The sequence below is a fragment of the Microtus oregoni genome, unplaced genomic scaffold (assembly GCF_018167655.1).
Source record: "Microtus oregoni isolate MIOR12 unplaced genomic scaffold, Mior012 000023F_ref0000262, whole genome shotgun sequence".
Lineage (NCBI taxonomy): Eukaryota > Metazoa > Chordata > Mammalia > Rodentia > Cricetidae > Microtus > Microtus oregoni.
The window spans coordinates 34,289,066-34,361,154 of record NW_024543082.1 but is presented as its reverse complement, the minus strand read 5'-3'; the positions used below and the strand labels follow the sequence as shown (position 1 = coordinate 34,361,154).

The 72,089-nt window shown below is 45.6% G+C and overlaps 1 pseudogene; it reads left to right on the top strand.

Annotated features, from left to right (window-relative positions):
- The first annotated feature begins 15,670 nt into the window (after positions 1 to 15,670).
- On the top strand, positions 15,671 to 61,269 carry LOC121461726 (annotated as a pseudogene).
- Positions 61,270 to 72,089: the final 10,820 nt, after the last annotated feature.

Below are 72,089 nucleotides of genomic sequence, written 5' to 3'. Positions count from 1 at the left end.
GAGACCCCCACTGGAATCCTAGCTCTCTGGTCCTCACACCTGAGCAGCAGCAGCTCTGCTGCTTACACAGCCTGGGCCAATCCCAGCACACTTAATTCACTCAGAACTCTCGAGTTTGCGGCCACGTGTCTGCTACAGTACCCCAGATGACCTTTGAGCCATCACTCCATCCCGGATTATTTTGTATTAATTCAAAAAGAGGAAAAAATATGTAAAACACTTCTGAAAATGAATGCTAAAACAACTCAACCATGAGGCCATCGTGGAAAGAAGTGACGGTAAGTAAATAACAACTGAATTGTCCTTCCCCTCAGGGGATCATCATGTGAATGCCTTGCACGAGACACAAGGATCTACATTTCGGGAAACAAGCAGAATAAAATACAACCATGTATCAAGGCACTCACCACCCCAGCACTTTCCAGCTCAGGACACAGCGGACACAGCATAGGTGTCCGAGGAAACAGCAATTACAGAAGACCAGAAGACCATGGCACTCTTCCTGGGGCAGTGATGACAATACTCCACAGAGGGGGGAGTATCTTTCAGAAATGTAGATATCGAGTCTAAGGCAGTCGGAGTCCTGGCAGCCCTAGCATGGGACAGTTGTTTGTCTAACGAGGCCCTCTGTGCCTCTGCCCCTTCTCACCGAATACCCTTCTGCTATGAGTCCTTCAGTTCCTGCTTCCCTCATCCCTACATATTTACACAGCTCCAAAGCACATACTGAGCCTAACATCTGCCTGGGTATCAGCATCATGGCCACAATCTCTGAACGAGCACACAGGATGGGCAAACCCTGCACAAACTGGAGCCACTAATAAGTCCCCTCCGCCCTCTGCAACCCACATCATTCTTTCCTATTTAACTTTCCCATCAACCTGCACAGTTGCCCAAAACAGGAATTACACTGGGCTGAAGACTCAGCCCATAAACCCCCGGGCCGAAGAGAAGATACTCATTCTGAAGATGAATGGACACCACCCTGTGTCCCTCCATTCAGACCCCAGGCTGGCTCAGACCATCCTGTCTCCCTCAGCGTGCTGGGTAGCAGGCTGTCTATCCGTCTGCTCTCCATGCAGGGTTGTCCTCTTCTCATTCTCAGTCTCTCCACCCTACAAAAGTTTGTCACATAAGGTACCAACTGGCGTGGGTAGTCTTAATGAACAGACGCCATTCACAGAATTTCACCATAACTCCCATTCAAGAATGGTTTAAAAAGCTGAGGAGGGCTGAGGAGATGCTCAGCGGGGAAGAGCACTGGCTGGACAAACATGAGGACCTGAATTTGCAGACCCTGCGTCTACCCATATATTAGGTGTGGTCATGTATGTGCCAGTAACTCCAGAGCTGTAGAGAGCTGCGGCAGGAACATTCCTGGAGCTTGCTGACCGCCAGCCTAGTTCCAGCTTCAGCGATAGAGCCGGTCACAAGTGACAGAGCAAAATGGGACAGCTGACACCTTCCTCTTACCTTCACAGGCATGCAGAGGGCCACGTGTTACCTCCCCTACTGGCCCACCACTGACACACCCACAAATACATTATACATACACCCCTACCTACAGATAAATAGACAGATAGATAGATGATAGATAGATAGATAGATAGATAGATAGATAGATAGACAGATGATAGATAGATAGATGATAGATAGATAGATAGATAGATGATAGATACATAATAGATAGATTAGATAGATAGATAGATAGATAGATAGATAGATAGATAGACAGACAGATGATAGATGACAGATAGATACATGATAGATAGATGGATAGATAGATAGATAGATAGATAGATAGATAGATAACAGATAAATAGGTAGATACATGATAGATAGATAAATAGATAGATAGATGATTGATAGATAGACAGAGAGATAGTAGATAGATAGATAGATAGATAGATACATGATAGATAGATACATGATAGATAGATAGATAGATAGATAGATAGATAGATAGATAGATAGATAGATAGATGTGAACCATAAACCACAGGTAACCTAGGACTATCCCATAGAGAGTTAGTAACCAAAGCCAAACAACTAACAAAAAAAATCAATCCTCTCATGCTATGTACCTATCAAAAAAGCAACTGGCTCCATTAGGAAAAATGTAGTCAAGCCATCTGTTTTCTCCACTGTATTAAGTGAATGCTTTGGTAGTGTTCTTTTCTCTTGTCATTGCCTGAATTATTGCAAGACCTGGTAGCTGGAGGAAGCAGTCAACAGAGCAGTTATTTAGGTATCACAAAGGTCCAACCTATGCAGCCCTGCAGACCCCACTGAGGTGCAGCAACCAGTGCTCGGTGTGAGTTGGGAAATCTGCATCCTATCCCTGCTTCTCAGCCCAAGTCACCTGAGGCTCTTCCTAAAAATGCAAATCCTTGCACCTTGCCTAAGATGCCCTAAGCCACAACCTTTAGAGGAAAGGCCTGGAACCTGCTTTTTAAGAAGGGCCATCTTAGGGCCTATTATTCAAATCAAAGTTGAAAAGCCACTGGTCTCTATGGTGCAATCTCAGAGCAAAGAAGGAAAAGAATGAGGAGGGAACAGGAGGAGGAGGGGTGAAGGAAGATGGGTGACCAGGAGGAGAGCAGGAGGAGGAGGAGGGGTGAAGAAGGAGGGGTGACCAGGAGGAGAGCAGGAGGAGGAGGAGGAGGGGTGAAGGAGGAGGGGTGACCAGGAGGAGAGCAGGAGGAGGAGGAGGGGTGATCAGGAGGAGAGCAGGAGGAGGAGGAGGGGTGAAGAAGGAGGGGTGACCAGGAGGAGAGCAGGAGGAGGAGGAGGAGGGGTGAAGGAGGAGGGGTGACCAGGAGGAGAGCAGGAGGAGGAGGAGGGGTGAAGGAGGAGGGGTGACCAGGAGGAGAGCAGGAGGAGGAGGAGGAGGGGTGAAGGAAGATGGGTGACCAGGAGGAGAGCAGGAGAAGGAGGAGGGGTGAAGGAGGAGGGGTGACCAGGAGGAGGAGGAGGGGTGAAGGAAGATGGGTGACCAGGAGGAGAGCAGGAGAAGGAGGAGGGGTGAAGGAGGAGGGGTAACCAGGAGGAGGAGGGGTGAAGGAAGATGGGTGACCAGGAGGAGAGCAGGAGGAGGAGGAGGAGGGGTGAAGGAAGATGGGTGACCAGGAGGAGAGCAGGAGAAGGAGGAGGTGTGAAGGAAGAGGGGTGACCAGGAGGGGAACAGGCATAGACCATGAGGACAGTTACAACAAGGAACCCCAATGCAGCGGTGGTAGAAGCTAGAGTTTCTTTCCAATGTGCCCTGAGTGTCTATAGCCCTGGGCTGATGTTGCGGGAGGTCCTCCCACTCCTCCAGCCTATCACCGCTGAGGTACCAGCCCACTGGGGCGTGGTTTCTCTCCCTTTAAAAAAGCGGCCACTTCCCTCTCCTCTCTCTCTTCACTTCCTGCTCCGCCTGCGACTAGACTCCTTTCCTGGTTGCGAAGAGGGCTGTTGCCTGGGACAGTGATCTGTAAGTTTTTTCCCCTTTAAATAAATACCACCCTAATAATCATAACCCCGAATTGGTGTGGCATTGTTTGTGACTTACGCCTTCATTTTGGCGCCCAACGTTTGGTTTTAGAACCTCTCCTTTCCCCACTCGCAGCCGCAAGTTCGGCTTGGCGGCCCCAAGTTCGGCTTGGCGGCTGCGGGCTTGGCGGGCGCAAGTTCAGCTTGGAGGCCTCGGGCTTGGCGGGCTCTAGTTCGGCTTGGCGGGAGCCCTCCCCTTCCTCAGCTGCCAGCGGCCTTGGACTCCCCACGTGGATTTAAACTCCACAGGCCCGCGTAGTCTCTGGCCGCGTGGTTTGCTCTTTTCTGAGTCATTTTTAAATCTCCCTTGCAAGTACAGCTCTTAAGTGGCACGAACCAGAGCACGTGGTTGCTGAAAGCTGCAACCCCTCAGGGTGACTCTGTCACGTGGAGGCATAAGCGGCTTCCAGATTGCTCTTCTCTACCCCTGGATTCTGGGTTTCTGGTTCCGTCTCAGAAATTGATTTAATTACATTTACTTTGTTGAGAAACTTGCATTTTCCAGTTTTTAACATCTACTAAGGCACTGAAACAGGACCATGTTTTCACCGCGACTCTGCAACAGCGCCACCTGCTGGATAATAGGTAATATTACAGTTTTTGTTTCTAACGCAAATTTTACTGCTTTGTTTTCACTAATACAATGGATTAGTAAATTTATATTTACTAATACAATGAATTACATCATACAAGGTTTATATGATTATGGGGATACCTTAATTTGCTTGTTACTAGTCTTCAGTTTTCTTTTCCATATTCTATCATTAAGGAAGAATATGGCACTCCTAAGAACGATTGAATCTTTACGTACTAATAATGAACAGAAGAATATGGCACTCCTAAGAATGATATAATCTTTACGAACTAATAATGAACAACTAATTGACAGGATTAAAATTATTGAAAATCAGAGGTTATCTGAACAAGTGGATACTATGACAGACAAAATTGATTCCATATCCAAGGGTATTAGAAAGTTACCTAAAGGGTTCAGGCTGTTGAATTTGACGTTCAGACTTTATCACAAAGTTTTGATAAGGTAACAGACAGAATGTACCTCCAAGATGGGAATCTACATGATATACAAGAAAAGTTTAAGGAGGACATGTTATCTTTGAAGGAAAAAATTAAAGCTTTGGAATCACAGGTGCAGAATGGGGACCAAAAAATTGATACCTCAGTGAAATCACTGGAAATATATACAGGTCAGGAGATTCAGGATTTAAGAGAGACAATGATAAAAAGATTTAAAAAGATTGGGGAAATTATTACAGCTGGTGAACAGAGTAAGGAGACACAAGGACAGGATATAAGGCCTCCACCAGCTATTAGAACTGGCTTACCCAGGGTTCTAGCGACATACCCTATACTTAATTCTGAAAAAGCATCAACTTCTAAAGGCTCAAAGGGAGTCAGAGAAGCTAGATGGACGTCAATAGCAATGAATGATCTGAAAGAAATTAAGCAAGCTGTTGTTAATTTTGGCTTGCACAATGCATATGTAAAGGAAATGATAAGGACTTGGGCTTCTAATGCTAGAGCTACTCCCCATGATTTCCATCAGTTAGTGTCCGCAGTTTTAGATAATGGACCTTCCTTGATGTTCGGAATTTATTTCAGAGAAGAATCCAAGCATATGGAACAGCAAGGAAGAGCAAAAGGTATTGAGGTTTCCCAAGATCAAATTCTTGGTGCAGGAGAATATGCTGATCCACAGGTCCAAGCTCTTTATGACGATGAAGTACTGTGTCTATGTCACCAAGCAGCTTTAAATGCTTGGAATAGGATACAAGATCCAGCAAAAAGGGTTGAATCATATACCAGAATTAGGCAGGGACAGAGAGAACCCTTTATTGACTTTTTGCAAAGATTAATTAAGGCTCTGGACATAGGGGTAACAGACCCAGAAGCTAGACGAATACTTCTTGAATCTCTAGCTTTTGAGAATGGAAACATAGAATGCAAAAAGATAATTGGGCCTTTAAAGTCTAGATCAGCACCTATGGATGAATGGATTCAGCATACAATGAATGTTGAGACGTTTAGCTATAATGATGAATCTTGGGTAGGAGAAGCGATTTCCAAAGCAATGAGGAGACATCAAACTGCCAGGTGTTTTAATTGTGGTAAATTAGGACATTTGCAAAGGAATTACAGGTAAAGAATTTCTAGGAATATCTCTTCTGGGAATGACAAAAATAGGAGACCTCGGCCTTCAGGTATATGTAGGAAATGCGGTAAAGGCAGGCATTGGTCCAACGAATGTAGGTCAACAACAGACAGACGGGGCAATCCGATATCATCGGGAAACTCCTTGGGGGGCCTCTCGCAGGCCCCCAAGCCAACAGTGGCCCAGTCATTCCCAGTCACAGTGGAGAACGTGCCTCACCAAGAAAATTAAAAGCTCCAATTTCTGCTGTAAAAAGTAATACTGGTCTAAATGAAGAATTACGTGTGGAGGATGAGTCAAAAAACCCAATAGGACAGAGTAAACGTATATTTTGGCAGACTTCTATTAATGATCAAAGACCAAAGCTAAGAGTCTGTATAAATGGCACTTTTATTGAAGGCTTATTAGACACAGGTGCGGATGTAAGTATCATTACCCCAGAATCTTGGCATCCGAATTGGCCTCTTCAAGAGGTAGATGTTCAGTTCCTGGGAATTGGAACCCTATCTCGTGTAAAACAAAGCACAAGATGGGTTGAATGCATAGGGCCCGAAGGGCAAATAGGAAGACTAAGGCCATCCAGTCCCATACAGGTCTGCCTGGTCCTCTAGCCCAAGGCAATGCTGAGATTGATCAATTATTGATTGGAAGTGTGTTGCAGGCCTCAGAATTTCATAGGAAGCATCATGTCAATAGTAAAGGCCTAAAGAAAGAATTTTCCATTACTTGGCAACAAGCTAAGGACATTATAAAGAGATGCCCTACTTGTTCTTTCTATAATCAAACACCATTGCCTGCAGGGAGTAACCCAAAGGGTACTAAGAGAAATGAAATCTGGCAGATGGATGTGTTCCACTTTATGGAATTTGGTAAATTAAAATATGTACACCACACCATAGACACGTATTCAGGTTTTCAATGGGCTACTGCCCTGAGCTCAGAAAAGGCTGATTCAGTAATCACACATTTATTGGAAGTTATGGCCATCATGGGTATACCTGCACAAATAAAGACAGATAATGGTCCAGCATATGTATCTAAGAAAATGAAACGCTTTTTTGATTATTATAATATAAAACACATTACAGGTATACCAAATAATCCTACAGGTCAGGCAGTTATAGAAAGATCAAATCGTACTATAAAGGATATGCTGAACAAACAGAAAGGGACTGAAAATACCCCCAGAAATAGATTACATAATGCTTTATTAACCTTAAATTTTCTTAACGCTAATGAGAAAGGAACGACAGCAGCAGAAAGACATTGAATAATGGAAAAGTCTGCTGAACTAAATCAACCGATTTATTTCAAAGATGTGCTGACCTCTCAATGGAAGCCAGGAGATGTGCTACGTTGGGGAAGGGGTTTTGCTCTTGTTTCCACAGGAGAAGAAAAATTGTGGATACCATCAAAATTAATAAAGTTTCGATTTGAAGAGGAAAAACCTCTTGGAAAGGAAAAATGACAACTCATCCACAACGATGATATTCATACAGGTGGTAAGAAAAACATATAAAATGGGGGCAGGGTTCTGTTCTTATCTCCACAGGAAAACACTCATCTTTGAGAAATTCAAGGGACCCTGGATGTTTGGATACTGACAGATGGAAAAATACCTGCCCAATAGGAAATATCAAGACAACTGAATGGGTTGTGTAAGTAATATTAAACCATATTTCTAAATTTATAAAGCTGGTTTTGAAGTTGGACTCTGGCTCAGTCCCTCTCCAATTCCAAGCCTGTTAGTAAGAGAAAAACCCAGAGTTTCTGGAGTTTCTGTCTCATGTCAAGAGCCATGATATGGGACAGAAAGAAATATGAGTTTAGAAAACATCTTTGCTTTTCTTCATATCTATCATACTTTTCATTGAATATATCTATCATGTCTTTCATTGAATATATATATATATATATATGTCTATATATGTCTATATGATTAATGTTTAAGTTTTTCATAATGAACAATGAGTTTTTCCTGAAGTGACATTTGAAGTTTCCAGGAAGAAGATGGGGCCCCATAACAACAACTCCACCTGGTTGATATGACGTCATGATACTGATAGTGCTACTACAAGACCTGCTTTTGGTACCAGCTGCACAAGACAGTTCCAACTTGGTTAGCTGAAATGGTGCACATCTTATACAACATTTTGGCCAGACCTGCACAAAATACTCAGAGACTATTGGCAATTTTAAAAGACATTGATCTTGAAATTTAACCATCATTTCACTTTCACAGGATCCCCCAAAAAGAATGTCGCCCCCATGACAGCTGGAAGTAATTCTAGAGGACGACGTCCCCTTTCCCAGTAAAACTTGCCCTTGGGTTTAGGGACATCATTTAGGGGTTGATTATAATTAGTATACGATTGAGGGTTGGGGGAGGAATTTTATACGCTCAGGGATCATTTTGAAAAAAAAAAAAAGAGGGATGATGGGATAATAGATTTGTAATTGTGAGTTACTGTTTTTAGACAAATACATTGGTATAGATTCTTGTATATTGATACAAAGTTAAATTATATTGACTATTGTACGCATGCATGTTTCTACCTCTGTTTAGAACATTTTTTTATGTATTGACATATATTGTATTGATATATATATATATTGTATATATTTACCACATTGCAGTGTACATTTCTACCTCTGATTAAGATACTTATATAATGATTGTGTATTGATATATATTTACCTACTGCAATGTATATTTGTACATTGTTTATATATGGAGGTCATTGTCCTCATTTGTTTCACAGTCGTTTATTGTCTTAGTCTTTAAGTTAGATAGATATTGAGAATTATATAGACTAATAGTCATCTAAGTTTGTCATTTATAATAGACTAATCCGGTTCTTTAGATATATAGAGATTATACTCAGTATAGATAGATAATCTTCAACTTCTTCAAAGAGCTGTAGAAAATGGCCTTTAATCTAACTCAGAGTTTTGTGGTAGTGAGACACAATTGCTCCTGGCAACACCACTCTATTCCCGAGAGAATGTTGAGCACCAAAGACACTCCACCTGGAGCCTTTCTTTTTGGCAGAACTGGCGTTTGGGCAAAGAAATGCCCATACCTCAACAACTGACAAAGATACAGAGCATGCATCAATGGATAAAACAGGACTGTCATATCCTGCCAAGACAGGGTAAGATAGTTTTGAAAAGTTGCTTGCCTTAGAAAATGGTATGTCAGTTATGTTAGGCCTTAGCCAAAGTTGGTTGCTTCAACGCTGCTAATGTGACTTTGGGTGATTGCCCAGGTAGCTAGTTGTCTCTGTAATTTGTTACATGTTTTGGAAGTTGTTTGACTGGACTTCCTAATTACCCAGGTAACATTATTTCCCTTCTCAGATCTTCGATGGGGTTGAAGACTATATAAATGTAGTTACTTTCTCTCATGACTTGGCCAAGTTATTTATTATACAAGACCTAAGCTAGTTAGAATAGGATATTTGTACTTATTGTATATAACTTCATAGTAGGTTTAGAACTCTCTTATTTAAACAAAAGGGGGAGGTGTTGCGGGAGGTCCTCCCACTCCTCCAGCCTATCACCGCTGAGGTACCAGCCCACTGGGGCGTGGTTTCTCTCCCTTTAAAAAAGCGGCCACTTCCCTCTCCTCTCTCTCTTCACTTCCTGCTCCGCCTGCGACTAGACTCCTTTCCTGGTTGCGAAGAGGGCTGCTGCCTGGGACAGTGATCTGTAAGTTTTTTCCCCTTTAAATAAATACCACCCTAATAATCATAACCCCGAATTGGTGTGGCATTGTTTGTGACTTACGCCTTCAGGCTGATAGAGAGATGTCACAGCACTGGGGACCCATGATTCTTCCACCCTTGCTCTGACCCCAGTAGGGTGTTTCTCTCATCTCTGTGGCCCAAGACAGCTCATCACATCCTCCCCATTCTAACCAGAAGAGAGGGAAAGAAGGAAGAAAGGCAAGAAGCCCCCCTACCGGACTTGATTGGGGGAGGGGGAGGGAAATGGGAGGCGGTGACGGGGAAGAGACAGAAATCTTTAATAAATAAATAAATTTAAAAAAAAGAAGCCCCCCGTACCCACCCCAACCAAGGGTAGAATACCAGAGGTGCTCTCCCGTTAAGCCTGTTAATGGCCACAACTTATTCATTGAAGGTCAAAACAAAATTTGGCTTAAAGGGTTTGGCTACAGAGGGTTCTGTAGCAATGGAGGAGATGAGGAATGAACATGGAGTCATCCCGTAGTCTGATACCCTGGAGAAGCGAGAAGGGCTAGAAGAGAATGTAGAAGAGGAAGAATAGAAAATCAAAGCAACTCTTGCCGACTTTGCAGAATTTCCACTCCGAATTTATGACCTGGCATGTCCGCTTTTCTAAGTGTCATTAGTCAACAGTGCCCTTGCTGTCTGTCACTCATATCCCTTAGCCTTGGCTGTGGACTTTGATTGGAAAATAATCTGCTGCCATTTTTTTCAAATATTGCCAACATAATGGGCAACAGGCTCGAGCTGATTCTCTGAGCTCTTTGCTTCTCTTTCGAGAAGAAGGCTCGAGGGTGAATGGTCAACAGCAGAGGTCTCTCACATAGAGGATGGGGCCAGCACGGGACAGATGGGACAGTGTGCTGGCTCTGTGCTCTGTGAGCGAATCCACACATGCATGCGGAAACCGTGCCTTGCTGAGAGCCCAGCTGTTGGAGAAAGCCGAAGCCTGAAGGCACAGAGATATGGGGTGATTCCTACACTCCAGCCACCTTCCTGACAGAGTCAGAACTGACGTCCAGTGCAGGGGGAGGGGCTTAGAATAAGCTCCTCCCACTTTCACGAGCCTAGGATGGACCACGTGACATCCACTCCACAGCTGAGGCCCCAGGTCAGACAAGGGGTGTCATGTGATTTACAGAGCAAAGGAGGGGTACGATCCGGTCCTCATAGTGCGCAGCACAGCGAGAGGCTATTTCTAAGCATATAAGTATGCAGTGCTTCAGGGGTGATGTCATAAAAAGAGGCATCAGACCCGGTAGATCACTGTCTCCGGTGAACTGTAATCTCTAAAAATAGCCTCAGCTGCTCTCAGTTTCTCCAAGCCAGAGGGAAACCGGAGAAGGGGCACTCGCGTTCTTGGGAGTCAATATGTAACCTAACTTCTCCAAAACCGAACTTAAATATAATCTGTTCAAGTTACAGCCCCCAAGGGCACGTCAAGGAGGTTCGGACTCTCTCGAGCAGAGTCGAAGCTAAAGTGGGGGTTAGTCCAAGGCTCAGACTTAAACACATGGCAACGTTCGGCACTCTCAATGACCCCGGTAGCCACACTGGCTCCCAAGAGCCTCTCTATGAAAATGACATGCGGTCAGAAATGACAGCAGATACTGCCTTGGGAGTAATGATCCGTTCATCTGATAATTTGCTAAATGCTCCCTCTTTCTGCTCCTCATTTTTTCCTTCCCAGTTAGCACTTCACACATGTTGCGACAAGGGACAGAAATGCTCCCAGAACAAAACCTGAAAAGATGGTGGGGAAAAAATAAAATTAAAAAATATTGAATATTGATTTGATATTTTCTTGAAATGGCTTTTATAGAAAATATTAGTTAAAAATCCTAAAGGTGTCATGGTAGCTCCTCACACTGAGTGTTGCCCATGGTGATGCCATGAGCCCACTCATGACTGGCTCAGAACCCACTGAAAACACCACTGCTGGTATCCCAAGGGAGCCCTGGAAGCCTCGACCTGAGGACAGCCTCTCTCCTCTCCACAGGCTTCTGGAAGCTTCCAAGTCTGGCTGTGGAGATGTGAACACATGAGGAAGGCAGGTTTGTTGACCACTGTCTTGTGAGTGGACACCCGTGTTTTGGATTATTGTGGCGTTTGCTCTTCCCTCTCACTCCCTATTTTCATCAGGTTTTACCTTCTCAATGGCCATGTCTCTGTGTTCTCCAGGACACAGGCCAAGAGCTTTGCCAGTTCAGGTGTCAAGAACATGAGGGTGCTACCACATGCCAAGGTGGCTCGCCACTGTGCAAGAAGTCCCTGGAGGCGTGTCACCACCTCAGACACGGCCACAGAATGCCTATTGTCAGGTCGCTCCAAGCTGTGAAAAGCAAGCAGACTTTACACGCCGTGTAGCAAGCTCTGCTGTTCAGTCTTGCAGTACGGAGGACTGACAGAGAGCCTCACTCACGCAGGGCAAGCGCTCCACCACAAGCTGTCCCTCCACCCCTGCAGCAATGTTTTAAACATGCTGGCTCTTTCTCTACGTGACTTAGTACAACTACTAAAAGGGAAGAAATGGAAACGTTACGTGATGAGTTTCCAGCTGTCAGTTAACAATCGCCACAGCAGCCCAAGACGGGGAGCTCAGTGTGCTGTGAACAGTGCGGACGAGGCCAGGGGAAGGTTGATGGCAGCACCCTGCCCTCCTCTCTGTCCCCAGTGCTTCTCAGGCTTCCTAGGACACAGTATCTACTGTTCCAATTGCTCCAGCCAAGCTGGGTGGGCAAAAGACAGATTTGCCCTGGATTACTTCTTAAACCATTTTAGACCAATCTCAACATTCTAGGGAAAATAACTAGAACATCCCAAAATTAGCGAAAGAAAGGAAGTCTTCCTTCTAGGGTGCCGTGTGGTCACGCCCTATGGATTTCCTATGCTGGACAAAATCATCCAGTCTCTGAAGAAACCAGTGAGTTACAAAGGTTGGGAATGTCAATCAGACACTCTATTACAATCCATTTCGGTTTCCCTTCTCAGTGGAGCACTGAGGAGTCCTAACTGTGAGATCAGAAAACAGTTCAAGGCTATCTCGAGGTGAAGCACAAGCTCACAGCACTCGCTCACTCCAATTTTGCATGGTATATCGAAGGACTTTCTAAGGAAGCTTTGCTCTCACCGGAGGCCCTACCAGAGATCATTTCAAAGATAAGCTCCATTTAACAACTTCTACTGAACGCTCTCCTGAATGACTGTAGGCGATGAGCTTCCCACTGTAGGTTTTCTTTGCTAACTAGCTTACTCGGCATTCCCAAAGCTCACCATACCTAATCCAGTAATGGGGACAAGGGCGGTCAGTATCAGCCACAGGCCCGAATATTACACAGGCCCGAATACCACACAGGCCGAATACCCAGTCCTTCCACTTGCTCTGTCTTCTGTCAGTCACCTAATTTCTCTCAGCCCCATTTTCCCTACCTTTGAATTCTCCTAAAACTTATTTCATAAGAAAACCTCTGGATCAAGTGAGCGATACGTTTAGTCACTAGCAAAGCGCCTGGAAGTACACGGAGTGTTTATGACGACCAATTATTGTTATTGTTCTCACCACCACTCATATCTGTCTGAATTTTAGAAGAGCAGAGCATGCTTAATATTTGACTGAGAAAAATCTTTCTACTTTTGAAGTATAAGTTGACCCCTTTTACTATATTGATAATATCACATCACAGGAGAGTAACCTGTTTGTTGCCACTGTCTATGGAGATAATATTGAAGTTATCTGAATGCCAATTACTTCAGGAGGGAACCTCTATAATTCTCCAAGATGTTCATAGGTTTTAAAACTCATGATCACAACCTCACTGTCATTTCCAAAGTAAATAGCACATCAGTCTGCCAGTAGCCACAACACTCAATGGAAAAAGCAGCGTACGTCTGCGTACCAGCGGAATATGTCTGCATCATCTGGGGGTAGGAAGCAGCTCAGTGGAGAACATCCAGGCACTGCCTCCAGGAGACCCAACAGTGAGAGACAGTGAAGACAGAAGCCACTGGCCAGCCCAGCTCCAGCCATGCCTGGAACTCTATGCAGTTCTCTATGCAGGAATACAAACTCGACAGTTGCCATGTTTTAAACACTGCTCTGCATCTGGGAAGGGGACTAAGGGGCACACAGCTTGTAAGCCAAATGCTGGCCCTCATGGACCCCACCTCTTGAAGCAGCCTGTCTGTGTGTAGTAAGATTGGGAAACTGAGCCATAGGCCTTGTAGTCTGTACTTCTCAAACTTCCTAAATATTTTTCCTTCTCCCTGTTCTAATTGCTGTCATATTTTATTTTTTTCCAGGCAAATGGATACAGCCATCTGACTGCTGAAAACTGAGAGACATTCTTGGCTATGCAGAGATGCCACCGGCCAAAGAACACGGGCTGTGGGAAACAGCATGGCCAAATGGTAACTTAACTTGAGTCTTCCAGCTGGTTTCAGAGGTGTGTATCACAGCCTATCACAGGGAGGCTAAAATGTTCCCTTAAACATAGAGTGCTTTGTTCCTAAACCTCCAGGAAGTGGGGGAGTGGCCCAGGGCTAGACCTGCTTTGTAGGTGAAAGAAAAAAAAAAAAACCACCACCACAGAAACTCACAGTTGATCCCCGGAAAGCAGAGCCCTCAGCAGTAGCTAGACAGAGACCAGACATCGTCTCCAGGAAAACCACAGTACAGAGTGGCCCACAGCATTCCTCGGGACAAATCACTTTATCCAAAATTAAACAGAAACTATTGTGGGAACCTGAGTTTGGGCACAACATGAAACAGGTGTCTGTGTCCACAGCTGTCTTACAAGGGCTCACCCGAGTGTGTCTTTCCTAAGTAGAAGGTGTTCACTGGCACTTGCTACGTTCAAGGAGTCTCAGGCCCAAGCGCTCTAGAATTGCCCATGATTTCATACTAAATACAATGAGTTAATTTTAATAAAGCCCTGAGGGTTATTCTTTAGCATGTGAGAGTCTCTTACTCAAGCTCTACTAAAAGCTAAAATTAATCCTAGGTGATTTTCAAATTGAAATACAGGAAAGGAAAATGAAGCTAAAAACACAGACACCATCTTCATCATCTTACATCAGGCAGACTTTTTATAAATGGCACAAACCCCCTGTGCTTCTGTTACTGTAACGAATATCTGAGACAAATCAACTTAACAAGAAGAAAGCTTTCCCTTAACTCAGCTTCAGGAGCCTCTATCCACAGCCAGCAGGCCCTCTCACTTTGGGCCTGAAGTAAGTCACATCAGAGGAAGAGACTCGCCCCGTAGTTACCAGAGAGCAAAGAGACAAGGAGGCAACAGGAGCTCAGCATTGGCTTTAAGAACACCTGCCCAGTGACCTAGCTTCCTCCCATCAGGCCCCATCTCATAAAGACCTCATCATTTCCCAATAGACCTGTAGGCAGGCACTAAGCTGTTGATATAGAGATGCTTTCAGGAGATTTTCAAGGCTCTAAGCACAGTCACCTCTGACCCTAGGACCAAAAAATAATAATATATTGTATCAAATATCGGAATATTATTGACCAGTATTAAAATAGTAAAAATATAACCAAAAGAATAGAAAATGAAGTGTGTAACACCCCAACAAGTAACTGATACCCACAACAAATAAAGAGTTCCCAGAGCTCAACAAGAAAAAAAAAGAACAACTTAACAGAAAAATTAAATAAAATAGCAATAATATGCAGAAAGGAGCCCATTTTTTTTATTAGTCGTAAGGAAAACTGTGACCAAAAAAGGAACTCTTCTCATCATATAACTGAAGGAAAGAAGGTGTTCTGTGTAGTGACACTCTCTTACCAGCAGAGAGGGGATAAACTGCTAAAAACACCTCCCGAGATTACCCAGTAGTGTAGACATCAGATAGGAGATGTTCACAGTATGAACTCCCAGATCCCACCTTCGCCTTTGCACACTGATCAGTAACTCCTCAGGGGAGTCCTGGCTATCTGCATTGTGGTCACAAGCTCTCCAGGTCACTATGTTGACATCTGCCACGCCTTCAGAGCCACACTTCAGACCCAGAAACTGCATTCCAAAGAATATCTAACAAAAACATGACAAACAGCCACCAAGTGCAATGAACAGGAAAAGCCACAGCTGCAACCTTAGATAACAAGCAGCAGAAGCCACCAGAATATGAACATCCTCATACTGCATAAATGCGTAGTACAGTCACTGAATAAAAACCTACACAGCAGTGAGGACAGGCAGTCGCCATGCCTTGCCACAGGGTAAGTGAACATGAACCTCACACACAGAACCTTGAACATATAATGCCAAACAAGGATAAACCCCTGTGTGGTTCCAGCTATATACAAGAGAAGCTCCTGTGTGACTCCATCTGTATACAAGACATACCTCGGTGTGATTCCATCTGCATACAAGAGATGCCTCAGTGTGATTCCATCTGCATACAAGAGATGCCTCAGTATGGTTCCAACTGTATACACACATACACACACACACACACACACATATATATATATACACACGTATATACACACACATACATAACACACACACATACACACACAGATATATACATACACACCATAACACACATATATACACACATACATGCACACACATACATACTACATACACACATACATGCACATACACACACATACATACATGCACACCATAACATATACATACACACATCATACACACATACATACATACATAACACATACATACACACACCACACACACATACACATACACAATCAAAAATTAATTAACATTATATTCAATACTACAAGTTTTTGCTCACTTCTAAGGAGCTCACACACACACACACATACCCCCAACCTAGAATCTCCTCTTCTATTGAATAGAAAATAAATTGAGTTTGAGCTGTATTGTCAGTCAACTGATATGGACGGTCTGATGGTGTTGCTCCTAGAACGCCAGGGTTCAGCCGGAGGACAGCTGAAGACCTTATGTCACAGGTCAGTCAAAGTCAGGTTCACCATCTCCCTCTGCACCTAGCCTGTCAGCCCTGAACACCAGCAGGTCCTGGCATCCTCCCAACAACATTCAGAGAGCATGCTCACACCGAGCAGAAGGGACAGATGAATGACAACTCAAACTAACACATCCTCCTAAGTCAACAGTGCTGAGTTCCAACCCTGGAGCCAGGCCCTCCAGTGTTCTAGAGGCCCTGAGTGGCACTCACCATCCCTGAGATCCATTTGCTATAGGGGTAGGTATGTCATGCTCTGAGCACACATACACACACACACACACACACACACACACACACACCCTCAGACACTGCCTGTGTTACAGTAGCAGCTTCTCCCTCATCAATCCTGCTTGCCATAGATGAGCCAGCAATGAATTTCTGAAACTGGCTTTGAAGTTAAAGGCACAAGTGTCCTGGACACATTTCACTGTGGAGAAACATGACAAGTGTTATTGTTCTTCAACAGTATAGAATTCCACTTACGAGGCATTTATACAAGCTAGGAACTGGAAGTAATCAAGTAGTGATTTACCATATGCAGCAGGATGGACATAGGTTATGTGTACACACTTGGCTGTTTTACATGAAAGGCCTGAGCATCTGTGATCTTAGTATATGCAGATGCCGGGGATCCACCGTGGATCTTGAGAGATGACTTTGTGGGACCCACCTGTTGTGAATTAGATAGCTCTCAAGAGACTTGAGAGCCACTGAGAACAAGATGGAGAGGCAGCGGCTTCTATGGGGGTTCATCTTGATTGCCAGCTTGACAGGATCTAGAATCACCATGGATACAGACCTTGGTAGGAAGACCCACCCTCAGCGATGGTAACAGCATTCTGTGGGCTGCTGTCCTAGACTGTGTACAAAGGAGAAAGTACGCTAAGCATCAAAACGTATTGCTCCCGTGTAGTAATATGGAGCTGCGGGGCTGCGTCCCCAGCACCCTGGCCGCCTGGGTAGCTTATGCTTCGAAATAATTACACAGAAACTGTGGATGAAAAGAGGCCAGATGCTCCGAGCTTCTGCAGCCATGTTTTCCTCACCATGATGGACTGTGTCCCTCAAACTAGAAACCAACATAAACTCTTCCTCAAGTTTCTTCTAGTCAGGAATCTTGGTCACAGTGATGAGATCCAAGTAACGAATTCAGCTCCCCTCCTCGGACAGGAATCTGGTCCACATTGCTCTACCTCTCTCTGGTACCCCTAAAGATACACTTGTCATAAACGTAGGAAATATGCTGTTTCCTGGACCGGCCCACACAGTCTGCCTCTCACCTGATGGAGCCAGGCACACTGTGCTCATGACAAAGGATATGACTAGTACATACACATACATACATAAACACACATACACACACACACATACTGTGCTCGTGACAAAGGATATGACTAGTACATACACACACATACACACACACACATACACACACACATACTGTGCTCGTGACAAAGGATATGACTAGTACATACACACACATACACACACACACATACATAAAGACACAGACACACATACATACACACACACATACACACACATACTGTGCTCGTGACAAAGGATGTGACTAGTACATACACACACATACATAAGACACATACACACACATACATACACACACACATACTGTGCTCGTGGCAAAGGATATGACTAGTACATACACACACATACACACACACATACATAAAGACACAGACACACATACATACACACATACATACACACACATACTGTGCTCGTGACAAAGGATATGACTAGTACATACACATACATACATAAACACACATACACACACATACTGTGCTCGTGACAAAGGATGTGACTAGTACATACACACACATGCATAAAGACACATACACACACATACATACACACACATACTGTGCTCGTGACAAAGGATATGACTAGTACATACACACACATACATAAAGACACAGACACACATACATACACACACACATACACATACTGTGCTCGTGACAAAGGATATGACTAGTACCTACACACACACACACACATACACACAAATACACACACACAACACATTCATACTATGCTCATCACAAAGGATGTGTGCTCGTGACAAAGGATATGACTAGTACCTACACACACACACACACATACACACAAATACACACACACACAACACATTCATACTATGCTCATCACAAAGGATGTGACTAGTACATACACACACATACATACACACACATACACGCACACATACACACATATACTATGCTCATGACTAGTACATACACACATACACACACATATACATACACACACACATACACACACATACTATGCTCGTGACAAAGGATATGACTAGTACATTGACACCTGTTCAATGTTCTTGACCCTTCTGTTAGCACAAAGTAAACCAGGACAAAAGAACATAAAAATTGCATTACATGTGGGTAAAACTTTAACAATGATATGTTTGGAACAATGAGCTCCTCACAGACAGATCCAGCGATAGGACTGAATGTACAGGCAAAATTGAATCATTCCATTTATATAAGCCACACATCAAAACAAAGCCATTCTGACAGGGGAGAAGTGGTCTTCTTCTGTGTTCTGCCCTTGTGATTAAGACAGGATCACAGTGAATTGTTTGGGTTTTGCTAGAACAGTATTGATTCATATCCCTCCTAGTCAAAATAACCTTAACACTGACAGGCCAAAAAATGAGCTGATTGTGTCTAAAAGACAAACCTGGAAAGTGGCCAACTTTACAATAGATTGTTCCTCCTGCTTATGAAAAGCTACTAAATATGATTATTGTGAAACTTACCCTAATCAACTGAGGAAGATGGGAAAAAAGAGACTAGGGCTAGAGCCAACTACTGCATTATGGGAACCCGAAGGCTGAGAATTCACCAAGAGCTATGAGACTTCTTATGTGGTACCCCAGTACTTTGTCCCACAAGTCTAAGGCTAGTTTAGGTCACAAGCACGGGACATTCTTCTCTTCTCTGAGCCTCTCCCATTTCCACGGCACTTTCTTCTCAGACCCCTCCACTGCTTCATTCTCGATATCTTTTGTCCTCGACTGTGGATGCCCTCTCTAAGGCCCCTCTCTGCAAAGGTATCCCACGCAAGTGAAATTCTAGAAGAGGCACTGTGAGGCCCTTCTATCCTAACGGGAGTGCCAAGACCACCTAACCTAATGCACAGGACCAGGCCCAGCCAACGTAATTAAGGAAACGGGCGGTTCTTATGGGAAGGGCTGGAAGAGGAATGTGACCACTAATTGTTCACCATATCCATCTGTAGGTGTGGCATCTCTGTCCTGTCACTCCTGCAAAGAAAGCTAAAGACCACTTTTGTTCTTTTAACCAAATCCTACAGAAATGCCACCCCTTTAATGATCAGATTAATGTAGTGAGAAATTGAAGTCTAAGAGACCCATGCTTGTGGGCACACACACACACACACACACACACACACACACACCTTTCATTCCTAGAACAATCGAAGGGCATGAATTATTTGTACAAACTATTTCCCACTCTGACCTTAATACAAAAGCTTGGTCAGTGTTGAAATCCGGGTGGGGCCCACCAAATCTAAAGCTCTACTTTCCAGCGGAGGGGAATCAGATGCACGGTATAACAGATCAAATGAAAACAAAACACCATTTCCCCGCCAAGTGCTTCCAAAGCCAGTTTGTAATACCACTCAAGATCGTATCGCGGGGCTCATTCTCCAAGGTCATGGGGTTGTCTCTGAAAGATGGCTCCCTGTTGTTTCTCCAACACGAGGACGGTTTCCTAGCACTTTGATCAAGTAGAGCTTTTGAAAACAAGTTCCGAGAGCTTGAGTGTATGAGTAGCCTCTTTGATGTCTTGTTTTATCAAAAACACGGTCATTTATAATTATTGCAAGCGCTTTGACATGTTGGGAGAGATACCATATGTCTTAGTAAAGATCCTGCTAACTGTCCCTAAAAGATGCTCTGTTTCTGTTCATGGGACGAATGAACAGACCTCCGAGTTGATCATCAAGGACTGCCCGTCTTCCTGGTGGTGTCCAGCCCCGACTAGCTGGTCCACTACTTTCCAGGTACCCAGAACCAACTTAATCTCAACCAAGAGTTAGGCCTGGCCGAGAATGTTTTCGTCACTCAGTCATTCAACTTGTAAACCCAACACTTGTCTCCCACACTGGTCACCTCCAAATTCTGAGACAGTCTCCTCTGCAATGCCCCTAGCAGCTGGAACCTCCTGCCAACTCCCAGCATCATAATCTTAGCCCAAGGTTGCATCAATATGTTTCCTATTGTGTGTGGGACTCAATAACACATGGACCAGGAAAAGCCATGAGGCAGTCACGCCCGCTAGCCAGCCACACAAACATAACCACCCACAGAAAAGTCCTGCGTGGCACAGTCTATAAGGAGGACATTAACATTGGTTCTCTACTCTTTCAAAACAACAACAACCAGAATCCACACAAAGAAACAATGGTTCACTTGCGGATGAACACATCTTATAAAGGACTTTCACAATCTTTATCTCCTCCGAGTCTCCCAGAACTCTGTGATGCCAACAGAGCAGACATCATACTTATGTCAAAGGTAACTCAGGCAGGGAGACTGGCTCCCTTCTCACGGAAGTGGCAGAGCCTTGGTGGGTGATGTTTGCACACCCTGAGGCCTCTCAGGCAGCTGATTAGTGTCGTCTTTAATACAAAGAACATTACCTATGCATGAGCGCTTTAGGTTCTGTAATCATTGGCATAAATCTCTCTAGAAGTTAAGCCTCCTGGATGCTGTGCCAAGACTTCCTAAATGTGAGCTCCTCAGACAGAAGGGTGCTGTGCTCAGTGTTTCTCTCCAGGAGTTCCTGGGGTTCTTCATCTTTTGGCTTCTGCAACTTTTAGATATTATAAACATCTTACCACATTACAGAGGTCTGCCTTATTGCTCAGTCAATGGCACAAAGTGGTCTGAAGAGTAACCAGCTACTCTTTCAAGGGCTCCACTCTGTTTGTGCATGGCCCCTCCCTTGTCCAACAATCCTACCTTTATTTAGAATTTTGTTCGTCTTGGATTTTTGTGGTTTCTTAATAGAACATGATTATATTGTTTGTCATAATTACCAAGTTCTCCGGTGCCCTTCAAATTTTGTGTCCAAGGAAAGTTCCCCGCTCCCCCAAAACTCTAGCTCTAGCTAGGGTATTTCTCTGAAGTCTTTCTTTTTTATTAAAAGTAGCTAGGTACCCGTAGATTTCATGCAAACCTCGACATGAGGATAGCCCAGCTGCTGGGGAGCTACATAAATTGGTCAAGTTATTGAGTTGCTTTGGCCCCTCACAACGCATCAGAAGCTTGAGCGCATAGATATATTTAACTCATAAAATTAATTCAGAGGTGTTTCCCAAATGACCGCCCCTAGTAAACACACAATAAGGGAGAGCCACTGTGAGCATTAACCTCTCAGGTTCTTTTAAAAATTCTTTTCCTTATAACTGTGGTGAAATATGAATGAGTTATGATCTTCAGCACTCCAAGTTCAGTACTGTTAATTATGGTCCTAGTGACGGCACCATCTCCAGGACTCTCTCAATTTTGGAAAAGTCAAACTTCATTCCCTCTAAACAGTACTATCCTCCCCTCTGCCCCTGTCCCTGTCAACCACCACACTGCCTTCTGTCTCTAGGAGTTCAGTGCTCAAAGAGCCTCCTACCAGGGGATCACCCAGCTCTTGTCCTTTTCACTACTGGCTTATCTCACTTAGCACAACACCCCCCAGGGTCAGTGCGTCTCTTCTTCCTTTGGGGAGCTGGATGCTGTATCATTTCACATAGGCAACATATTTTGTCTTCCATGCGCCTGTGAGTGACATCTACATTTCTACCTTTTAGCTGTGGTAAATAATGCTACTATAGTCATTATTGTGTATTACCTTATCTTTCCCTAACGCCTCTGTCAGTACCTAGAATGTGAAGGCGAAGGCTTAACGCCACTCTGTTGTAATAGGAGCAGCAGGCTGTGTCCCGCCACCCAGCTAGCTTTACCCGAAATAATTACACAGAAACTGTATTCTTTTAAACACTGCCTAGCCCATTAGTTCCAGCCTCTTATTGGCTAGCTCTTACATATTAATCTAACCCATTTCTAATATCCCTGTAACACCACGAGGTGTCTTACCAGGGAAGATCTTAACCTGCGTCTGTCTGGAGTGGGAGAATCATGGCGACTTACTGACTCAGCTTCTTTCACCCAGCATTCTGTTCTGTTTTCTCCACCCACGTAAGGGTTGGCCTATCAAATGGGCCTAGGCAGTTTCTTTATTAATTAACCAATGAAAGCAACAGATTAGAAAGAAATCATTCCCACATCAGGAATGAGAAGTTATCTACCAAGGAAATGATAGATCTGTCCTTTTATCATGCCAAGGCTGACTTCAGTGACATAGTCTAGCTTCAAAGAAGAACAATCTGCAGGGCCCAAACTAATAGGCCCCTTATTGTACAGTAGTTGCCTGAGATTGTGGTAAATGTAGGTCTGGACCAGCTCAGCCAATGAATGATGAACTCAGAAGCAGGCGGTACTTAGACTTCCATACAGAGAGGCCTGGACAGGAGTTCCCTGAGTGTGCTAACCAACAGTTTCAGGGAGAGCTATGTAAAGTCCACATCATGGCTGTCAAAGAGAAATTTGTGGTTAAGATAGGCATTAACGAGGTGATAGAGGGTAGAGAATAAGGTGGTTCAAATACAGTGTGTATATGTGTATGATATGCAGAAACATCTAAAAGACACATTCAATTAATTTCTTTAATCCAAAGGGTGAAATAATGTGTTTACATCTGCAAGGTGTCTGACAGTGATTGGTTCAGTAGACAAGGTACAGTCTGGCCATGAAGGTCACACAGGTGATGGCTTTCTTTCTTTTTTTTTTTTTTTTTTTTTTTCGAGACAGGGTTTCTCTGTAGCTTTGGTGCCTGTCCCAGAACTAGCTCTTATAGACCAGGCTGGCCTCAAACTCCCAGAGATCCGCCTGCCTCTGCCTCCTGAATGCTGGGATTAAAGGCATGCGCCACCACCACCCAGCTAGGTGATGACTTTCAAAGCCTCAGCCAGAGGACCTGTCTCACAGCCACTTGGTACCAATCCACATGAACTCTGTAGTAAACTGTTAATAGGTTATAAGTGCCCTGAGAGCATGATCCAGTCAATACAGGTAATGATGGTGATGATGGTGATGGTGATGATGATGGTGATGATAGTGATAATGATGGTGGTTGATGGTGGATGATAGTGATGATGATGATGATGATGGTGATGATGATGGTGATGATAATGGTGATGATGGTGGTGGTGGTGATGATGGTGGTGATGATGGTGGTGATGATGATGATGTTGGTGGTAATGGTGATGATGGTGGTGATGGTGGTGGTGATGGTGGTAGTGATGATGATGTTGGTGGTGGTGGTGATGATGGTGGTGATGGTGGTGGTGATGATGATGATGATGTTGGTGGTGGTGGTGATGATGGTGGTGATGGTAGTGATGGTAATGGTGGTGATGATGGTGATAGTTTTGATGGTGAATAAACAATGTATACGATGTATGTCACAATCATGACAAAAGGAACATATGCAATATGTTTTCATCCATCTTGTCTCAAAATTTATCATAGAGAATTGTTAGCTCTTGTTTCAGGAAAAAAAAAAAAACTGAGGTCTGGGCACCTCTAAAAGCCCCAGGAACCAGGGATTCCATATTGAAAGAGGAAACAGGACAGACCAGCACCCCTCACACATCTGGGCACATCAGGGACCCTGCCCATGACTGTTAGTCCAAGCAGAATGGCATAGTCCTGCTTACAAATTCCAGTCATTTTTACCAATAATGATTGATTTTTACTACGACATTTTGAGACTTGTTATCACTCCTATATTTCCCATTCCCTCCTTCTCTAGGAGCGCCCACGTAGAGGTAATAATCACGTTTTAGCATAAGGCACACACATGCAGTAGGCGGTCCCAGAGATCTGAGTTCAAGCCCATGCTCTACCATCTGTTTGCTGTGTGGTTCTGGGTGAGGTATTTGGATTCTCTGCATTCCTGTGCACTTACATATAAAATATAGATAATAAAACTAATCTCATAGAAATATGTGACTGTTCTAGGTGAATTCTGTCCCCTGCAAGGAATGATACAACCTTATCCCCCAGCACCTGTGACTGAACTTTTTCAGAGAGAAAATCCTATGGAAGTAATCACTGGGGTCAAAGCCAATCTGGCCATGTCCTTACAAAATGCAGGAAAGTTTGACTAAAATAAATACGCATGCAGGGGCAGCTTGAGATTATGTTGCCATGGACCAAGGAATTCCCGGGACAACCAAAAAATATCTGGAAAGGGTGAAGGCGCGATCCTTCTTCAGGTTTCTTGAAGGGTAGGACACAGCTACCGCTGTCACCTCAGACCCCCACCTTCCAGAATGAAACGTGGCACTGAGCGCCTTTGTCCCAAGCCACCAGTTTGTGCTCTTGGCCCTGCTGGCTCTAGCAAATGAGCAGAGTGACACAATGAGTCACAGTCAGACAGTGCAGGGAAAGTATGGCGCTCCGCACCTAGCACAGAATGGATGGACCAATGTGCTTCTGGAAACCTATTGTCCTTTTCCAGTCTAGACAGCATTTGCTGAACCTCTGCCCACATGTTCTACTAGATCACTTAGGCAACATCTCATCAATAACTCTTTCAACAGTGCCCTGACAGAGAGGGAACTGCCAGTCTCCTCCCTGTTACACAGAGTCTGGGGAGGTCAACAGGGAGCTATCTAGGAAGAGTTCACTGAGTATAACAATGAGATTAAAAATTTGAGCAGTCAATATCGCAATGTTGTTTTAAAGCATCTTCCATATGAATACGTAATATGGATGCTTGACAGCATTCTGAAGCACTCCTCCCTCATCCAGTGGCACCCCGTAGACTGCTGAGTTATTCTATGATTTAATCCCAAGCGATAGGTACTAGGAATGCAGAAAACAGTACTGATACCCAAATGTGCTGATACCCAAATCATGCTTCTGAGAAGGGCGGTTAACTGGAATTGCCTGAGCTGCAGAAATGATCCTTCCCCCTGGCCACAGGCTGAATAGAGAGCCACACATGGTAGGCCAAACTGAGCCACTGAAGGACAGATCTGGCTTAGAATTCCACCTTCCAGAAGAGTTTTCTTGGACCGTATGTTCTTTTGTTTTATACTACTGTAAGAATGCCACAGACTGGGTATCATAAATAACAGAAATAAATTTTCACAATCCTGAAGGCTGAGATGCCCAAGTTCAGCATGGACTAGGGCGGTGGGGGAGGGTCTTCCCACTCCATGGTCAGAGCAGAAGTCAGAAGGACAGTTTTCTTGATAAGGGCCTGAATCCGATTCACAAAGAGGTCTCCAGCCCCATATATCTTAGAGGCTATGCTTCTTGATACTATTGTGCTGGCAGCAGCTACATCGGGGACATTCAAGCTGGAACAGGTGCTCCCCAGGGCACCTCTCACCCAGTGTTACTTCCCCTTCTTCTTCCCTTGTGTATTGTTCTCTAAATATATACAGCATTCTACCCTGAATCTCTGCGTTTTTCCAGAGAACTTGCTGGATTTCGCACTTTCCTTTACCTGACAAGAAAAGTTATTGGCCTAGCCATGTCCTGAGCAGAAATGTCAGAGTCCAGAAGATTCGTAAGTTCAAGCTCTCCACATTCGAGCTCAGGAAAGAATGCAAGGAGGTATGAAAGGAGGATAAAGTATGTGGGAGCTAAAAGCACCTACCATGTGCACAAATAGATCTGTGGTGCTAATGACAGAAAACAGAATAAATTGCCATGTGAAAACATTTAATTAAGCACAGGAATGATGTGGACTGTCCTTCTGTATATGTGATGCTTTTATTGGCTAATGAATAAAGCTGTTTTTGTCAATGGCTCAGCAGAACAAAGCTGGGTGGGAAATCTGAACAGAGATAGAGAGAATAGGCAGAGTCAAAGAGATGCCATGTAGCTGACAAAGGAGACAGATGCCAGATCCTTACAGTAAGTCACAGTCTCATGCCGATACATAGATTAATAGAAATGGTTTAATTCAAGATGTAAGAGCTAGCTATAAATGTGCCTGAGTCATTGACCAAACAGTGTTGTAATTAATAAAGCTTTTGTGTGATTATTCAGGTCCAAGCAGTTGGGAAATGAAAGAGCAGTCTCCGCTTACACAGGAATCTATGTACCCATAAGGATTCAGACATTGTCCTTCTGTTGTCTCTAGAAGAAATTCTTCAAGGTCAGAAAACTGTATTTTTTAAGAAATATATGAGAGCTGGGTGTTGGTGGCACATGCCTTTAATCCCAGCACTAGGGAGGCAGAGGCAGGTGAATCTTTATGGAGTTGGAGGCCAACCTGGTCTACAAGAGTTAGTTCCAGGACAGGCTCCAAAGCTACAGAAAATCCCTGTCTCAGAAAGAGAAAAGAAAAGAAAAGAAATATATGATAAATAGGTAGAAAGTTGATGGTTCCAACCACAGACAACCATTTCACAAAGCATAACACATGGATAAGAATTCGTCATCAAACTGGTGTCTAAATTTGATTCTTTTTCCCATAGTCATAGCTGCTGCTACTGTTAATCTTAACCAGAGATATCACTCTCCCTCCTAGAGCTAAGTGTGGTACTGGAATTGTAGACGGAAGTTTCTGTCATCCTACTTGGTCCCGCAGCCATTCGGTCCTAAAAAAACACACAGAGACTTACATTAATTATAAACTGTTTGACCTATTAGCTTAGGCTTATTATTAACTAGTTCTTACAACTTAAATTAACCCATAATTCTTGTCTATGTTTAGCCACATGGTTTGGTGCCTTTTCTCAGTGAGACATTCTCATCTTGCTTCCTCTGTGTCTTACCAATGACTGCATCTCTCTGTCTTTCCTCTTCCCAGAATTTTCCTAGTCTGGTTGCTCTGCTTATACTTCCTGCCTGGCTACTGCCCAATCAGCATTTTATTAAACCAAGACAAGTGACAAATCTTTACAGTGTATGAAAGCATTAACCCACAGCAGGGAATAAGTAACAGAAGAGTCCCCATTCCTAAAGGCATTTATACCATCCTCTCTGCAGCTCCAAGAACACTGCAGAGAAGTGGGAAGGAAGATCATAAGAGCCAGGTAACAGGGAGAAGGGCTATGAAATGCCACCTCCAGGGCATAGCACAGCCATAGCAGGGGCTCACCGCAGCCATAGGTGCCCACCCTAGGTCTACACAAGAAAGGCTCTGTCAACGGTCAGTCATGAATACAGGAGGGAATGTCACTGCAGGACTATTTGCTGCTGAAAGATTCAGGGAGAAAGAAAACCATTGCCTTCACTTGTGCAGCCACTGGTGACCCCACTGGTGACCCCACTGGACCTCTCTATCCAGTGATCACACAGATGGCCCTACTTACACTGGGTGAGCCAAAAACAAAAATCAAACAAAAAAAAATCAACTGCACGTACTGGCTTTGTGGGAGCCTAGGCAGTTTGAATGCTCACCTTACGAGACCTGGATAGAGGTGGGCAGTCCTTGGGCTTCCCACAGGTCAGGGAACCCTGATTGCTCTTCGAGCAGATGAGGGGGGGGGACTTGATCGGGGGAGGGGGAGGGAAATGGGAAGCGGTTGTGGGGACGAGGCAGAAATCCTTAATAAATAAATAAATTAAAGAGCATGTTGAAAAAAAAAATCAAGTCATGATCCTGGGAAACGGTCTGGCGGGGCATGGAGAGGAATAGTGGAGAAATAAGGGGGAGTAATCAGAACATAACCCGACCCGCGGGATACGAACGGGGGTCCCTGATAAACCTAGTGGAGAGGAATGAAAGGAGACAAAAGACACGAGAAATGACGGCAAGACAGGATTTCTGATCAAGCCGTTCCGTTTATTATTTCCTCAGAAGCTGTTAGACAGCAAATGGGCAAAGGGGGGAAGGGAAAGATGTCAGTGGGAAGGGAAGGGTGTCAGGAAGCTCAGATCTGCTAGAATTCAGGTCGGGAGACATCCCCAGCTGGTAAGTAAATACTGAGGGTCTGTGATTGTTGACTAACCAAGGAAAATGCTAACTGATTCAGGAGCATGGTTCCTGCAGGTCTCTGCTAGGAGGTAAGATGCCAGGTTGATTTCCTAGACCCTGCAGAAGAGATAGAGGTAAATATTTTTCTTAACTTGTGAGCTTAAGATGGCTGTAACCAAAATGCAGATCTCAAAATAAAGGCCTTTGCTTCCGGCAAGAACACATGTATATATGTGTGAAATTGTCAAATGGCAAAATTAATCAATAAAATTAGTTATGGTGAAGAATGTGGGACAGGGAGCTAGTGTTAAAGGTTAAAGAACTTTTTCCACAGTCTGATGATCTAAATTTAATCCCTGAAGTCCACGGTAGAAGGAGAAAATGAACTCTGAAAGCTGTCCTCTGACCTCACACTCGGGCCATGGTGTGCATGTGCCTATACCACATAGACATCACACATTTGCACACAAACACACATACACCATGGTGTGTACATGCCTATACCCCCATAAACACATCACATGCACACATGCACACACATACACACACACCACGGTGTGTAATTACCTATATCCCCATCGAGATATCACACACACATACCTACACAAAAATAAATAAAATAATATGTTAAGTGAGTAGCCTATCCACTGGTACTTCAAGCTCTTACAGACATTAGAAAGAAAAAGTATATTAATAAGCTTGTGATTTGTCTAAAACTTCCTTGATAAATGGTGGCTGTTTCCTAAGGAAATATTTATATTTCCATTTAAGATCAAGGTCAAAGATAAATAAAGGGGTAGAAAAGGCTTTGATTGTTCATAAAAAGTTTGAACTGATTAAAAAGTTATAGTCAAAATGCTCTGTTCCCTGTATAACCACCCCAAAACTACTGGCACTTTATTTTAACCCTGCTTTTTAAGATTTCTGATTACCCCTTATCAGGAGTCATCAGATTTGATATTAGCAATAAGTCAGTTGTTCACACCTCCTCCTTCCCTTTATCCTCATCCTCTCCCTCCTCTTCACTATCATCTTTCTCCTCCTCTCCCTCCTTCTCCCCACCCTCCTCTTCTCCTTCTCTTCTCACTCCTCCTCTTCTTCCTCCTTCTCCCCATCTTCCTCTTCCTTCTCCTCCTCCCTTTCCCGCTCCTTCTCGCTCAGCCAACAAAGTGATCAAAGTGATGAAGATCTGACTCTACGAAGACCAGCACCTCCTGTCAAGCCTCAGGCACCCGGCCATTTCACCCCACTCTCCTGTCACTTAGCAACATCACCTTCCTGCCTCCAGCCTAACCAAGTGGAGAAAGAAGAGGGAGGGACTTGCGACACTTATCCTGATGATGACAGAGTTGCTGCAAGGCTAGGACAACAGAACTGCAGAGATCTCTCAGCCCGGCGTGTTGGGGAACAGACGTGGAGAGTCACACAGGGCGGCAGAGGTTTCTGATCTCCAAGTCAGGCTTTTTTTTTTTTTTTTGACAGTAACTCACACCCACCTCCTGTCCTTTCTTCCTACAATACTGCTCAGGGAGAAAAGGAAGCTATCTAAGCTCATTCTGTCCAGGAATGCCATCTCACTGTTAGCATTGTGCTCCCTGCAACATCTATAAATTTATTATTATTATTATCATTTACTTTTTTCTCGGTTTTTGAAACAAAGTCTACTGTAACTCAGCTAAACTTGCTGTGAGTCAGAAGATGGTCTTGCACTCCTAATCCTCCTGCCTTACAGTGCTGAGGCTATATGCATGAACAACTGCAGGGCTAGGGTGACACCCAGGCATTGCCACAGTGGTAGGATTACACGCATGCACTGTTACAGGCCTGGAATGACACATACACATTGCTGCAGTGCTGAGAAAACACACACACACACATTGCTGCAGTGCTGGGATAACGTGCATGCACTACCACAGTACCAGGATAACACAAATGCACTGTTGCAGGCTTGGGATCACACATACACACACACACACACACACACACAGCCCCAGTGCTGTGACATCACAAATGCACTGTTGCAGGCTTGGGATCACACATACACACACACACACACACACACACACTGCCGCAGTGCTGCGATGTCACAAATGCGCTGTTGCAGGGCTGGGATAACATGTATGCACTACTGCAGAGCAGGTACTGACACGTGCAAACCTGAGCTTTAAAGACAGTTCTGAGTGACAGCGCCATCATCCTCATCATCAAAGCGCAGTGCACACGGAGTCGGGTGGAAACGGATGTGTGCACTAGTCTCTGGGTTAGAAGAGGCTCCTCATTTCTGTTTGGGAGTCGGGAAGGGATGGCACAGAAGGGGAACTGTGCTCTAGTCTACCTCTGACAGCTGCATACAGACTTCTACTGGATAAGGAAGGAGATGGTGTGAGTGGCAGGGTTAAATCAGAGCCTGCCCTCTCCAGAGCCCAGTCCACCTCTGCCCCCAGCACTGTGGTCTGTTTGTCCACAGACCAGCTCCACCAGCCCACGCTGTGAGGGGGCAGGGTTTTAAGCAGTTATAATCCACTCAGAGCGCCTGGCCTTCAGTTTTATCTGGAGGGGGAAGCTAATTAACTGTGTCGAGTGGGAGGGATGAGAACAGAAGGAAGGGCCAGACTCACCGGGAGGTGGGGTGGAGAATCAGACTGGGATCAACCAGCTCTGCCAGGGAGTCTAGGACACAGCTAAGAGCTGAGAGGGAGAACCAGGGGTGAAATGCAAATTGGGTAATGGACTCTGAGCAGCTGCTGGTGAGGCCAGGAAAGCATGTTTACTGTCTATGAAACCTCTGCCTGTGCTGGGGAAGGGGCAGACCAGACATGTGCAGCCAGGGTTCGGAGGGAACGCTGAATGACTGAGATAAATGAGGAGTGAGAAGACACGCAGTGGCGCCCAGAGCCAACACCAGGGATTCCTGAGGAGGAGCCCACCCTAGAGGAGCTCCAAAAAAAGCTTTGATATGAGCAATTAGAGAAAACTTTAGAGAATTCCATCACCAAGAGATACGTGAAGGAAAAGGTCTATGCACTGTGGTCCAGACTTAAGCAGCAGCAGCAACAGCAGCGAGGGAAGCCCCACTGAGGCCTGCAGTGAGAACTCTCCAATCCAAGTGGGATGGACCAGATTTACTCTCCCACGAGAGAAAGGAGCTGCAGCGTTGGCTGCCTCTGCAGTCCCCCTGGAAACCAAGAGACAGTTGTCCTCTGACCTTCAGGCATGCCATGGCATGTATGTACCTGAACCCCACAGACACATCACATACAAATACACATACACACACACACACACACACACACACACACACACACACACACCACTACCACCACCACTAAGTAAAACAAGAGTAGCCTCTTCCATCGACCTTTCCAACTCTTACAGCTGTTGGGTAGAAAAAAAGATACCTAAAAATAATTAATACTACTACTAACAATAATAATAGTAAGCTTTGCTATCCAAAAGGACAGGTTATAAACCCCAAACACTTTTAAAGTCAGTCTTTATTAATAACACAAAAATGCAGAACAAGGGGGCTGAGGGTTAGGTCAGTAGCAGGACACTTGCCAAGCAAGCCCAAGACCTCAGGCCCAGGACCAAGTGGAATGTCTAAAAATTGCTGGACTGAAAACGCTGTTTTATGTTTTTAAACTCATAAGTGAGAATAGGGAAATAAAAATACATCTTCCTACTTTCTTGGTATGAAGAGCTATTAAAATGATCTCATTCTTAATTTAGACTATATAAAAATAAAGGTTTATGATATTGTTATGATGTAAAGAGTTGCTGGGTATTTGAAGTAGACTATATGAAGTTAACCATATAAGAAGATAGAAGCACATAGAAATAATAAAAAACATTAGAAAGAAGCAAAACCCTTAAAGAAGACAAGAATCCTGGAAAGCACAAACACTAAAGGTGATGAGTGTCAAAGCCATAGCTGTATTCACAAGAGAAATGAAAATAAAAGATTAGGAAAATATTTTGATAAGCAGAGATTTTTAAATTTTAATATTAATATTTTCAATTCTATAAAGTGGAGAATTTTTTAATTTTTAAAAACAGATGGAAAATGTAGCTGAGTTTATTTCTAACAAATTTCAGTGCAGGATAGAATATTAAAAAGGACAAAGACCCAAATTATGTATCAAAATAAATATAGAATCAAAAAGGAAGACAAAATAATCTTTCTAAGTGGCAGAACTTCATATAAAATGATGGTTATTTCAAATGACTAATATTTAGGGAATTAGAACCATAACACAGAAGTCAATATAGTCTTCAATATATAGAGAGGATGAGGATGGGAACAAGTGACTCTGGGGACCTTCCGGTCACAGATGGGTGTCTCATTGTTATAACTGGGCATAATGTGTTACATTAATACGATGTTTCACATCAGATGGGCCCATTATATGAAGCTAAGTATGGTGATCAATTCTCCAAAACTAATACAAAAAGCATTTTGTGAAGCTTACAGTCCTAAATAACTCCTGATTTAAAAAAAAGCTAAAAAGTGAATTAATAAATGTTTAATGTGCAAAATGCTAAAGTTGTTACTTTCAAATCTTGGGACAGGATGAGATAGTTAATGCTGGAATCATTACATTTTAGTTCTTTTAATATAAAAAAGATTAAATTAACTGGCTCCTCAATCTGAAAATCAAATAAATTTAAGAGAGGTTAAAAATAATAATTTAAAAGGTAGGTGTTGTTAAGCTAGAGAGTACAATATCTGAGTCCTGGAGCAGAGACCCCCTGAACTAAAAACATAAATGCACACTTTCGCAGGTACAAAAGTAGAAAAAGGTCACAAATAAAAAGTTTAAAGGATGTGACTGCTAAGTGTGTCAGCTTCACACAACCTAGAATTACTGAGGAGTGAGTCTTAAAGAGAAACTGCTCACAGGCTGAGTTGGCCTGTGAGCAGTCGGGAGGGATTGTCTGAATTCAACTGGTTAGCGTGGGAAGACCCAGCCCACTGTGGATGACACCATTCCCTAGGCAGAAAGTCCCGACCTGCTTAAGAGCCGAGCTGAGCACAAGCCAGTGAACATGCACTCATCTCTCTCTGCCCTTGCTGGTGGATGTTGGTAGCTATTTGCAATTCCTGCCACATGGCTTGAGTTGACTGCCCCACGGTGTTGGATTGTAACCTGGAACTACAAGATAAACACCTTCTATTTCCCTTACAGCTGTTCTTTGTCAGAGTTTCTCATTGTGGCAACAGAAGTGAAACAAGAACAAAAGATAGAAAGGCTTATTCCTTTCCAAAAATGTTTGCTATCCAAATAAACGCAAGGGCATCTCATAGGCATAAACCAAAACCTATGGAGAGAGTTGACAGATTACCCAAAATCCACCTCCAAGAGGCAGACTTAATGGGTCTTAGAGACACCATTTTAAGTAAGTGGTAGATTGTTTATGCAAATTACATCAGAACATAAAACACATGAGAGCCTGTCAACTCTGTTTTTGTAACTGATCTAATCCTGAGACCAAACCCAAACCAGAGAAAGGGAAGCCAAAGGAAGAGGAAACATTATCAATCTAGAGACCAATCCTGTAACTATAGAAAACAGCATTCTAAGTAAACCCACAGAATGCTTTTCATATTATTTCACCATATGAAGATTTATACTAAGAATCCATCAACCATCTCATAGGAAGCACTGTGTTAACACAACACTTCACTCAACCATGTGGGGAGAGTTACTTCCTCATGTCCTATCTAGATACCAAGGAGAAAAAATAAATGTCCAGATACCTAGATAATTTTTGGTTTTTGTTTTTTGTATTTTTTTTTTTTTTTTTGGTTTTTCAAGACAGGGTTTCTCTGTGGTTTTGGAGCCTATCCTGGAACTAGCTCTTGTAGACCAGGCTGGTCTCGAACTCACAGAGATCCGCCTGCCTCTGCCTCCTGAGTGCTGGGATTAAAGGCGTGTGTCACCACCGCCCGGCTCTAGATAATTCTTTTAGACAAAAAAAGAACACCTCTTAAACTAAGATATTCATTAATTCCAGAAGCTAGTCATCTGAGAAAGAGTCACAGCATGCCACCAGCCATTACCTCATCACCATGAGTGACCGAAACTCCCCCACTCTACCCACAAATACCCAGAGCTTCTGTCTGCTCTCAGGGCATGGGACATTATCCCTCCAGCAGTCCAGAGTCACTGCTCAGGAAGTCCCTGCAGGCGCCCTTCTCTCTTTCTGGCCTGGAGGCCCGTGCACTGCTCGGACCACGGTCTTCTTATCATTCTTTTCTTATGTTCTCCCTGAGACCACAAGCTCCTGCGGCCATGGTTTGTGTCACACAATTTCATTATCTTACCCTGCGACACCAAGAACGTACTCAATTAGTGTTGATTCCTTGTTTAATTAATCGATAAACCAAAAGTTTGCAAGGATGCGTGTGTATTGATTTCTTCACAGGGAAGTAATTCTAAATTAATAACTAAGTCATCAAAATCACTTGCTCTGTGAGACCAGCCCAGAGCACTCACGCCCCGGGGCAAGGGTAGACTTGTAGCACGAGCTTTGAGAGATTTCCCGATTCCAGCTTTTAAGTCTGAGTCTGAGAAGCCAAAGCTAAAAGGCATCGCAAGGCCTTGTTCCTTCCCAGTGTGGTTTCTTCTGTGGCAAGAAGATGCAGCTGAACTAGCCCAGGTGCCCTGCTTCAGAGACCCCCGTGGGAAGGGACGCTCTATGTGAAATCCTAACCCAAACCCAGAGAGTTTGCCTAACTCAGCTAATGGTCTCCTTTGGCCAAACCTAAGCAAATCCCCTTCTCTTCGAGGATGCAGCTTTGCCTTTTGTCACATTCTCTGGGCCAAGTGACATGAAAGGAGCCTCGCTAACAGGGCCCCTTGCACCGACTGACTTCACTAGACTCGATGGCCATAAAAATACGTCCAAGAATTCTAAATCTATCACATATTAACTGAGGGCAAGGACGGTGTTCTGCTTCATTAGCTTCAGAAATTATAGCCCAGGGAAAACCCCTGGGATCCCCTAAGAAGCTGTTATTGTGGGGGAAGATTCCAGGAAATGTCGACATAAAATGGCTCGGCTGGGGCATCACTGGAGATACGCCTTAGTGTATCCTGGGCACCTAACTGCTCAAAAGCCTTCCCTGCTCAGTTCTCCAGTTAGCTTCTTGAAAGAGTTTTGAGTTTTCTTCTTAAAAATTCAGGAGCAGAACTAAAATTTAGGTAAACAGAAATGGGCTTGAAGGAGAAGGAGGATAAGAGGGGCTTGTCTGGGGAAAGAATGGCAGACAGACAAGATTAGCTTTAACAGCTCCAGGTCTCCTGCAGGGAGCTGGGAGCAGGGGAGGCTGGCGGAGCTCCAGGAGGCCTGAGCTATGAAGTCAGCAAACCTGACTAACTCTGTACAAATCCCCACTTGCAAAGGATGAAACAGCTCCATAAACACCACCCCCAGCCAGGCCGCCTAAATATTCAGACACCAGTCTAGGGCATCTACTGACTTAAAAAGCCATTTTTACCCATCGTTTTCTATCACGAAGCAATTATTGCTCAGTCACCACTTTAATTTGTCCTGACAACCTACTGTCAGGTGCCACCAAAGAAAACAAATGAAAAATAAAAGCAATAGTTAGTCTCTGGGTGATATATGTTTATGCCAAAAAAGATTACTTAAAAATCCATCTTCCTCCACCTGGGCTGAGAGTCTGTTTGAGGGAACTGTCAGTAAAATCATTACTAATGAAGTACCAGACTACGTGGAACAATGCTTAGGAAGGAAGTTGAAAGGATAAATGCAATCTCAGATGCCACACGGTTTTCATTAAGCAGGAAGGTGCTGGGAAACAGCGTGCCTTTGGAACAGCCTGCGGGATTAAAAAGAACAAAGCATCAAATCTTATCCCATCCCATGAATCCCTCCAGTTCTCAAGTTTAAACTCCTCCTACCACGTCTCCGCACCAGCCCGCTACAGTAAGAACGGGAAGGGCTTGGGCTGGGGAGAAGACCCTGTCTTTGAAGCACTGGCCACCATACAAACATAAAATCCCGAGTTCAGATCCCCAGAACCTACATAAAAGGCAGACGCGGTAGCACACATCTGTAATCCCAGCACTTATGTGTTGAGTCTGGGGAGAGAGTCAGAGACAGGAGAAACTTTGTGCGGTGGTTTGAAGAGTGATGGCCCCCACAGGCTCGTGTATTTGGATGCTCAGTCATCAGGGAGAGGCACTATTTGGGAAGGATAGGAGGTGTGGCTTTGCTGGAGGAAATGTGTCACTGGGGTGTGCTTTGAGGTCTCCAAAGCCCACGACAAGCTCAGTGTCCCTCACTGGGCATGTGCATCAAGATGAAGCTCTCTCAGTTAGGGCTCCAGCACCATGCATGCTGCCATGCTCCCTGTCACGACGGAATGAACTGAATTTCTGGAACTGGAAGCAAGTCCCCAGTGAAATGCTTTTTTTGTAAGAGTTGCCTTGCTCCTGTATCTCTTCACAGCTATAGAACAGTAACTAAGACAGACTGGAAGCTCATGGATCGGCCAGCCTGGTCAAAGGCTCTTGATGGGACCCTTGCTGGTGAGAGACTGTATAGCTACAAAGCCAGTGGGAGGCTTTTGGGCAGAAAACGCCTAGAGCCAATACCACCACAGCAGTGAGATTGCATAGTAAGACCCCACAACTAGGCCACCCCAGAGGCTGAACTTCACTTCTAAATGCTCCAGGAAACATCTTCTTGTATTGTCTGTAACTTTCGTGTCTTGTTTCATTGCTGGGAAATTTGGGTTTTTTTGCTTCGGTTAAATTCGAATAGTCGGCTCACGTATGCAGAGGGTTTTGCATCCTGAGCGCTGAGAGCTGTGTGGAAAGCAGAATGGAAACCATGTCTCCTAACTAAGTGCTGCTCCTGAAATCCAGCCAGTGGCAGAATCCCAGAGCCCACGGGGCCAGAAGGATGTGAGCAAGGCTACAGACCCTGCGAGAAAGCAGCAAGTCCACCAGGGACCCAGGAAGAGTTACCTCAGTGAACCCAGTGCTCACCCACAGTCTCAGGAGAGGTGTGGACGAAATGAAGACTGCAGCTGGGTGAGCTGGACGGTGAGGCTCTGCAGAGTGGAGATGCTGGCAAGTCACGGCTGGAAAAGCACAATGCAGAACACCGTAGGGCCGGGCTGAAGCGCAGGTGAGCCATGACGGCCCTTCTCCACTTCCTCATTGCTCGTGTGGATGATACGAGGCTGAGTCTCGGAACTGGCTCTTTTTGAGGAAACGGTTCTTCCCCAGCTCTGTTCATCAATAGACCCCAGATCAATGGCCGCTGTGCTGTGATAAGCATGTGCTACCTGTCTGTGAGTCACACCGATTAAACAAAATCTCTCACATGTCTGTATCAGTAGACTCTAGAACCAGATTGCCTCCCCCAGTGTGTGTGGGCAAAGCTAACCACTCGAGCACATGAATGTGCCCCACCTACCCGTCTGCTCAGTAGGAAAAGTCACTTCAACCATTTCAGCTGTCAACAGAGTTAGCCCATTCTCCCTGTGGGGTCTCGGGTCTTTGAACTTGGACTTAACTACGCTACCAGCTTCTCCAGGTTTCTAATTTACAGACCTATGATGGAGTTCTCTTTCTCTCTTTCTCTGTACTAGAGGAACCCATTCCCCCCCCCCTCTCTCTCTCTCTCTGTGTGTGTGTGTGTGTGTGTGTGTGTGTGTGTGTGTACATAGGTGAACAGACTTGTCTTTTATATACAGAATCACATTCACGGAGTAGAGAGATGTCACAGTGTTCAGTACACTAGCTGCTCTTCAGGAGGACCTGAGTTCAGTTCCCAGCACCCACACCCAGTGTCTCGCCAATCTGTATGCAGCTCCAGATCTAAGTGCCTAACCTTCTCACCTCCAGGGGCACCTGCGTGCACACTCAGCCACACACACTTAAAAACACGCTAAACTAAGAATGTTAGTTCTACGTGCCCACTCAGCTGCACACACTTTAACACAAGCTAAACTAAGAATGTTAGTTCTGCAGGCACACTCAGCCGCACACACTTAAAAACACGCTAAACTAAGAATATTAGTTTAGGGTCCAAAGGAAAGATTCCTACATGACTCTGTGAGTTTTGTTAAAACATTAACAAGCTGAGGGTGCCTGGGTCTTCTACAAAATCCTTATATGAAGGGCACACTTGTAATCTCCGTGGTGAGGAGATGAGGGCCGAAAGCAGGCAGAGCCCTGGAAGCCTGTTGATCAGCTGACTAGGCAGTGTGGGAAGCTCCTGGCCAATGAGAGTCTTTGTCTCAAACAAAAAGTGGAAGGTGCTTAGACTGTCCTCTGTCCTGTACACATGTGTGCGTCCACAGACATACACATACAAACACATGAACAAGTACACACGTACACACACACACACACATAAGGAAAATGAAATAAAACGTCATTCCTTGAGACACTGATCTTCCTGGTCAACATTTCTTCGGTGCTCACCCTAGAGAGTCTTCCTATTTCAATCCACTTACCTGTCAGCCTGACTCTAAGTAGCCACTGCATACTCCTGGGGGCAAGGGCTGGGGGAGCTGACATTAGGGTTTGAGTGTAAAATGTGCTCCCTGTAGACGCGTGTGTTTAAACACTTGAGACTGAGGGGAAAGGTGGGACATTTTGGGGTAAGGCCTGGCTAGAGGAAGTGGGTTGCTGGGAACCAGGTCCTGTGAATTCTAGCCCTCCTTGGGTTCTGCCCCACACCATTCCGACCTCATGACCCACAAAGATGTAAGGAGAGCCAGCCCCACTGTGCTGCTCAATAGACTCTGCCCTGTTTCCTCCAGCAAGGTGGCTGCTTTCCTTCCAAACCAGGAGCCAAATATGAGCCCTTCCTCCCTACAGTTCCTTCTGCCGAGTGTTAGTCATGCGTGCAGGGGAGCAGCTCTCTGGGGAGGTTCCACAGTGAACTTATTTGATGCTAGGGGTGGTGGCATCTCAGCCTTGTGCCCTCTGACTGTGCAGCCTTGGCCTTGGTCACATGAGATGCTGAGATGGGCATGGAGGGCGGCTTTCATTCCCAGCCTTCCTTCCCAAACCCCTAGCATCTTAGTCCATGGCTGAGAACCTTCCTGAGTGGCCTGGACAGGGGAATCTGGTTTCGTCAGAGGCCAGCACAACCTTGGAAACCAGAGCCCAGGGGTCTCTGCTCGAAGCCAGCAGGTGCTCCTTCTTTGAGACGCCAAATTGTGTCATAAAACCTTGACTTCAGAAAGGTATGAACTGGAATTTATTTCTCATGCCAATAACATTTTAATATTTTCCCAATGGTTCCTAAAAATATCCCTCCATTTCACCTTAAATGTCTCCAAGCTCTTTTGAAACCTGTAGTGATTGATACGGGTTTTTAAGTCAGTTTATGGCTGTCCGTGTCACATTTTGTCCTGATTTCCAGTCTTGTCTGGCACCGTTGATTGGTAAGTCATTTGATTTTGTCTTTTATTGAGGGCCTTTGAATTTATCAAAACGTTGAAATGATTCATCAATCACAATAAAAGACTTCAAAGGGATTCAGGTTAAACTTTAGAACTGAAACGCACACCGAGCAGCCAGCTTCTTGCATTTCAGCGGCAGGGCAATGAGCCTAGTGGGGAATTTTGCTAAAAAGACCTAATGAGTATGTAAGTCACATTCAACAATCATCTGCCGTCCATATGTTTTCATTCATGTGTGTGGTGTGTGCGCGCGCGTGTGCGTGCGTGTGCGTGCATTTTACCCGACATCCATTTATTATGCAGCCAGATATGTTTTAGGCCATTCATTTCCAGCAATCTATTCCCTGAGCCTCAGAGGTCACTGTAAAAGAAAAATAAGATAAATTCCTGGGGGGGGGGCACGGAACAAATCTTGAAAAACCAGTTGATTCCAGTTTTGTCTGTACCCGCTGCAGCAGGGGCGTACAGCCTAAGTCCTTGAGGTCCTCGTGAAATGAACATTTCAGAAGGATGTGTCAAATCAGGTTGTATGTGTTTATGTTTCCAAAGTAACTGTGTTAGTATTATTTTTTTTTAAAATATCGTGCACTCAAAATGTTCATCTGGATTTTAGGAAAAAACTAATAGGCATAGAGGGAGGAGAAAGACGATGATCTAGTCCAAACAAAAGAACCCACTTCTGAAATGTACAAACGGAAAATGCATCTTTTCCTGGTGACAGCGGATTAAACATGTGGCCACTAAACAAAAGCACCGAGAAATACACACATCAACACATCCCTAAAAATATTTGGAAGAAAATGGATGCTTAAGTGTCCCCAAAGCTGTACCGGCTGTGACAAACTGGCGAGTCTGGTGGATGGAGCAAGCAGACCGCAGATCAAAAGCTACCTGTGGGGTCTGGAGCTTCTCGGTGAAGAACATAAAGGCTGAGTAAGACGTCAACACAAGTGTGAGGATCCTGGCCAGAACAGCCCGGCTCTCAGGCAGCCGGGGGACTGGAAGGGACCAGGCCTATGGCAAGAATGCTGAGCTGGCAAATTGGGATCAGATTGTTGAGGGCTCCAAACATAACACTCCCAGGGAGGACACATCCCTGCTGAGAATAAATGCTTTAGGAGGTCTTGGAAGAAAACGTATCTCGTAAACGAGTCTCGCCAAGATCGGGTTATAGCCTGTTCTAAGCTGCTCAGTACTGTGTGTGTGCCAGCTTCGGTCTTTCTGTTACGCCATATTGTGTGTGGCAGCTTCGTTCAGTCTTTCTGCTACTCCATATTGTGTGTGGCAGCTTCGTTCAGTCTTTCTGCTACTCCATATTGTGTGTGTCAGCTTCGTTCAGTCTTTCTGCTACTCCATATTGTGTGTGCCAGTTCCGAGTTCTCTCCACCTTATTTTTTGAGGCAGGGTTCCTCACTGAACCTGGAGCTTGCTGATAAGGCTAAGCTGGCTGGCCAGACAGTCCCAGGGACCCATGAACTTCCATCTTCAAAGCCTTGAGATTATAAGGGGTTCCAAGCACCAGGCCTGAGTTTTTATGTGGGTTTGGGGGTTTAACTCAAGCATTCATGCCTGCTAAGCAATCACTTCCCAGACTGAGCCATCTCTCCAGTCCACCTGAAACCTTTCCTAAGACAAAAGCAGGGAAATGGGACCAGAGTGAGATCTTGCCGGCAGGATTCATCCACAGAGGCTGTGTGGCTCTGCCTGAACGAGGCGTGGAGCTCTCGTTCTGAGACTTCCGTGAACAGAGGGTTGCTCAGCACTTCACAGACACCCAAGGATGTAGCCGTTCCCCTGGGTTCTATCAGCAGGACTGCTCTGAAAGATCTGTGTCCCCAAAGCTCAACAATCTTCAGGTCCTCAGTTTCTAGACAGTAACTCCACAGGCTGGCTGGTCCCTCTGTGAAAGAAGAAGCCAGTGGTCCAGAGATGCCACAGCCATGCCTGCTCGGAATGGAGAGAGGAAGGCCAGGCAAAGATTAGCCCTTAATTGGCTTGTTCACAGCTTCCCACCCGAGTCTTCTCTCTTTCCATCCCCCACCTCCCGGCCCCCTCCCCTCTCTGGCACCTGCCCCCAGGGAGGTTGTGTCCTTCTTTCTTTTCTTGTGTCGGATTTCAGGCTGACACGTGGTAATTGATTCCGCTGCTGGTTAGACGGCTGTTAAGTGCGAGAGATGAAGTTTCAATGAAAACAAATAGCACTTCTCGGGCCTGGCCCTTCAGAGAGGAGCTTCTGCTGCGGTTGAGGCTGGGGGTGTGCAGTTCAAACCTGTGTGAGCCGGTTGTGTCTATGTCTGCACGTCCCCTCGCTCACCTTCAGCAGCTCCCAAAGCACGATGACAGCTAGGTTGTCTCGGTGTCACTTCTGGCTCGAAGACAGTCCAGCGGCAGGTGGAGGCTCTGATTCAAACCTGTGCTCCTGTTCGAGAGGAAGAGGTGGTGACGTGTGCTCTAAGCTCCCAGGGTGGAGTCCTCCTAGAAAAGGCTTCCATTTAGGAAAGAAACACGGACTTCTGGGAGACAGAAAGGCCTGAGTGACGGCAGTCCCTGTCCACCACTGGCCAGTAGGGGCATTAGCACTGACCTTGGTCCATATGAAGTTTAAAGCTCCCCCAGTAGCCCTTTGGGTTATAATCATGGCTACCTCCTGCATTTCCTAGACCGTCCTTTAGGGCTGAAGGATGCTGGGATGCGAATGTCTGGGGATGATTCTCCAAGATAAGGTTGCCTGCAGGAGCCTCTTTGCCCAAGATAATAACTCTCCTGTGACGAATGACACAGGTTGATTGGCAGGTCAGGCACAGGACAGCCTGAGCCTCTAGCCCCGGCTCAGTGAGACACTGAAGGTGACACCAGCTCCCCGGGGTATGGCAAATCACCTTCTAGCAACTTCTTTGGCCCTTGCTGCTGAATTCTTTCCTGAACCACAGAAATGTACCTCAAACACCCAGAGATCTAAGTCCCCATAGAGTCCACCTTCTGGGAAAAGGAATAGGATCTGGGAGTTAAACCACCATAGATATCTCAGGTACTGGAGGGGCCCCATCACACAGCCCTCCCCATCACACAGCCCTCCCCATCACACAGCCCTCCCCATCACACAGCCCTCCCCCATCACACAGCCCTCCCCATCACACAGCCCTCCCCCATCACACAGCCCTCCCCATCACACAGCCCTCCCCATCACACAGCCCTCCCCATCACACAGCCCTCCCCATCACACAGCCCTCCCCATCACACAGCCCTCCCCATCACACAGCCCTCCCCCAGTGCGACAATGGTGGTCTATCAGGGACACAGGTCCCTGCTCTACAGCAGCTGTTTGAGGGAAACCATATAAAGAATGACAACATGAATGGTATGCCTGGGAGTTGCGGAGGGCAACTCGTATCTGGGAGAGAAACAGAGAAGGCCGGAGGCCATGAATCAAATGCTGTGTGCCAAGTCCAGAGGCCTCCTGGTGGCCATGGGGAAGGGGTGTGTATGGAGCCCGCTGCTGTGGTTTGAAGGCATCCCCGAAAGCTCCTGTTCTAACCTATTCCTTCAGGCAGCATTAGGAGGTTGACTGGCTGAAGGTGTTTGTCCTAAGCCTCTGCCTTCATGGGTGCACTAACGTCATCCCCATGGGGATGGTCACTAAGGAAGTAGGTTTGCGATGAAAGTGGGCTCAGCCATCTCTTCTCACTCAAGTTCACACTCTCTTCCCCTTTAAGGTAATGCAGCGCAAAGACCTCATCAGATGGAAGCCCCTGGTCTTAGACATCCCAACCTCTAGGAATATGAAAATATCTGTGCTTTATAAACTACGCGATCTACGGTGTCCTGCGACAGGAGCGCAGAAGAGACTAAGACAGTGGGAAAGAATGCTGGGTGACATCATCGGGGCTAACACACTGCGGGGCCATAATGAAATAACATAAACTAAGTGATTTAGTCGTCTCACGGTCCTGGAGGCTGCAAGCCTGAGGCCATATGCACTGGCCAGGGTTGTCTGCTAAGTAGAGCAGACATAGAGAGGTGTGTGGGAGGAGATCAGCTCCAAAGACTGGGTGTCATGATGTGGGGGAGGGGCTGCACAAGACAGCAAACTTGAGACCCAAAAAAGCAGGTGGCATAATTCAGGCCAAGGATGGAGGGCTGAGGACCACATGACGTGGGGCTGGAGGTCAAGACGCAGATCTAATGTCCAAGGGAAGCAGAATATGGTAGATGGCCCCCATGAGAAATATGGGAGGAATTTTCATCTGTCTGACCCTCAGTGGACTGGATGGTGCCTGCGGAAATTGCTGTGGGCTATCCTCTGCTACCCTCCTACAGACACAGTTGGAAAGGTTTTCAAGCTGCATGGTCATTAATCCAATGAAATGGGCACAAAACTAACCATCTCATCAGACGTCAGTAGGGCTGGGTTCCCTTAAAACCTATCTCCTTGACTTCCTGGTGACAATTTTCCCAGTCACATGCTCTCTCTCTCTCTCTCTCTCTCTCTCTCTCTCTCTCTCTCTCTCTCTGTGTGTGTGTGTGTGTGTGTGTGTGTGTGTGTGTGTGTGTGTGCTGGTCTCTTCTAAAGACAATTGTCATACCAGATAAGAGTCCATCCTTAAGGTCTCCCTTGAAGATGATTACCTCTTTAAAGGCACTGTTTGTAAATACGAGTCACATTTTGAGTGTGCTTAGTCCAATTTCCAGACCTAAGTAAGTATGCAAACTCAAAATGACGGGCGCTGACCTTAGAAACCTGATATATTCTCTTTGCTCACATGCCATGGCCTCCTTGGTCATCACTCACACCCAAGACCAGGCCTGGCGCCTGCTGGGTCCACCAGTTAAATACCCACCTGTTTCCCCAAGTGCCTAATGTTTCGCGGCAATGCACATATTTGATAGTGGCAAACACCCACACTGGGTTTTCCGGTGTGTCCACTAAGACCCATCAGTGAGGGGGCTGAGGGAAGGTTTCTCAGAGGACTTCTAGCCCAGCCCATAGAAATATCCCATCCTGGTGTGGGGGAAGGGAGTGGATCCGGATCGTAAAACTTAGTTTAAGTCCTAGAGCTGAGGCTGCAGACATGTTGTCCCTATTGAATTACTTCTTGATTAATCAACCACTCCCAGTGGAAAGCAGATGGGTCCTGGGGGACTGTGCTCTGTCCACCCCAAACTGAGACAGGTCTGTCCCAGCTGCTGTGAAGCCTCCTAGAGCTAAATCATCACTAAGTCGCAGGCTCAGGTACACGCACGCATGCAGCCTTTGATCTGGAAAGTGAGTTCTTTTCATCTCTGCCAGAACACAAGGGTCCGGAACCATCTATATCTGCCCAGAAGAGACAACGGTATTCCCTTACAGTGTTAAGCCAGGGCTGGGTCAGCACTTCCCACTCTGTCATAACACAGACTGAGGAGACAGGGCCCAGCTGGACCACTGGAGAATGTCAGCCTGGTGCAAACATGTGAGCCAGGCCTGATGTTAGAAGTCACACTCCTGCAGTTAAGGAGAGAGAGGTAAAGTCACGGGAATTTGAGCACCTGATCTGAGGGCATTCCAGGGCACCCTAGCCAAAAAAAAGAACAAATTCTTATCTCTCACCCCTCCCAAACTGAGAATGTACCACACCTAGCCAACTCCTTTGGGGTCTGAGAGACATTAACGTCCCAGGAGGGAACACTTTTCATACCCTACATCCAACAACACAAAGGAGACAGAAGATTGGTTCTATCAAACATCCAGGCTGCAGGCAAGAGGCTCTAACAGCTTGGCCTCCTCAACCAGCAGCCTTCATGATAGGAAAAGAATCGCAGTGAAGCCAAACCAAGAACTGTGGAGCCTAGCGGGGGTCTGCATGAGGATTACCACAACCAAGAAGCAATTCTGTGCCGCAGCATCGGAGAGCAGAGAACGAGGGGTCCTGGCCTTACTCGGGAACGCCGCAGGCGATTTCCTAAGCACCTATATTCACACACACACCAACAGAGACAGCGCTTCCTTTCTCTCTAAAATAAATAGGTAGTAGAGAAACACGGTAAGTAGCTGGCAGGTAGAGGATTATAGAAACTGAAAGGCTGTGACAAAGAGCTATATAGTGTGAAAAGGAAAGACCCTCCCCCCCCCCAGCGTGCTGGTGGGCCTGAAAGACACAGAACAGCTAACTGCGGTCACTGAGGAACCAGTCATGCGTGAAGCAGCTTCCATCCAAGGCACACAGTTGGGCAGCCCCAGCAGCATCCACTGTCTGATGGAGGATACAGCAGCTTAGGTTTGCTTGTGACTGTGACTAAATGCCAGAAAGGTATAAAGAGTGGAGTCCGGGAAGTCTCCAGATCAACAGTCAACAGGTGGTTTGTCCCCTGAGCACCCAGTCCCTGAGTGCACACCACAAGTGCAGAAATGGGAGCACCGTGTGCAGAGTTCAGAATCTTCTTGTAAGGATCCTTGAGCCAGGGGGCTGGAGAGAAGGCTCAGAGGTCTGAGATCTCTGGTTGCTCTTCTAGAGGTCCTGAGTTCAATTCCCAGTAACTAACTACATGGTGGTTCACAACCATCTCTAGTGAGGTCTGATGCCTTCTCCTGTCATGTAGGTATACATGCAGACAGAATACATACATATTACATAATCATATATACATAATAAATAAATAATAAGTCATTTTTTAAAAAAGAAAGAAAAAAGATCTTTGGACGTTCTGGTAACGTGGTTCCTAGAACTAGCATCTAGGAGATCCGGGACGCTGAAACAAATAACAAAACAGTAAACCCAAACACACATGACACTGTGTTCGAACACAGCTACTCACTCTCACACCCATCCCGCTAGACTGTAGCATATTATTTATCTTGTTTTATGGCTGTGAAGATTGAAGCTAAGCAATTTACTCAAAGCTATGGAACAACCAACAAAGAGGCAGTGCTCACACTTGACCAACCCTAGAGCCATAGTCCAAAAAATAAATTTTTCTTAAGTAGTTAAGGAAAGACACAGGAGCTGAGAAATCTTTAACCCTAGAGGCACGTGCAGCTCACAGGCCCAGTCCCTGAGTATTTGGTTTGCCAAATACTTTTGCGATGTCCGAGCCATTTGCAGTAGCGCGCGGGCACCACCTAGTGGCCACATTGAATTGCTGCCGCAGTAACCTCTGGAATGGCTCAGGATCTGCTCAGTAGACTATACCAAAACCTAGCAGAGGCAAGGTTCTAGGTCCAGAGGAGAAATTCCCTCACTTTCAGAAGATGGTTTTAAAATAGAGTATAATGGAAATATAAATGATACAACCAGTACAGGTGATGAGAATGATAACATTAATAAGTGAAGACAATAGTAAAAAGAAAGGCTTATGCAAATCTTTGAAGTGTGTGTGCTTCTAGCAAACTTAGTGCAGCTACACACTAAAAACATGTCCTGACTAACCACTCTTTCCCCGTCTGAGCCTTTAAGACGGCATCTGCTATCACTGCTGTCCTAGACCGCTGGGCCCCCGGCTGGTGGAACGGTAAGCTATAAAGAGTGGATTCCGGAGAGTTAGAACCCTGTCTGTGAGGCTCGGTTCCCTCTGAGATCCATGAGCCCGGGTGGTATGATTGACAGGTGAGTGATCCATGCTCATGGATGGAAAAAGGGCGTAACTAGACCCTGGGGTGTTCCGTTCACACAAATCCCTGGAATGGGTCAAATGAGTTTTAAATACACCTACTATGTATACGGCTATAAACATACACCATACAGTATATATTATACCACACACACACACATATATATATACATATACCACAACATATATATATATAACAACATATATATACACACATATGCATACACACACACATCCTCCTATGGACCATCAGGTTGGGAATAGGGTCACAAATGCCTGGAGCATCAGCTTAACTGGATCTCGGGAGTCTGATAATGGATAAGGAATGAATTGTTTCTTTCTTTTCCGGCAGTGCTGGGGATTGAACCTAGGCTCTCGAGCTTATTAGGCGAGAGCTCTACTGCTGGCCTATAGGCCCCATCTCTGCTTTGTGGACTCTGAGCCTGTTCTCTTGTAATGAAGGCCTAGGTGACCTGGCATCTGCTGGGAATCACTGAGCTGCCAAGTGCGTCTGTTGAGAGGTTGTCAGAAGCCATCTCTGAATCTGCAGACTGAGTGCGGAGGGCTTGACCTTGTGGATAGACATCATCTAGTCACCTGGATCCCAAATGGAGCAAACAGGTGGAGGAAGCACAGTGCAGGCTAGCTTCTGCCCCGGGGTGTCAGTTTCTCCAGTCTTTGAACCCCAGGACTTGCACCAGTGACCCCAAAGTTCTAGGACTCTCAGCCTCAGACTGACAATTACACCATCAGCTGCCTGGGCTCCCAGACTTCTGGATTCACATGTGCCACACAGCTCTGAGTCCCTGCTTCTCTGTTCCACACTATGGCACCTCCCAGCCTCCCTAACTGAGTGAGCCAGTTATCCTAGAATTTTCTCTCTCTCTCTCTCTCTCTCTCTCTCTCTCTCTCTCTCTCTCTGTCTCTGTCTCTCCCTCTCTCCTTTCTCTTTCTTCGAAGTAGAGATGGATGATGGGAGGGAGATAGATAGATAGATAGATAGATAGATAGATAGATAGACAGACAGACAGATGATACATACATAGGTAACAGAAAAGGGGGGCATGGGGAGAGGGTGAGAAATAACAATAACTATGGCTCCTAACATCTCCATCCCCTGCGCAGACCTTGGCTAAAACACCTATTTAAGGAGGAATTTTCTCAGCATCATTTAGGGAGCACAGGTTGTTCTGGTCTTTCCTTCACACGGGGCTGACAGAGAGATGGGAGAAAACAGGCAACGTCTGCCTGGGCTGCTGGGAGTTTAGAGGGAGCAGATCTTCACCAGTGAAGAGACCCATGAAGCAGCTAAGAGGGAGCAGATCTTCACCAGTGAAGGGACCTATGAAGCAGCTAAGAGGGAGCAGATCTTCACCAGTGAAGGGACCCATGAAGCAGCTAAGGGGGAGCAGATCTTCACCAGTGAAGGGACCCCTGAAGCAGCTAGAAAACAAACCAGTCAGACTGAAAGTTGTTGCTGAGCAAAGCAGGCTCCAGCCATGCGTGGAGAAGGTCTGACCCCCTGGGATGCTTCCAGCCTGGGATCCCTGGCATGAGAAACCCAGCTCAGGAGCGTCCAGGGCCTCATCTGTGGACCTTTCTCTCCACTATCCAAAGGAAAGTGCAGATGGCCACCAACACACGTCCCAGACACACACCCAGCTCGTGGAAACCACACACAAGCACGGAAGAGACGCTTTACCTGTGCTACAATCTGGAGTGAGCAAGACCCGTGGAAAATTGCCTCAGGGACAGCGCTCAGGATCTGCTACATCCAAGGGGGAATTGAGTTTCTCAAAAATAAGACCATTCTGTTTACAAACACACTGTTTTTGCCAAAGAGAATTCTTTATTTTAGGTGCTTTGGGAAAACTGCAGAGCCCTCAAGTTTAGGGCCAAAGACGCCCAAATGTTGCAATCCTAAACCTTTGGCCGTGACAAAAACATGTTTGCAAGTGGAAAGTTTTCAGCGTGGGGCTTCTCGTGCTGTTTTGTCTGGGTGTGTGTTTGCTTGCTTGGTGCCAAAGGATTTCCTCCAAGACTTCCCAGAACTGGGGAGCTGGGGTCAGCACTCTTTGCTGTGTTGGCCCCAAGCCACTTGTGCCCCTCTTCAAACACCCTGAGCAATTTGGGAACGGAACAAAAAGTCAGCTGGGGAAACCATCATTCCCCTACCTTCAAATCATTGTTTGCTTGCTTTTTAAAGCAGGGTTTCTCTGTATGGCCCTGGCTGCCCCTGAACTCCCTCTGTAGACCAAGCTAGCCTCAAACTCAGAGATTCACCTGCCTCTGCCTCCCAAGTCCTGGTATTAAGGTTGTATGCCACCAGTACCACCACAGCTCAAATCATTTCTTAATGTTTTGTGTGTGTGTCTTTATGTTTGGACATGTATGGACATGTACATAGAGGCCAGAGGTCAACTTTGAGTGTCCTTCTTCAGGAAATGCCCAATTTGTTTTTTGAGACAAGCTCTCTCATTTTATCAGGAACTGGTCACCATGGTGAGGCTGGCTGGCCAGAGAACCCCAGGGATCTGTCCGGCTCCCTGCCCAGCGCTGGGATTACAGACACATAATACCACATGTGCGTCTTTCTTACCATAGGTTCTGGAGACCAAGATCCAGCTCCTCAGAGCTTCATAACAAACACCTTCCTGGTTGAGCCATCTCCCCATGCCTGCCAGGGACAGCAGGACTTTACGGTTGATGTGTGGTTCCTTCCCTTTCCTCCTTCCTCGGCTACATGGTACACACAAGTAATGGTTCACTATATCTACAACTGCCTCTGGCCTGTCAAAACTAGGCACCGTGGAAGACCTAGGCCCACAGATTGCTCTCCATGAGGCTCAGGGACAATGGTGGTGGATGCTAGGGTCCAGATTCAAGTTCCCCTGCCTTCAGAAAGAGTATCTCATCCTCTGAGCCATCTCCTCCAGCCCTCCCCTTAAATCCTATTGGACAAATTTGGCCAAATCCATGGATCTGCCATTCTACCAAGAGTTCTGCCTGGTTATTGGCCAATCAGTGTTTATTTGAAATACAAGAGACAGGGTACAGACCATTGCCCCACAACACACTTACCCCATTTTTTAAAACAAGAACTTTGACTTGAAACGTCCTTGTTTAGCTTTCTTCCTGACCATTATCCATAACAACTTGTACCCAACACTCTAAACTAAGGCAAACATCCATAATCCATTTTTTGGGGAATGTGGGCATAGTTTTCCAAGCTACTTCCTGCTGATTTGGGATGCTAATAATCTTATGGGGACCGAAAGAAAATTTAGAATTATGATCAAGTCCTGACTGGAGTATCCTGTGAGGCTGGATCATCTCAGGCAGCAGTCTTGAATCTGTTCTAGATGTAGAACTCAGACATCTGGGCCATTCCTCCTACCAGAGATTTCTCAAGGGGTCTTCCCTGCTCAAACCTGATTTTTCTTAATGCAGAATGAATTCACAGTCCCCCATTTCCTGTGGAAACAAAAGCAAAACCTCTTCTCCAAAGTGACTTAAATTTTAAAATCAAAACATTTTCAATACACACACAACACACACACACACACACACACACACACACACACATATGTTTGATTAATCCAGCACATTTATAATCAAATGTCTTTTAGCAGCTTTTGCTCTTTCCTCAATCCATCAAACAATTTAAAGACAACACAATAACATACAGTATCCAGACTCTCTGTGTATGTTTTATCTTTACATGGCTTTATTTTAACCTCTATTTCTTTTATTTTTATTTTTTGGCTTTTTGAGACAGGGTTTCTCTGTGTATCTTTGGCTGTCCTGGAACTCACTCTGTAGACCAGGTTGTCTTTGAACTCACAGAGATCCACCTGCCTCTGCCTCCCAAGTGTTGGGATTAAAGGTGTTAGCATCAACTGACGAGAAAGTGAAAACCTGGCCCCTCCCACTACCCACATGACCCTTCTCCTCCCCACCCTCTCCACACACTAAAACCCCATCTCCTAGAGCCCAACATAAGGGGGCTTCTCTAGAGCCTCACCCACACGCACTGTCACCAGTACGGTGACCTGTCTCATCCTAACGTCATCATGCAGTGCACTTTCTTGTGACTGTTGGACTGCATAGCTTCTTTGGAGGCCCCAGGATGGCAGATGAGGTGTGCCTTACCCCTGAGGTTTGGCTGCCATCTGTCTCCGTGCTTGGCACACTTGAGAGTGCTCTACAAACAACTGTGTTAAACAGAAGCCTGAAGTCAGCGTCCACGATGGCACATCTCCCCCGAGGGCCACCGTGACCTGCAGCGTCTGCCTGGTCAAGTTGCTGGGCTTCCAACAGACAAAATTAATACTTCTGGTGTTTCCGAGAACCTCGCCAGGGCTTCTGCTGAACAAATTACCACAAACTAGGTGATGTAACAGAGTTCTACCCTTCCACTATTCCGAAGCTCGGAAGCCAAGGTGCCAGCAGGTTTTGTTCCTTCTGAAAACCCAGAGGAAGGACTCTGTCCCATGCCACTCCCCTAGATTCTGGTGGGCACTGGCAAGCTGTGGCATGCCTTGGCTTGTAGCAGCATCATTCCATTCCCGGTCTACATCTTTACATCGGTGACTCTTCATGCAGCTACCTCAAATTTCCTTCCCTTTTCCCTTGAGGACGCAAGTCAACAGATTTAAGTTCCACACCAAATCCACCATGACCTCAACCTCAGACCCTATGTCTGTTTAAAGTCACATTCTTAGTACATCAGTCTACTTCCTGCTGCTGTGACAAGACACCCATATACACAGCTCAGGAGGAAAGATGCCTCTGGGCTCTTGGTCTCAGGGAGTTCGGTCATGGTCACTTGGCAGTGTTGTTAGGACTGAGGTGGGTGAGCTGAGCAATTCACCTCAGGGCTGCCAGGAGGCAAAGAGCATGGGAGAAAGGACTGGATGAACCATACCCTTCAAGGGCTCCTCAAGGACCTTCTCCTAGCAAGGCTCCATTTCCTGATGCTTCCACCACCTTCAATTGCCCACCAAGTTGTTAAGCCATTGCGGATTAACCCATGGATGGCATCTAAGGTTTCTTTATCCAATCATTCCCTAATGGCCTCATCTAGAAATGCTGCTGTATATGGGAGCAAGCATCAGAGGGACACTTTAGACCCGTCACAGTCCTCAGACATAGAGAATGACAGACTTTGCCATGTTTGCTGGAATAGAGATAATTCTACACCCACTACCATCCTATTAGGTATTTAAGCCAGGCCATTGATTTCATGGAAAACACCCACCACTGGAATGTCCCCTTCCTGGTTCTTACTTTAAATGACCCTTGGCTCTGCATTGTGCTTTATCCAAGGCTGAAAGGTTTTTAAGTTTGTCTTTATTTCATTTCTTAAAATACCAGCAGTGAGTCAGTCACGAGAATTCAGGTCCCATTCTCAAACCCACTCTGTGCTACACAGGGGCATTTATTTTGGCTTCCACTACTGGCTCGCAGCCTAGCAGTCCCCAGAGGTTCCATCTCAATGGCACACACAGCTTCCAGCCCACCCTTCATTTCCAGTGCCTCAGCCTCCTCTCGAAGTGGCAGCTGCCACCGGACCTGATAATCTGCATTCAAACCTGAGAACCCAGGAGGTAGCAGGACAGAACCAGTTCCTGGAAGCTGCCCTCTGACCTCCACAAGCAACCCCATACACACAAAGTTCTCCCACAAAGACTAAAGTCCCTTGGAAGAAACCAGTGGGAGACCTCTGTGTGTTCTGAGCCCTGCTTAAGAACCAGATCAGTCACAAGGAGACCAGACACCCTGTGGCTGTGGTATCACGGGGTACTGTGATCTAAATGTGTCCCCCCGTAGGGAAACATGTTCCTCCAAGTTCTCCAGCAAGTTGCACGGAGTATTTGATGAATGGGCTGATGCGCTCATTTTTCTTCCTTGAGGAATGGGGACTGCAGCTTCTCGGCTGGCAAAGCACCCCTCTGGAAGCCAACTCCTCCGAGACCCAACTCCACCAGGAACCAAGTTCAAGCTGCGTGCGGCTCTTACGTTATGTCTATTTTAAAAGTTGACTTTGGCAGGGACATTGACCACTCACACAATATATCTACTCCACAGAAAGATAAGGAGGAAGGGGGAAGTCAAACACTGGGCTTTTCTTTAAATTCTCACTTGGAAGCAAATACCTTGGCTTCCAAGGAGGAATATGAAACCTGCCTCCCTCGTGATGATCTCACTGGAACATACTATAAGGAAAAGACTGAAACTATAAATTATTTGTTTTTAAAGACTCTATGTGCGCACATGCCTCCGGCTGGGCTGAAGAGTTGTAGAGAGTTTGAGTCTCCGGGTCAGGTTCTCTGTGCAGCGTTGTTTTTCCAGAAGCGTGGGCCTGTGTCCAAACAATGAAGTAAATCAGATAATCTCCTAGCGCCGCTGTGAAGACATACTCGGGGCTGTCAGGGGCTGCACTTCACACAGAGAAGCTGAAACAACCAAATCATCCAGAATGCATCAGATCTGCTGCCGGACACTTAAGTAATCAAGAACAGGCTGGAAAGATGGTTCAGCAGGGACGGGGATTCCCATCAGGGCTGCTGATCTGAGTTCAGCTCCTGTACCCAGAATCCACGTGGCAGAAGGGAAGAACCAATTCCTGCGAGTTGTCCTCTGACCTACACACACACACACACACACACACACACACACACCATGTAGCTGTGCACACACACAGCCCTTTCATCATATGCCTTTGAACAAAACAGCAAAAGCTTTACAAAAATTTGTGAAGCAAACCTGATATTGAGATTCGACTGTAAATGTTCGTGAGTCTTGGCCTTTGACAGCCAACCCATCTTTCCAGCCCCAGCTGGGGTTGGAATAAATCTTTAAAGGCGTGATATGAGGTTTTCCATAATGAAAAGTCAAGTAATTGGGCCACCAAGAAAGAAAGGAAGAAGGAAAGAACAAAGAAAAGCCATAGGTGCAATGGAGCCATTTTTAGAGAGAGAGAAAAAAAAGTGGAAAAAGAAAACTCAGAGGGAGAAGGTCTGAACTAAGCATGAAGTGGCTCAGATTTGAAGGGGGATGCCCTGGCTGTGTTTTCTCCGTCAGATGTTTGGAAGTGCCCTGCATTTTTCTAACTATTCCTGGTGTTAATGGCAAAAAGGGGCTCAGATGCTACAAGGACAAACCTCAGCCCTTTCTTCTGCATATTCTTAATTCCATCTGCTCCTTCCAGCTGCAATGTGAAGCTGGTCTGTGAAGTAAGATGTTCACTGGACTGCACTAAGATACCCGTCTCTGAAGTTAAGATATTCGCTGGGCGGCACTGGGATTCCAGACTGTGAAGTAAGTGCTTGCTGGGCTGCCCCTGGAATTACTTCTGCAAAACTTATTGAGAACCACAAGCCTGGGAACACACTCCAAACAGGAAGTTGGGACAAAGGAGGTGGGGTGGGCTTAGCATATTTTCAGTTTGTTTCTCTTACAACCTATGTGAGAACCCAGACACCCATGAACTCCAGGAGAAATCTCCAGGTAGCTGCACTCCAAGGAGCTTGGCCAGGTCAGGGCCAGGCCCACAGCCTGTGGTGAGCTTGTCCCTAGAGGGAAAGGTGGTGACAGCTGGGGCTGGTGACATGGTGTGGTCAGCGGGAGGACATGCTCTGGGGTCACCGGAGATGCAAACTGAGAGCAGGCTGAGAGGGCCGATGCCAGCTCCTACCCTGGGTCCCTGCTCCAGGCATCCATCTGCCGCTGTCCCCTCAGCGCCCAGTCACACAGGCAGTCACATCCCCCTTCTACATGAGTGCTAGGCCCAAGCCAGGTCCTCACGATCACACAGGAAGTGTTTTACTCATGAGCCTCTCCCCAGCCTGGAAGTGGTTTCTCTGTAATAGAATTTTGTTTTTCTTTCTTTACATGAAGCTTTCTTAGATTCTGATGTTTCCGTGGAGGTCATGTGATAGCAGGGAGGGAGACCTGGCCACCAAAGCCAACCTCGTGGCTCAGGATAAACCCACAACCCACAACATTCTCAAGCTTTTCAGGGACCAGTCTTCATCTTCACCTTAACTCAAAATGGCCAAAGTCCTTCCCTCACCCAGAACCCACACTGGCAAAAAGAAATAAAATAAAATACTAAACTCTCTCTTCTACTGCCACAAGCAATTCCTGCAATTTCTTAGAAAGAAATATCACATTGAACATGAAGAGGGGATTATGGCAAGGCTGCAAAGACAAGACTTGAAAATGTCTAATGGTGAATTCTGGAGTATCCACCCAAATAGGATGTTACAAGCATCGCAGAAGTGAACGGCTCTGAGGGCATGAATTTGGGAGACAGGCTTTAAAGAGCTAAACCAGTTTCTTTTTTAATGTCAAAATGAAGTATAAAAAGATAAAGCAACAACTTTCTTATCAAAGTTGAGCACGGCAACCCAACAGGAAGAAAAGACTCCCAAGAGCTGGCACAAGAGTCAGAGATGCATTGCATCTCAGAGTCGGCAGTTCCATAAACACGCCGCACTGATAGCTGTGACAGCAGGGGACCTGGGGCACACCCTCTGCTTGCTGCCCCAGTCTCTGTGAGCTCATGCGCACTTTGCTTAGCTAATTCAGAGGGTCTTGTTCTTATATCCTCAATCCCCTCTGGGTCTTACAATCTTCCTGCCTCCTTTTCTGCCAGACTACCTGAGCTCTGAGTGGGAGAGAGTTGATGGAGACTTTCATGTAGACTCTCCCTCCACACATCTCTAGATCTGCTGCCGAAGGAAGCCTCTCTGAGGACTGGATAAGGTGCTGATCTATAAGTATAGACGAGTATCATTAGGACTCATTTGATTGTTTGCTTGCTTGCTTTTTGTTTTTTGCTGTTTTGGCCAGTTGGATTTGGTTTTTACCCTAGGCCTTTGGGCTATCTTGTCTCTGACTTTTGGTTACCCAAGCAGTGTTGGGTATGAATCATGACTTGTAAGTTTGGGAAACAGGGTTTAAGGGGTTAAGTCAATTTCTATAATGCCCTAACTTCTCAGAGCTGTAACCAAATACTATGATAAATAGGGAGCTAGGCATTGTGGCTCATGCCTGTCATCCTGGAACTTTGGAGGTTGAGACAGAAGAATCACTGCATGGGCTATGCTGTGTAGTCATATCTCAAACACACACACACTTATACAGAATCATACACACAAGTATGCATACACATAGACACACATGTATACAGGTGTCCACACCCAAGAGACATTCACAGAGGTGTAGTTTAAGAAATGCATGTTCACGGGAACTGCTAGTATAGGGGTTGGAGGAGACATTCTTTACATAGGACCTAGCCACAGTGGACTGATGCTATAGAAGCAGTCCTGAAAATGGTGTGTGTGACATGTATCCGAGCTCAGAACACCCCCCAGATGAGCCTCTCCTTGGGAAAGAGAGGAGTACGAGAAAAGAGTGTGTTTGCCTGGGAAAACAGACTCCAGTGTAAGAAGGAATTCCCAAGCTGTGTTTGAAGAGCACCAGATGGCTGTTGGGAAGGTGTTCTGGGGATGGCCAGAAGACCTCGGAGGAGTGAGCAAAGTGGGCAGGATAGTGAAGGAGTGCTCCACCCCCGTGGGATGTGTGGGAACCAGGAACTCAATTTCTAGGCAAAGGTTCAGAAGCAAGTACTTGAGGGACATCACCAAGTCAGGCTTTAATTGTTAGAGGCACTGTGCCCTGTCCACTAACAAGGAGGAAGGGGTTCCAACACGCAGGACTGGGAAACAAGCACTCGATAGACCTGCTATAATGTGGACACACTTCCTTGCCTGTCTGTGGAACTTGGCTACAGCCATTCATGGTTTCCTTGGCCCCAATGGCCAAGATAAAAGAGAACCAAAAAGACAAAAGAAACCCACTTGGGTATCTCAAACTTGGTCATACTGACAGTAGGTGGTGAGAATTCAGCTAAAATGTTGGAATTACTCACTTTTCCAGCATTAGCATAACTCCTCTTGCTGGGATGAAATATGGCATCCTCTGGTGTAAAGGGGGAAAAGCCTGACCTGTCATAAAAGATGGAGTAATATGCCTGGTAACCTTGGTGGTTTGTTGAATTGCCTTCCTATCTATCAGAGGGCAAGCTTCCAATGTCGTTCCTTCCCACAGAATTCGCTCCACTCCCTCCTTCTGACTGACCCTTTAATAAGAAAATTAATCAGGTAACATGAGTCAATTAATCAGAATACATAGCGGTTTTCATAAACCCAACTGCCAATGCATTAATTTATGGCATGTGTTTCAAAAATTGGAAGAATGGCTAAAACCTAAGTATAGACTGTTTCATGATATATGGTGTTCGTAAGTAAAGTGCTGAATGATTCATTCGGTTGGGAGGTGAGAATTGAGGGCCTGCTAGGAGCCGGTCAGGATTCTAGTCATGGGCGGTCACAGACAACAAGGGCATGCCTCCACCATTTGTTGATGAGGGACTTGTGGACAGACTGGGCAATGCACAAGACAGGAGCCACATGTCAACACAGGTGTAGGGAACCATGCCCTGAATGAGTGGAGTCCTCAGTTAAGGTGTGTTGTTGACGTGGGGACAAGCCATGACGAGAAGCAAGGCCCCAGACCCATGGAAAATTGGCAAAGCCTTTCCTTATTTGGGTCAAGGTCAGATTGGCAAAGCCTTCTTCCTTGGGTCCAGATGCAAGAATTTACAAATGATTGATCAGTCTGGACAAAATCCTACAGCTGTGGCTTCCTCTTCCCTGATGTCCACAGCCTGAGACAGCTTGCCCACAGAGACCGCAGACCTACACTAGCTGCCCTCCCCTGTGCTATACATAGTGCTATACATCCGAAACACTCCAACGTTCCGGATGCCGCTTTAGCCTTTGCGGCTGGATCACCTGACCCCAGCTTTTCTGTGTGTGTGTGTGTCTGTGTGTCTATCCTTCTTCACTCCCTCATTGCCCTAGTGAGGGTTCCAGGGCCAAGCCTCATGGAACGTGGCACCCGGGTTTCAGTCAGAAGTGGTGCAGCTGAGGAGTGTGCACTTCTGCCCACTGAGGAACAAGCAGGAACAAAATGCGATCTGCGCAGCAGACTGGGAAGTGAGGAATTCCGGAGTTCCTGACGGTGTGGTGCAGAGCTAGGCAGGAGGCAGACTGTAGTCACGTGGTGAAATGATCACTGTACTTGTTCATTTTCCATCATGACAAAATGCCCGAAGCTAAGCACTGCATAACAAAGACGGGTTTACTTAGCGCGCAGTTTCCAAGGCTGTAAGTTCTAACCGCAGGCACGCGCTGGAGATGGCGCAGCGTGGCTCAGGTACACAAAACAGGAAGATATCAGTCAGAAAGCCAGAGATAAGGGAGGGGCCACATGTGTCCCTTTATAAAGACCATCTTGCATAAACCAATCAGGGTCCATAAGAGCTATATTAATCCCTTTAGAACGCAGTATTCAATGGTCCATTATGCACTGAGCTCAACCTCATAAAGGTGCCGATCAATTTCCCAGCAAACGCACACTCAGGACCAGAAATCCAACACCTGGATCCTTGAGGAACAGACTACACCCAGACCAAACCCGTCTCTCTTTGTAGTCTATCAATAGCAGAAAGGCAGAGAGCCCAGTAACCGGCGTCTACTAGGTTCAGTTATCTATGAAGCTAGATGGCTGCCCTTGAGATTCCCTAGAGAGTTGCTGGCATGGAGTCTCCAATGAAGGCTGGAGAAGCTGGATTCTCATGTTAGTGGAGGACCACAGTCACATGAAGACAGACTCCAGGTTCTCAGAAAGAAGGGAAGGCAGGCACAATCATGCTAAACTCCCTTTCCCTGTCTGGGCTTTCCATTACAAGGTACTGCCTGCCCTCCACACTGAAAGTGGGTCCTCACTCTCCCATCAATCTTTTCTGGAAATACCCTTAGAGATACTCACAGAAGTGTATCTCCCAGGTGATTCAAAGTCCAGTTAAACTGATGATCAAGATCAGCCACCACAAGGAGGGCCTGGCGTGAGGCAGTGACACCTGGGAAAGGTAGCATAAGTAGAGGAAGGGTCCCCTTAATAGCATGAGTCAGCAAGGGTTTTATCATGAGCAGAACAGAAATGCAAAGAGCAGGGTGGGAACTGTATGGAAGCTCAGAAAGGAAGAGGAGATCCAAGTGTCAGGGAGTAATTGAGAGCTCTGTTCAAACAGGAAGATGTGTTGGGCCATTCTTCATCCACAGTGCGGATTCTCTACAGGCTGCTGCAAACCAGGCCTGGAACTAAGGAAATTAATATGAGTCGGTGTAAGGCATTTGGAAGCCATTCCCACATTGTGATGGAAAACAAGAGTAGTCATGCAATTGAGTTCCCAGAAGGGTCAGGTAGAGGAGGAAGAGGCTAGCAAGGAGAGGAAGAACAGTTCATGGGCATCATGGAGAGGCTAAGGCTATTCAAGAGAAAGCAGTTTGTGCACTAAAATCACCAGAATTAAAAAAAAAAACCTCAGTAAGACATGTAGGGGGACCTACATGGGAAAGTGGCTTTCTAGTTGGGGAAGTCTTAGCCCCGGGGACCCAGGAACCATCACCAGTGAGCTACTTGGCCCTTCAGGGAGCTTCTAGGAGCTTGAGACCTTCATAGTCCCCTCCAACTCTCAGCTGGAAGGTAGGGTGGTTGAAGCAGATTGCCCACGAAAGCTCTTCATTGGTGGGCTTAATATGGAAACAAATGAGAAAGCCCTTGAAGCAGAATTTGGCAAGTATGGATGAATAGTAGAAGTACTTTTGATGAAAGACTGTGAAACCAACAAATCAAAAGGATTTGCTTTTGTCACCTTCGAAAGCCCAGCAGATGCTAAAGATGCAGCTAGAGATATGAATGGAAAGTCCTTGGATGGAAAAGCCATCAAGGTGGAGCAAGCTACCAAACCATCATTTGAAAGTGGCAGACATGGACCACCTCCACTCCAAGAAGCAGAGGCCCTCCCAGAGGTCTTCGAGGAGGAGGAAGTAGAGAAACTAGGAGACACCCTTCTTGTGGAAAATACATAGATGATGGTGGCTATTCCATGAACTTTAACATGAGTTCTTCCAGGGGACCACTTCCAGTAAAAAGAGGACCACCACCTCGAAGCAGGGGACCCCCTCGATGCCTTCAGGACCAGTTGGAAGCAGCAGTGGAATGGGAGGAAGAGCCCAGTATCACATGGAAGAGATTCCTATGGAGGCCTTCCATGAAGGGAACCCCTGCTGTCTCCTAGAGATATTTATTTGTCCCCAAGAGATAATGGATATTCTACAAAAGACAACTACTCAAGCAGAGATTACCCAAACTCCTGTGACACCAGAGATTATGCACCACCCCCAAGAGATTACAATTACTGTAATTATAATCATTCCAGTTCACGTGACGACTACCCACCAAGAGGCTATGGTGATAGAGATGGATACAGTCAGGATTGTGACTATTCAGATCCAAGTGGAGGTTCCCACAGAGATTCATGTGAGAGTTACGGTAATTCACGCAGTGTACCCCCTAAACGAGGGCCACCACCATCTTATGGAGGAAGCAGTCACTATGATGATTACAGCAGCTCACGTGATGGATATGGTGGAAGTTGAGACAGTTACTCAAGCAGCAGAAGTGATCTCTACTCAAGTGGCTGTGATCATATTGGCAGACAAAAACGGGGCTCCCCCTTCTATGAAAAGGGGGTACCCTCCTCAGCATGATTCTTACAGCAGTTCAAGCCATGGAGCACCAAAAGGAGGTGGCCATTGAGGAAGTCGAGCTGATAGAGGGGGAGGCAGAAGCAGATAATAGGAACAAACAATACTTCAGATCAAATTCTCCAAAAAAAAAAAAAACAACAACAACAACAACAAAAAACACAAAAGATGGAAAGTCTTCCGTCGGAACCACCAAGGACTACTAAGAAGAGTTGTGTTACCTTTTTAAATTTTTCTGTTTTAAGTTCCCCTTCATCATTTCTGTGTTCTTGTGAGGATAAAAGTAAAACACAATTAATTTTGATATCATAACTTGCTTTCAACAAGCAAATGTTAAATGTGTAAGACTTGACTTGTACTAGTATTGTAATTTTCCAAGTAAAAGTATCCCTAAAGGCAAAAAATATCCTCAATAATGTGTAATCAACACCAGTAGATGGAACAGGGAAGAAGCTGGAATGAGCAAATGTTTGCTATTTCAACTCCAATAAACTCATCATATGGCAAGGAACATCTATGTCTTAGTTTGATTTTCTCTTGCTAGGACAAAACACCCTGAAAAAGGCAACCCCAAGGGAGAAGGGATCCATCAGCTCACAATTTTAGGTGACAGTCCTTCATTGTGGGGAATGCAAACTATCAGAATCCAAAGCAGCTCCTCACACTCTATCCACAGCTAAGAGCAGAGCACATGGACTGGCCCACGCATGCTAATGCTCAGCTCACTTTCTTCATGCTCATACAGTCCAGGATCACCTATGTAGGAAATGATACCACCCATAGTGGGCAGGTACTCCAGAGAACAAAGATAATCTTCACAGATGCATGCACTGCCCAACCTAATCTAAGCCTTTCCCAGGAAATTCTACATCGCGTTAAGTTGGCAATTAAAATTAATCTATAAGATAAAGATTACCAAATGATAAAATATAAAAGTCAATGACTCTCAAACTACCATGTGTATAAATTTCAAGTAGAAATTCATGGCCCACTCTTGGAAGTTTTGACACCATGAGAGAGCCCAGGATTTGCGTGTCTAACCAGCATCAAATATTTTCAGAAGCACAGTCAGTCCAAAAATCTGCTCTTGAAAATACTGTGCAAGTGTCTCACCTTAAGTCAAAATAGGGAACAATTTTAGAAAAGTTATTTTAAAATGAAAGTATTTTCCCAGGGCTCCCCCTCTACAAGTTTTCTTTCCACTTAAGAAAAAAGTGCAAAAACCACCAAAGGCTTCATGTATGACTGGATTCCTCCCCGTGTGACTTGAACCTCATAGCATGCAGGGTCCTCAAAATAAGATCAACGGTTCTTGCAAGCATGAGGGTAGTGGGGCATTTAAGAAAGAAAATACGTCTGTGATTCCCTGCTTCCACCCCTCCTGCCCACTGAATCAGATTCCCAGACACAATGAAAAGAATCCCCAAACCTATCAGGCTCCTCGGCAGATCTGCTGTTTCATCCAGGCATGGAAGCACCTGAAAAGCTCCCCTCTAATCCAACATCAATTCCTCAATAGCCCCGAATCCGATGAACATCTGCTGGAGGAATTTGTGCTGGGGCTGCCAAGAAAAGACCCCATAATCCTCCCCACCAAAGAGGAAGTTTAATATTCCTAGATGTCAGCAGAGCCTGAAGTAGAGACTTGTTCCAACTGTGAGTTTTCAAAGTAAATATTATGACAATGATGTACCGCTGTAGCCGCCTGGTTAATCAGGCAGCTGAAGCACTCGGGTGGATCAGAGGGCCCCTAATGTAAGCATGGAGATCTGTAATTGTCACTATCAACCCCAACAGCCCCCTTCGAATCAGTCAGCAAGGATTTGCCACTGTTGTTATGACAACAAGAGGAGCCAAGGAAGACTTAGTCCTCAGCTTCGAAACTGGAAAATTCAGTAAGCCTGTGTTTAGGTCTGTGCCAAACAGCAGGCCGTCTGGCTGATGGAACTTATTAACGGATGATACTCCAAAAGAGTAACAAAGAGCCGGTAGTCATTGTCACTCAAAAGTCTCATAGCCCCGAGGTAACAGTGACCAAGTCTTGCAAGTGAGCAGGGTTACACCCACTTCTAACCTTTTCCCCTCTTCTACTGTGGCAGTTTCTGCCCCAGGTGAGCAATGGATGAATGTCAAGAAGAGGGTTGCAAGGACCAAAGCTTCAGGGTTTCTTCTTTGGCTTTTTTATTTTATTTATTTTTGTGAGTTTATTTTTATTACCAAAGTAATGGATTTCATAGCACCGTTTTCATGCACACTTTGTATGACAGTTGGCATTCATTTTTGCTTTGATAGAATCTAGAATCACCTGGGTGGCAGGCCTTTAGGAGATTATCTTGATGGCATTGGCTGAGGTGGGAAGACCCAACCACTGTGGGTGGCACCATTCCCTTGGCTGAGATCCTAAACTATACAAACAGAAAAGGGAGCTGAGAAGAAGCATGTGTTTGTACCATTCTGCTTGCTGATAGAGATGTGATGGACCCACCTGCTTCAGGCTCCTACCGCCCTGATGGGCTATGTCTTGATGCCATGCATAAACAATTATTTGTAGTTTCAAATCCATGCTTGTTGCTACACTACTCACAAATGTGAAAGAAATAGACTCAGACTAGATGTTGAGGACAGATGGATAGATACTGGAACTGTGGTACATATACACAATGGGTATTATTCAATCATAGAGAAAAACAAAATTGACAGGGAAATGATGATACTGGAAAACATCATATCGCGTGAGATAAGCACAGGCTCTCCTGCAGATGAGGATTCTAGCTTTTAATTTCTAAGTGTGTATTTACGTGGGAGTGAATGTGGTTCAAGGATGGGAAACTAGAAAGATGACCACGAGAAGGGGGTGGGGGTAATAAAACAAGCATGCTATGAAACTGGAAGGGGGAGGCTGCAGGTAGAAGCACATAGACAGGGAGCTGAAGGGGAAGAATGGGTGGTAAAATTGGATCAATCCAAGCTAAGAACAAGTAAATGCCATGATGAAACCTGTTACTCTGTGTGCTAATTAAGAAATACCAAGTGTGACAGGGGAGTTTATCTAATTGTCCATTTCATTCAAAACCAGGTCCAGAAGAGAGTCTGAAAGACACTGTAGGAGGCACAGATGCTCTCGCTGGGCTAGGGGCAGAAACTTCTCACAAAGAGTAGCTCAAGCAGGACAGAAGCCCGCCCAGCAGCTCTCCTTGCCTTCGTCTCCTCCTTGACTGTGGCTTGCACTCCTGCTAGACTGCACAGGAATGAGGATCCTGCGTCTATCTAACCCAGCTCATCCCAGCAACGGGCAGGGATCCGTCACTGTCCTAAACCTGCAGCCACCTCGGATTCCAGGAACAGCTGTGCTTCATAGAGGACAGACTGCCCCTAGATGGACCTGGGGCATAGATTGTCAATCATCATGTCATGGTCAAAGGGCAGCTGCCATGACAGAAGGACAGTCAAGTAAAGGCACAGAAACAGAGGAAGCAACCGCAGAGCACATTCTAAGTGTGTGTTTTCAAGCAATGGGGGAGGCAAGGCTGGAATAGAGCAGGGTGTGGCCACCCGGTAGATATCTAGAATATGTACACGACACTTGCTGAATCCCCATTCTCTGGGGCTTTTCCTAGTCACTTGCCCCCAGCCCTATCTTGTTCCCCTTCAGCCAGGGATTCCAGATACTTCACACCTTCCCATTGCAGCCCTTCTATTATCTAACTGCTCCAGTGACCTGGAGGATTCGTGATGGCAGGGCTCATATTGTCTTGTTTGCCACTGTGTCGCCGCTGAGCTAGAGCGAGGCCTCCTCATGCACTGCGCAGTGAAAAAATGCGTCCTCTGCCTAACCGAATGTCTCCATCATAAAACAGTGAGCAGGGACCCACTGGGGGAAATACCTGAGAAAACTGTGGGGTAGAATAGGCCCTAGAGGCCTGCTGCATCCTCGCAAACCCAGCAAGGCATATCAGGTCCCCCACATGCATCCTCGCAAACCCAGCAAGGCATGTAAGGTCCCCCACATGCATCCTCGCAAACCCAGCAAGGCATGTAAGGTCCCCAGCCTGCACACCTCATCAAGTGAAGCTCTCAGAATGCACCCTCTCATAACCACTCACAGAGCTGATGGTTTTCATGCGGCAGCCCCAGATTCAGTCCCACTGAGGGTCCTGTTTTGCTAAGAAGATGAAAGAAAACTCAGAAGCATCCACTCATCCACTCACAATACTGTGGTCACACAGAATCTGTCCCAGGGTAAGCAGGTGATGGGTCCCTCAAGGACACAGCAGGGCAGCTGCATGTGGGAACTTTCGGTGATTGCATCACCATGTGGTGCAGAACAATTCTGTATTCTGATGCCTGAGACCTATGCAAGGCCAAGCCATTCCGCAATCCAGCATGGAGGTGGAAGGTGAGCATGGACGCTCACCCCTGGCCATGGAGCTGTAGACAACTGCTGATGGCTTGGAGAGGGAGCAGTGAGTGCTGTGGGACAATGCTCTTGTGCACTGTAAAGATCTGTCACTTGTATTGGTTTAATAAAACACTGATTGGCCAGTAGCCAGGCAGGAAGAATGGGGGGGGGGGCTGACCAGGTGACCAGAGTAGAAGAATTCCGGGAAGAAGAAAAGCTCTGTCTGCAGTTGTCACCCAGATGCAGAGGAAGCAAGGTGAGACTGCCTCATTGATAAAGGTACCAAGCCATGTGGCTAACACAGACAAGAATTATGGGTTAACGCAAGATGTGAGAGTTAGTTAATAAGAAAGCCTGAGTTAATAGACCAACCAGTTAATTAAAAGAAAAAGAGAACAAAATATCTTTTCCATTTTACATTGCAATCCCAGTTCCCACTCCCTGCCCTTCTCCTATTCCCTCTACCTAACCCCTTTTGCCACCCCCAACCTCTCCTCAGAGAGGGTAAGGCACATACATCACTTTGGGGAAGGCCCAAGGCCCTCTCTACTATATCTAGGCTGAGCAAGGTATCCATCGAAAGAAAATCGGTTCCAAAAAAATCCAGTATAAGCAGTAGGGGTAAATCCTGGTGCCACTTCCAGTGGCCCCACAGTCTGCCCCAGCCATGCAACTGTCACCCACATTCAGAGGGACTAGTTTGGACCTATGCTGTTTTCTTACTGCTCTGGCCGGAGTTGGTGAGCTCCCATTAGCTCAGGTAGACTATTTCAGTGTGGAACGCATCATGGTCTTGACCTCTTTGCTCATATTCCCACTCCTCCCACTCTTCAACTGAACTTTGGGAGCTCAGCCCAGTGCTCCACCATGGGTCTCTGCATCTGTTTCCATAAGTTGCTGGATGAAGGTTCTATACTGATAGTTAAAATATTCACCAGTCTGACTACAGGGCAAGCCCAGTTTGGACACCCTCTCCTCTATTGCTTAGGGTCTTAGCTGAGGTCATTCTTGTGGATTCCTGGGAATTTCTCTGGTGTCAGATTTCTTGTTAGGCCCATAATGGCTCCCTCAATCAAAATATCTCTTTCATTGCTTTCATCTCTGCCCTTCCTCCATCTCAACTATTGTTGGGACCAATTAAGTCCTGGCCTTCAGCTGCTCTTCCCTGCTAGAGCCTTCTAATTGAATTTACTAAAAGCTGTATTTTGCCTAGAGGATCAGAGGATGGGATTTTCACCTGTTGGCCATTGACTGCAGGGTATTTAAGCCTCCATGGTGCTATTAAAGAAGGGATTTGTACCAGCGATTGGAGGTCCCTGTGTTGGTCTGTCTCTGCGTGTGTTTCCTCAACCTCCAGCCCCTTGCCCCAAGCTCACAAACTGGGTTCTAGTGCATAGAGCACAGACAGGGGCGTGGTGTGCAGCAAACAATCCCATTCCCTCAAGTTCTCCTCTCCCCTCCCCTTCTTCCCTCCTCTTCCTCTTCTGCCCTTCCTTCTCCTTGCACCCAAAGCTCCCAATTTTCTCATGCAATCTTGTCTGTTTCCAATTTTCAGGTTGATCTATGTATGTTATTCTTAAGGTTCACCTCATTACTTAGCTTCTCTAGGATCATGAACTATAGGTTCAATATCCTTTGCTTTAAAGCTAGTATCCACTTATGAGTGAGTACATACAATGTTCTTCTTTCTGGGTTAAGGTTACCTTATTCAGGATAGTTTTTTTTCTAGTTCTATCCATTTGCATGCAAATTTCAAGATGTTGTTTTGTTTTTTGTTTTTTTTTTGTTTGTTTTTTTTTTGTTTTTTTTTTTTTTACCACTGAGTAGTATCCTAATGTGTATTTTCTTCATCCATTCTTTGGTTGTTGGGCATCTATGTTGTTTCCAGGTTCTGGCTATAACAAACAATGCTTTTATGAACATAGTTGAATAAATGTCCTTATAGTATTATTGAGCATCTTTTGGGTATTTGTCCAAGAGTATTATAGCTGGGTCTTGAGGTACATTGATTCCCAATTTTTGGAGAAACCAACATACTGATTTCCAAAGTGGTTGTACAATTGTACAAGTTGGCATTCCCACCAGCAATGGAGGAGTGTTCCCCTTACTGCACATTCTCTCCAGCATAAGCTATCATTGGTGTTTTTGATCTTAGCCATTCTAACTGGTCTAAGATGGTATCTCAGAGTTGTTTTGATTTGCATTTCCCTGATAGTTAAGGATGTTGAACATTTCCCTAAGTGTCTTTCAACCATTTGAGATTCTTCTGTTGAGAATTCTCTGCTTAGTTCTGTACTCCATTTTTTAATTGGGTTATTTGGAATTTTGATGTCCAATTTCTTGAGTTCTTCATAAATTTTGGAGATCAGTCATCTGTCTGATGTGGAGTTGGTAAAGACCTTTTCCCATTCAGAAGGCTGCCTTTTTGTCTTATTGACTGTGTGTCCTTTGCTTTACAGAAGCTTCTCAGTTTCAGGAGGTCCCATTTATTTATTGTTGTTCTCAGTGTTCTCAGACAGAAGCTGATGCAGAGGCCATGCAGGTGAGCTGCTTACTAGCTTGCTCCTCAGAGCTTGCTTGGCCTGCTTTCTTATAGAACACTGGACCACCAACCCAGGGGTGGCACTGCCCACAATGGATTGGGCCTTCCCCCACCTATCACTAATTAGGAAATGTCCTACTGCTGGATCTTATATGGGCATTTTCTCATTTGAGGTCCCCTCCTTTCAGATGACAATAGCTTGTGTCAAATTGGCTTAAGGCTACCCAGCACAACCACACACCAAATACTATCTGCACAACACAAATCAGTCACAATGAGTTTGGTAAAAGGACACAGAGTTGGATGGTAGGGAATTGGGATGAGTCTGAAAAGGGCTGGAGGTGAATACCATCAAAACAGGCCACACAAAACTCTCAAATAACTAATCAAAACTAAAGTAAATACAGCCCAAGATTAAAGGAGAGGCTAACCTTCCTGGACATGTAAGTTTGCTGTCAGTGGTTCTCCGGGGTATGGGAAGAGAGCCTGATTTCGTACACTACAGGCTTCAAATACCCAGAAAGATTGACTGAAGTTCCTAAAGCCAAGCCCTTGAGAATGGCTGGAGCTGCCTCGTGTGGCAAGGAGCCAAGCCGTCTATTCAAAGCCTGGCAGAGTCAGAAGGCTGGAGGGAGAGGAAAGCCATGATTAGAGTAATTTCATCTACGTGTTTCCAGAGATTCATTACATTTATTGCTTCTGACACCCGACAGGAGGAGCAAACATCCTCTGTGCCCCTCACAACACAAGCTGAAAAGCATGACTCCTAATGGCTCGTTTTGTTTTATTATGTCTGACTAGAAGCCAGAGGCAGACAGCATTTAGAGCTGTCTGAGGACATTAATGTTTGAAAGGAACACAGATGGATCCCCTCTGACTTCCCGCCGGTACCTGCACATGCTCCCCTCACCCATTTACATGTGAGCCAAGGGAGGACAGGAGGGAGCCCAACACCTCCGCAGTTCCTGATGCAGTTGCTGCATCTGAGTCATGCATCTAGGTATTACAGGGTCCTCATAGGTCCCCAAGGATGTACGAGGATGAACAAGAGTCACAAGACATTGTCCCCAAATTATGACAGTATGTGCCATGGGACAGGTAAGATAATCCTGGAATGAGACGATGTCCATCAGGAAGAAAAGCGTAAGCTCCAGCTGAGGCATGCAGACAAGGTGGGGCCTGTGAGCTGGACAGTAGGCATCTCTTAGGCAGGCACAAATGGGAATTGAATTCTGGATGCCAGTACTAGAAAGCAAAAAAAAAAAAAAGGCACAGTGATACAAGAGATGGATATGAAGTCATCTTGAATGCTGCCCAAGGCTCAGACACATACCGTTTTCATAGGACAGAAGAGTGAGGTGATCAGGTCTCCATTGTGTACAGATAAATGTAGAGGTGGCATCAGGTATCGTGGCCATAAGAGCCTTTGACACTGTCTTTCATGGGCTGGCAATGAACCACTGCTCAGGACTGAGTCAACCATAGTGCAGTGTTCAGAAGCCGTGTTCCAGAACTACAGATATTGACTTTCCAGCCTCGATGTGTCTCATTTGGCTGGCCTGGGAACCTGACAGCCATGTTATCATAGGTAAACGCAATTCTTCATTTCACGCAGATGGCTTAGACAGACACAGCTTAGGTAGAGAACCCCCAGGTGACAAGTGGATTTCCCTGTAAATGAGGACTCGCTTGGCATTGCAACGGTTCTTCTACTTTAAGAATAACTGTTGATCTTCTGCAAAGATGAAGGATCCAGGGGCTCAAACCATGGAGACATTTACAGTTCTTCCCATAGCATCAAACCAAAGCTCAACCCACCGAGGATATCTTCACTAGCTACAGACAGACAGACAGAAACACACACACATACAATATATATATAATTTTACTGGAAAATTGTTCTCAGTTCTTCAAGGATAAGTCCCTGAGGACAGAACACAAGGAGAGAAATCCTTCTATAAAGTCACCTAAAGAAATGGTTGCACCCCAAGTTCCACTGTTCTGTCGAGATTTCAACGCACCTGTCTCCTTTGGCTCACTTTGAAAGCACTGTTCTAAAGCTACAAGGAAAATCTAATGCAAAATACTAACAAGTTCATGTAGTTTTGTTTGGTTTAAGGGGCAAGAATGGGGAGAGAAGGGACCAAGTTCCCAGTTAACTATGTAGATCCCAGGGCGGATGTGCACCCATGCAGGAATGAACCAGCATCTCCTCACCTCAGTGCTCTCGGAGGGTTCTTTCTTTCCCCCCAATCACACTATACATCACGCCTTCTTTCTTCTGCCTGTTTTCAGGATCTTATTCAACATTTCATACTTCATGGTGCCAAGTCCAAATTTTTAACCACCAAAAAGTCTCTTACTGCTTACTTGAAAAAATACAACTCAAAATGTGTAATAAAAGTATGCCATAAAACTACAGATGTCAGTGTGAATATGCCCAGTGAGAACATTAATAGCTGTGTAAATAGTTGAACAGTTTGTTTGAATAGAATTTTAAACCTTGAAACGAAAGGAATTCAGAATTCCTTTCCATCTTCCGCTTCCCAAACATTACCATTTATCACGTGCAGATGTGGGAGACTAAACCGTGAACACTGCATCTCCCGAAGAATTCTGCAGAACCGGTTTCATCACCAAAGCAACGATGCCACCGTTCACACCTCACACAGGCTTCCTTCAAACTTCATCAACTGTTCAGTGTTCGATTAAAGAAAAAAATCATCGCAGATCAGAGCGTGTCCTGTTTCAACTGGGAACTCACAACCCCCCCCCCCCCCCCCCGCCGCCACTCAGCTTGGCAAGCACCCTCACGCCCAGCACTGGTTTTGACCTACTGAGGCCTGTATTGGTACTCCACCTCTTGGGTGACTGGATGACCTTTTATAGTGCGTGCATGTGTGTGTGTGTGTGTGTGTGTGTGTGTGCGCGCACGCGCGCGTGCGTGCATGTGTGTGTGTGTGTGTGTGGTATATGTGTGTATACAGCCATTCACTGATGGATACTTGGGAAGCATGCTGCCCTGATCACACCCATCCTTCTATGTATATTTGAGTATTTACTTTCAATTACTACTTTCAAATACCTAGGAGTGAATGGCCTGGACCATGTGGTAATTCTATATTTCTCTATCTGAGGAACCATCAAACTTCCATTATATACTTAGCGATGCTACGAAGTTCAGCACTCTTTACATGGGAGAGCATAAATGCCATGAACGGGCACCCTGGCCACTCAGCTTCCTCAAAAGGCAGAGTTAGAATTTTTACAGGTGTTTGGCTCTACTGATAATCAGTACTGGAATGAGTCATCATAATGGATCCCCAAATTTTAAAGAGCCTTTTCCCTCTAAATATCCATAATTTAAATGCCTATAGGTGAATAAACCTATTTCCCCGGTTAATGCTGCTAACTTCCAAGTAGATCAAACTTCACTGTCTGCAGCACCAGATGAATGAAACGCATTCCTAGGTCATACGCATTCCTAGACGGCAATGCCAAGGCAGAAAGTCTGCGCTCGGCCAAATCACTGCGATGGGTGCGGAACTAAGTGAAGGCAGGGTAGAGAAACAAAGACAAGCAAGCTGAAGGCAGAGCCATTAGCTGAGTCTAAGGGTGGAAAGAGCACAGCCCGGGAGATCAGAACAGAGCAGACTCAAGGAGAGGCTTGATGGTTTAGGATGGAGGTGGTTAGGACGGGGAGGCACGTGAGGTTGCTGCCTCGCCAGTGTCTTCCATGGTTAGTTACAGGCTGACAGCCAGTAAACTCCTCTAATAGTTTCCAGTGGGGAGACTATTCTACCCACCCTTTCAAATCTGAGCTACAGTGACTGGTTTAGATTAGCTTCCAGAAGCACCCAACTGGTCCTGGCTATCAGTGGTGGGTGTGAACCAGGAGGAAGCAAGAATGTGCTGTTCTGAGCCTCCTGGG